This window comes from Gadus morhua, chromosome 7 (assembly GCF_902167405.1).
Source record: "Gadus morhua chromosome 7, gadMor3.0, whole genome shotgun sequence".
NCBI lineage: Eukaryota > Metazoa > Chordata > Actinopteri > Gadiformes > Gadidae > Gadus > Gadus morhua.
The window spans coordinates 6589557-6661645 of record NC_044054.1 but is presented as its reverse complement, the minus strand read 5'-3'; the positions used below and the strand labels follow the sequence as shown (position 1 = coordinate 6661645).

At 43.6% G+C, this 72089-nt stretch overlaps 1 protein-coding gene and 1 long non-coding RNA gene across 2 annotated transcripts; one reads left to right on the top strand and one right to left on the bottom strand.

Moving 5' to 3' along the window:
• Nucleotides 1–24003: 24003 nt before the first annotated feature.
• LOC115546451 (uncharacterized) lies at nucleotides 24004–24630 on the top strand. Its single transcript, XR_003977220.1, has 3 exons — nucleotides 24004–24194; nucleotides 24276–24350; nucleotides 24549–24630. It is a non-coding gene; the product is annotated as an uncharacterized LOC115546451 (long non-coding RNA).
• A 26598-nt stretch (nucleotides 24631–51228) lies between these two features.
• On the bottom strand, nucleotides 51229–55523 carry LOC115546450 (uncharacterized). Its single transcript, XM_030359933.1, has 11 exons — nucleotides 55124–55523; nucleotides 54481–54613; nucleotides 54111–54348; nucleotides 53584–53860; nucleotides 53317–53494; nucleotides 53093–53169; nucleotides 52814–52994; nucleotides 52332–52580; nucleotides 52006–52177; nucleotides 51769–51917; nucleotides 51229–51628 (listed from the first exon to the last, which is right to left on the bottom strand). The coding sequence occupies exons 1-11, from the start codon at nucleotides 55418–55420 to the stop codon at nucleotides 51450–51452; spliced, it is 2130 nt and encodes a 709-aa protein (XP_030215793.1). The 5' UTR covers nucleotides 55421–55523; the 3' UTR covers nucleotides 51229–51449.
• Nucleotides 55524–72089: the final 16566 nt, after the last annotated feature.

The window sequence follows — 72089 nt, the reverse complement described above, 5'->3', positions numbered from 1 at the left end:
AAAGTGGAGCAAAACCAAACCAAACAGCAAAACAGGGGTTATGTAACCCCGCAACCCAAAGGTCAAACAATGAAACAGAAAAGGGGAAATAACACAAAAACAAACGGAACCAAAACAAAACTGCATAGCTAAACAGAACAACTAAAACCGTACAAACCAGCACAGCTAAACAGAACAACTAAAACCGTACAATACAGTAGCAGGGGATCCTAAAAACAAGAGACACTAATAAAAGTTCAAATGGGAACTCAAAACTGTTAGAAAGCGGGGACCCTACTCACCACCCTAGGAGGCAACCAACAGAGGCTGAGTTCAGCCATCTTGGCCCTTTTATCTGCACCTGGGTGCAGGGGGAGGAGCTAAGATGGGGTTGCATTCGCAACCCCTACTGAGGTTCACCACACGTTGATAGATAGACGGCTAGAAAGTCAATTAAATATGTTATATTATTTGCCTTGCGGAGCCAGCCAACCCAGTGCGCGTATGCAGATTAGCCATGTGCGCCTTACGCAAGAAAGACGTAATGTTGAGAAGTCATACTAAAAACGGACAGCAAGCGATAGCTAAACCAGACTGTATCAATCACATACTTTGGGTTCATTCTAACTTATGGTAAGAGGCTAGTCTTTGAATCTTTGCAGTGACTGAATGTTGATGATAAAACTGATTGTTTTGCATAAGATGAGTGTGTGCGACTGTGCGTGTGTCCTTTCCGGCTTGGCATAGTGCATGGTTATGAAGGCCTTGTGGTTAGTTGTGGTCTTAGTGAAGCAGCCTAGCCTTGGAGTTGTATAAGTTGGATTGGTTGTGTACCATAGGCGTAGCGGCCATATACATTGGGGGGTACAAGTCCCCCCCAATGTTCAGATATGACCAAAGTGTCCCCCCCAATAAATCGCTGGGAATAGGGATATAAAAATTCAATATTTCTATGGGTAGAACACTTAGGTTTTCCCTGAAGTACACTCCGTTCCCTCAACGCATCTCTGCACACAGTGCGCGCCGCACACCCGAAATAACTCAATCCGATTCCATCGACAGCTCTTACAGCCAATGGGAATATGGCTGTTCGGGCTAGCTAGCCAATGGGAGAGATCCATGATTTGATTCGTCCCCGCACGTGCGGCTCGGTGACGTCGACTTGTCACTCGATTGCATTGGTCATCAACCGTCTCTCTCTTACATGACCACGGATTCAAAAACGTCAACACACAGGTAAGTTATGAAGCTTTTGATAGTTCTCTCAAATTGTGTGGGTTGTTGTCGCTTCTCTAGAGAGCAGCATCATTAGCTATGTGTTACCTTGGATGTCTTGAAAGGCGCCTCTAAATTAAATGTATTATTTATTATTATTATTACCTATGTGTTAGCTATGTAATAAGGCAGCTAGATGACGTTGGCCCCGGCCCCATTCCGTAATTCCAACTCCTCATAATGCCGACGTCTCAATGTTCCCCATTAGATCTAAATGCATGGGCAGTTTGGTTTTAAATGCGCTGGGGACAGAGATGCATTCGGAAGTGCATTTTCAGAAGTGCTGGGTACAATGAAGATGCACTCGTTTTTCTCTCTTTAGAGCAGTTAATGAAAGGTTCTGAAAGACGGCATACCCATGTAGCTAATACTAATGTATACAAAATCTGTCTGGCACGTTTTATGAAGAAAACGTTTCCAAAAAGTATCGGACACATGACCCACTATGTTTTGCTCCATGTAGCCAATGTTGACAACGTGACATGATATGGCTAAGATACCAACATAAACAAGAGGAGCTATGAAAGGAAATTAACTGCGTGTTCAAGTTCAGGAGGGGCGAAAGTGTGGCTAGTGCTACACACAGCACTACAAAAGTCGTCAAGATTGTATTTGGTGCTGCTTAGTGTGAGAGAGAGAGCGAGAGAGACAGGCCTGATTCACAAATTAACAAATGCCAGTGACAGTAAAGTTGTTAGCAAGCTGTAACAAATATGCATTAGCAACCTTTGCTGGTTTAAATGAATTCACCATCCTCTTTAGGGTAACTAGGATTGGCGGTGTGGAGAGCGAAAGAGAGGAGAAGAGCAAGGGATTGGGAGTAGGAGAAGGGAGGTAAGGATGATAGTAGAATGTCATGATAGCCAGGCCTGCCTCAAAATTGGCTCTGTGTCGCACACACGCACTTGTGTATGTCACCATGGGTAAATATTTCACATGCACTGTAGGCCTACGAAGTGCACACCCATTCTCAGCACTCCATTTTAGGAACTATCAATGTTGTACATTGTAACAACAAGCATGCGTGAAGTTTTAACTTGTCTCTCATGATGTTGGTGCTGCTTGTGTTATTTCACAGTCGTCATGAGCAAGAGGAAGAAAGAGGGTTGCAGAGACATTCGGCAATGTTTTGCCTCATCTCAGAAAAAAAGCAAAGTAAGTAAAGAGGGGTGAGAAAATGAGAAGTGTTAACCTATCAGTTGTAACAGTACAGTAAGGTTAATAGACTACAAATAACTAGCCAGTGTTTCTCATAGAATTATTGTCATTCAGATCAAAAGTGGTTTGCTGACTATCTGAGAAAGGAAAAGTTATCTGATAATATTTCTTCCCTGTGGCATGTTCACTTTGGTGTGTTCAGAATAAAGAGGGTGAAGCATAGAGAGAGCAAGAAAGTTTGGAGGATGAAATTAGTGTGTGTCCATCTGTTAGTGACATAGGTGAGTAGCCTAAGAGAGGAGTTCTGGAAACTAGTAGGGCCTTGGCTTTTCCTATGTTCAATGCAATTTGTAAGTTACTTTGGATAAAAGCGTCTGCAAAATGATTGTCAAAGAGTAAATATTAATGGTTTAAACTGAATTGTGACAGAGCAGAATCCTGTTGGCAGTGGCACTGATGTCTATGGTGTGTTTACTGGTAAATAGTTTGCAGATATCTGTGATATTATTCCTTCCATGTTTCCTCTGGTGTGTTCAGAGTAGAGCAAGTGAGCCAGCGGGAGAGACAAGAAAGTTTGGAGGATGAAAGCAATCTTTGTCAATCTAGTGGAGGCATAGAGATGCCTAAGAGGGGAGTAAATATGAAAGGTTAAGACCGAATCATGACATTCAAGCAGAATCCTGTTCTGCTTGAATGTATATACAAATGTATACAGTGTAGGGTTGTCAAAAAAATGTATACGTTTGATAACATCTATTCCACGTTCGTTCTGGTGTGTTTAGAGTGGAGCAAGTGAGGCAGAGGGAGAGAGAGAACATCTTGAGGATGGAAACATAGGAGAGAAAGCAGAGCAGCTGGGACTACACCCAAATCAGCCAGATGTCAGGGTCATACCAACTCAAATACTGCCTAACAAAACACTCCACTTTCAGGAGAAGTGGTTTAGAATGTATACCTGGCTCCACTACTGCCAACTCCGAAAAGGCATCCTGTGTTTTTATTGTGCAAAATACTTCATGGCACAAAATCCAAGGCTGGCATCCAAAGCAGACCCTATGTTTATCAAAAGAGGCTTTACTAATTGGAGAAAGGCAGTAGAGAAATTCAGTGCACATCAAAACAGCCAATGTCATAAATTAGCTATGATGACAAGAATTCATGAGGCAAAGCCTGTAAATGTTCAACTTGAAAGACAGATTGAAAGACAGCAGCAAGAAGCGAGAAGAAATCTGATGAAAATAGTTGAGGGTGTCAAGTTTTCGGGGCGGCAAGGTATTGCCTTTCGAGGCCATGAGAAGGAGAGCGGCAACTTCATTCAGCTTATGAAGTACAAGGCAAAGGGGGATGCAGAGCTGACCACCTGGCTAGATGGTGACATCGACTTCACCAGTCCCCAGATACAGAACGAACTGTTGAAGCTGATGGCCAATACAATTGTCAAAGAAATAGTGGCTGAAGTAACGTCAAGCGCAGTGGTCCAGTTTGCACTTATCATTGATGGCACCGAGGATATATCAGGAGCTGAGCAGGAGTCAATATGTGTCCGCTTTGTTGATAAAGATCTCCAGCCAAAGGAAGAGTTCCTGGGACTCTAACAAGTCTCATCAACAACTGGGCAAAACATAGCCAATATGGCATGTGATGTCATGACACGCCTAAACCTTCCTATCAGTCAACTCAGAGGACAAACGTATGACGGTGCCGCCAACATGTCTGGACATTTGCAGGGAGTGCAAGCCATCTTGAAAAAGAAACAACCACTGGCTCTGTATTGTCATTGCGGTGCACACTGCGTGAACTTAATAACGCAGGCTGTCTGTGTAGCTAGTGTACTTGTCAGGGATTCAATGGGTCTGGTCCATGAATTGGGAGGCTTCTTCAATCAGTCGGGCAAGATCAAGTTGATTTTCCAGGACATCGCAAAATCAGAGCATAATGGAAGATTCACCAACTTAAAGCCTCTTTGCCCCACCAGGTGGACTGTTCGCACCCATGCCATCCGCTCAGTTCTCAGACAGTACGAGTCTGTGCTCACAGCCCTTGAAGAAATGGCATCATGCAGCTCGGCTGAAACTTCAGCTAAGGCCAGTGGTCTCCATGGAGCATTTCTGAAAGGGAGCACTCTGCTCGGCCTTGTAATGGCTGAAGACCTGACGGGGGATTTGGAGTGCCTGAACACCTCACTGCAGTGTAGGAAACATACCATTTCAGGCATGTTAGGGGCTGTGGACCATGCCAAAACAAGCATGCAGCACAAGCGAACAGAGGAGACCTTTGATGTGTTGTTCGCCAACGCACAGGCGATGGCAACAAAGTTTGACCTACAACCCATACAGATGCCTCATGTTCGCAGACCTCCAAATCGTTACACCGGTCAGGCTGCAGCTCATACCCATCCTGATGCCCAGTCATTCTACAGAGCCCAATTTTACACTGCACTTGACACAGCAAATTCACAATTCATCAAAAGATTTGCCCAAGCAGGATTCCTAAAACTTCAGGAGCTTGAGAATGTGCTTTTAAGTGGAGAAGTGGAAAATATAGTGAATGAGGGCTAGTTATACATACGGAACCAGCTCAGATGTGGCTAGCATTATCCGCGACATGGTGCCAGAGGTGAGGGGACTCTTTGGGCAGGTGGAGACTTTAGTAAGGCTGCTGCTGGTCGTCCCTGCTTCCTCTGCAGAGGCTGAGAGGAGTTTTAGTGCCCTAAGGAGGCTGAAGACATGGCTCAGAGCATCAATGACTCAGACACGACTGAACAGTGTGGCCATATGTCATGTGCACCAGAAGCATCTGGACAGACTGGACCTTGAAGAAATATGCGATTCCTTTATCGCCGTCAATGCTAGGCGCAAAAAGACCTTTGGCACACAGCAACCGTAATCCCCGTTACAGAGGCTCTGTTATATGGCTGTTATATGTTGAGCGCAGTCAAGTTACCTCTAATAGGCCTGAAAGAAATAATTCTCAGTTGCAGCTTCAAATTAAAAGCATTTAACTTACTAAAACTGTGTTTACTTATTATTTTTAAACAGTCATAGCCACAGCTATGGTGCTGTGTGTTCTCCCTCAATGTCCGCCACAGGCTGAGCCAGCAGTTGCGATCGTAATTTCCGGTTAGTGCACCATGGAGTAGGGATGTCCCGATCAAATATTTGGATCGGATCGGCCGCCGATATTAGCAAAAAAATACATATCAATATCGGATCGGCCTGCACGGGAAAAAATCCCGATCCGGACTCCCGATCCAGTTTGTTTTCAAAACTCCGGTCCGTGTTTTCGAGCGCACCAATGTAGGTAATCCATTCCAGTTTTTTTCAGCTTTTCCCCCCAAATCCGGTCCGTGTTGTTCAACACACCTAGCGCACACTGTGTGTGTGGTAATTTGACTATTTTCTACTCAGGTTTTGTGTGTGTTGCTTTTATATATAATGTTATATTGTTTACAATATTGTTTACACTCTTGTTGTTCAAGAACAGAGCACTGATGCCAATTCAGTGTGTGTGTGGTAATTTGACTATTATTTTGTCTATTTTGTGTTTATTTAACCCTGAATAAACAGGTAAGCTTCTCATTACCAACTATTGTGGATTATTCAAACTAACCAAATTGGCTAGTTGGCTAGTTGTTCTTAAGAGTAAAACCCTTTTCAACATGAGTAGTACAACAAAATAAGTAAATATCTTTAATACATGCTTGGATCGGCCGGTATCGGTATCGGCCGATGCTAAAAGCTACAATATCGGTATCGGATCGGAAGTGAAAAAAGCTGGATCGGGACATCCCTACCATGGAGTATTCGATTTGGAACAACACTGCCATCTGAAAATTAGCGCACTTAGTGAGTGCGGATGGTACTACGTTTAAGTGTACTCATTGAAGTATGGATATTGGAACACAGCACTGGTCTGCATTTACTCATCAGCTACTCTTGAAATACATCCGGTTTCCTTGTTGTCAGCGGTGGATCATACTTCAATTTCAGTGGTAGGTATGTGTACCTGGCTCCCATATATCTAACACCTGATAGCAGTTTTTCTCCCCAGTTGTATTTCTCAATCCTTGTTTCTTTCTGCCTGTAGTGCTCTCTGGATCTCCACTTCCAGCCTGCCTGCTTCACTCTCCAGCCTGGAGCTCCCCCACTCACCGCCAGCCCATGCTTCATCCCTAATCAACTTCTTTTGTTAGGGTAAAGGTACCCATTAAGCCTATTCCTCTACTATCTTAGGACTGGTGCTGTGATTTCTTCTTTTTGTAGTAATTATCTTCCTGCAAACAAATTAGCTTAATCTATCATACTAAGATAAATGTAGTACTTTGGACAGTGTATAATCTTGATGGATATCACCCCATGTAATCAAGTCTTAAAATGAACAGCCTGACATTTCATTACAGTGAGAATTGGTCTGACAACATGGATTTCCTATTGAAAAACATGAGGTGGGCTTTAATGGAACATGGTCAGCTTAAATGGTTCCATAGTGACTTCTGGTGAAAAAAGAGGATTCATTACCTTCAAATGAAATGCATTTATATAAAAGTTTGCATGGAGCCTAAATAACCTGTAGACTAAGCATTATATTAATTGTTATTTATTCAATGTTTATAATTATTAAGTCAAGTCTCATTCAAAGTTACAAAACATTGTATAATGTATGTATTCATAGATTAATCTATAACTAATCAGAAAACATTTGGGTTATGTCCTTGACATGTCTAATTCTTTAACAGTGCATCATTCAATACGGCTAATGGTTTCACCATGCGATTAGCTCAGTGCGCTCTTTCATGAAACTCATCCAGGGTTTTTTCTAAACAAGGGAACAGGGGCGCTGCGCCCCGATACTCCCGGCGTGCGCCATCCTACCGAAATGCCGACTGAACCTGTCTGACTTGGATCTGTACTTACATGCCGCTGTACAACATACACTATTTCTCAAAACGATCTTTTCTCCGCGAAAATATCCCAACACCACCTCCTGACAATGTGTCTGATCCTCAAATAACTTATAATCACTCCAAAAATATTCCGATCCGAATTGGAGTTTCCCAGACCGAGTCGACATGCTATCGTTAAAGTTATTAGCAGCTAGCTAGCTAGCTACTATGTATTTGAATGGGTTTTTGGTCTAGGCGCTAAGATGCTAAGCAAGTATACAAGACCATTCCAGTTCTCTCTGCACAAAGCGGTTTCAATGAACGACAGAAATAAACAAATGCTGAGTGTTGATCAAGAGTTTTGCGAGAGCAATTTAAGGTTGCAATGCTTGTCCCAAATATGGCAGGCTTCATTCAGTGATTGAAACAAATATTGAAGTTTTACAGTATAGAACCTACATTGAACCCATTTCCTTTACTTGGCATGAAACGGCAAATAATCAAACCAGTCCATTTAAGCGTGTGAAGTCTATTTTATTCATGCAATATACAGTCACTACAGTAGCGACTAGTAATGTTTCTGTTAACGTTGAATAACATGAGGCACACATTGTTACACAATTCTACGATTCGTAGCCTCCCTCTACGCCAGAATGGTGGTCATTCCGGTTCACACGGCTGACTGTGAAAGGGCCTTCTCCACCCTCAAAAGGGTGAAGACAAGGCTAAGGTCTACCATGACTAACGCTACCCTGAACTACCTCCTCAGGATCAGTATTGAGGGGCCTGCAATTGATCAATTTCATTTTGACAAGGCAGTGAGCCGTTGGGGCAGTCTCAGGAACAGACGGCTGCTGTTGTAATTTGTCCTACTTAATAAAAGTTTAGCCAATATTTTTGAAATTTGTCGTGTTTATTTACAGGGTAAAGTTGTACAAGTCTACCAAAAGTTGATAGTATTTTAATTTTTCAGGATGACCACAAGAGCTAGAATTTCTCTCTAAGATTTTTTTCAAAGGCTTCGCGCCGTGGAAGGGGGAGACCCACCTTCCACACCATCCCCCGCCTCGGTCGCATTGCTCCCTCGGCTTTGCGCTGGGGTCTGCTCCCTGCTATTTTTTTTTTCTAGAAAAACCCCTGTCATCTATGTACTTATTAAACAAGTGGTTGAAAAAATCTGAAAATCTATGTTTCTGAGGGGTAACAAAAGTTTTGGGGTGACTTTTATTTAGGTCCATGAGATTGATGCACCTGGGTGGGTTTTACTCAACATTGGCAAATGTGATGGTTATGCAATAAAAAATGTAATGGAAGTAAGAACTGGCTGGATTTTGTGTCCTTGCTGTGATGGTGCAGGTGTTTGTCTGTGTGTGTTTTGTTAAAAAGACAAAACATCAATGAATGTAATGTGGAAAAAAAGAACTGACTGGATTGGTTGAAATGTTGAGGAGCACAAAATGTTATATTTAATTTAAAAAGTAAAGGAAAACAGAGCTCTGAAGTATATGTGTGTCAACCTTTTCCTAATTTCAAGTCTTCCACACTCCCAGACTGCTTGGTCACATCCAGTATTAAAGTGTTTTAAACATCCATCCCTAAAATGGTCTTCAAAATGAGGTGCTAGGTATTGAGATTTTCCTCTCAGAGTGCACCAGATTAATGCATGTTCAAAATCTTTGCCTGGGGGGGGGCCGGACCCCGCCCCCAGACATTTGTCCCCCCCAATGTTGAAACCATGGCTACACCTCTGTTGTGTACGTTTCGTGCCAGAGTGAGGGAGAGAGCACCCCGTCCTTGGTGATGGTTGGCTGTCCGTCAGCATCCGCCGGCTTGGACGAGGTGCTTTGTGTATGTGTTCAATGTACATCGTTCTAGTCGTATTTGCGGTAGATTGATGGTTAAATAATGTCACACCACGATCGGTTAAACTTGAATGCTGTCATTAGCAAGTGTGTTTCTGGCACTGGCAATAAAAATACATAAAAAAGTGTCGTTATTGTATGCACGTCATCGCCGAATGGTGTTAGAAACTATCCTTGCTGCCAACAACGAGAAAATCTGGACTTTAACACTATTTGAGACATTTTACAAATGATACACGTATTTTGAGTGCTTTAAGTAAACATGAATCAAAAGTTCCGGTTAAGCTGCGCGTAGGCCGTTAGGTAAATGGAAGAGGCACTGGGCCCTCTCGGATGGCATTTGTTTCACTATACGACTCCTTTCAGCTGCCCACACCTCCTGCGCCAAAAAAATAGAACGCTCGAGGCGCCGTTTTGAAAAGAGAAAACGTGTATTTTATTAGTACATGATATAGAGATAATCATGAGCCTTTGATCGAGGTACAGAATTGTTTTACGGGACGCATTCCCGTTCTTCACTTGTATTATAATGAACGGAGATATGTAGTTCGTGAACCCCCGTGAATGGAGGGAGCCCGTACAACCAGGCTTGGCCGTTGAGCAGTGTCGTATTGCGCAAGTATGCAATAGTCATGAGGGCCTGGTTTTATAGATGGACCTATAACGAAATGTATTTATACAACTTATTTCGTTATTGAAGCGAAAGCGAAGTATTTCCCTCCAGATACTCGGAGAGATCGGCAACGCTTTTGGGCTGCCTATATCGGATACACCGATGTGATTGGTTAATCTCCACTCTCGCGAGATCTCTGGATTTCACGGAACCCTTGCGACATGCCTCCAGTGTTGCCAGATTGGGCGGTTTTCCACCCAATTGGGCTTCTTTTGTTTACGTCAGGCGGGGGGGAAATACCTAGGGCGGGTGCATACAATTTGGGCTGCTTCTGTCCACATTTGGCGAGTTTTTATTATTGTGAAAAATATTTAATATATTGTTATTATATAAATGTGGCGTACATAGCGTTAATATGGCGGATGGAAAGGAATTTGTGAGAAAAATGGTCACGTAAATAAAATATACAAACGAACAGAGCTTTGTCTCCCCGCGACCTTTTATTGATTGAGTCTAAAACGTTCTCATCGATTCAGCCAATGAGTACTACAGCAGGTAGCAATCGCGTTGCCATGGCACATGGGTAAACCAATAGGCACCACCACACAAGTTAACTAACGATCGCTGGTAGGCTTCAATATCATGCAAGCACTTTGTTTTATTTTTATTTTGTTCTACATCACAATTACAAGCTTTAATAAAGTATTGTTTTTACCTACCATTAAGAGTCTCGTTTGGTCTAGTAGGGAATTCGCACAATTGTGATTCACTCCTTATTATCTATGTTATTAGCGCTACTTGGAAGACGCCTTTTAATTCTTACTGCACCCCATTATGTATTAAGGATATTTATGAAAAAAAGGCACATATGTGCTTTATATTAATATTTACACTTAACCTGGGCAATTTCGTATTTTTTTAATCTGCATCATTTCAATTGGCAATTTGACCGTGACGTCAGTTCAGCAAAAGTTCAAAAATAAAGGTTACTAAATTGTGTAACCCATCACAAAATTTCGGCAAATTAGATGTTGTCAGTTAAACGCGTTAACGCAAACCAATTTTAACAGCGTTAAATTTTTTATCGCGCGATTAACGCAATTCTTTTATTTAAAAACATTGTTTTTTTGTTTTTTTTCCTTGGCTCAAAACAAAGAAGCAGTAGCCCGACTGCTATGTTCAAATGACATTTGTTCAAAGCAGTCGTTAAATTGCACTATAGAATCTTTTTTTATATCGTCCTGTTTTGATCAGTATATGCCAATGTTGTTATCAATAAAAAATCATTTGAACAAGGCAAGCCGATGCACTTCACCATGTTGATAAGAGAATTAAAATGAGAAGAATTATGGGACAAAGAAATCAAGGGATATTTAGCATAGAAAAAGAATTTGCGATTAATCGTGAGTTAACTATGACGTTAATGCGATTAATCACGATTAATTATTTTAATCGCTTGACAGCTCTAGTTTTTACCTAATATATAAAAGGAGCCCCCCCCTCTTCCCTGACCCTAACGGTACCGCCTTCGAAGCTCTCGTCTTTTCGCATCGGAGACAGAGCATGCTTTTGCCGGTTTTATCAAGCTGTTTTTGAATGGCGATTCTCCATAATGGCAAGTAAGAGACAACAAGAATCTGGTGCTGAAAAGCAAAAAAAAAAAAAAACGTAACCAACCTGATTTACTGCGCTCTTGTTGGTTGCAATTTGCAAAAACCTATTTATCTTTCATTGATATGGGGTTATTTGATGCAGATATGAAGCTCTGGATGTGTTTTCTATTGTATGTGTTATGATTTTACAGGTTTACACGGGTGTGACTCTGGCAACTTCGTGGTTTGGGCGGGTTTTTATTGCAGTGGGCGGGTTCTAAGATGTGATTGGGCTGGAAACTGTCAATCTGATCTGGCAACACTGCATGCCTCCATAAATAGCCCATGCCACTGCCTCAAGATCTCACTTGGGATATCCAGTTCATAATGGCAAGTCCCAGTAAAGTACCCAGGAGTGACGGTGAGACGGTTGTCGGCCATCTTCATTGTGTGTCGCCTATGAAGATGTCGAAGAACAGCCGGCGATATTTCGAGGCCACCCTGCAGACGGGAAGGGAGGAATTAAATCGTGTTGTCTGCTTCTCCCCCGAGAAGCGGGACCAGTTCATTCACGCGGCAGACAACAGGCAGGCGGTGAAATTGGTTGCCACGCGAAAAAGCATCAGTAAGTTTTCTGTTGGCTTTCCTGTGTTTGTTTCTGAAATCGGCATTAGTTGCCATTAGTCCGTCGAGGGACGTGCTAGGGAGTGTCTGACGTGTGCCATGTAAAGTCCAATGAAGTTTGTCGACGGACGATGCATTACTCGATGTAAATGACCGTGGAAATTAGTGTAAGGCTTTTTTTTTAATTGACGAGTCGTTCTGTCGACGGCGTATTATTTTCTCGCGGAGCTAACGGCAAACTAATTCATCTCCAAACCGTGCAGTGCGCGTCTTTTCCCCCTTCCGCCGTCTTCACTGCTCTGTTACGTAAAATGGCCGACACGCAGGTTAGTCATCATCAGCTGACCTGTCTTGCTCGTTAGTCGGTTATCGTCGCTCCCCTCGCCTTTATTGCCGATCCCCTCGCCTTTATTGCTTTCATAAGTAAAATGACCGACCCTGCTTTCAGCGTGATGAATATATATTTTTGTCACTCATTAATTTATATATTTTTTTTTTATTTGTCGTTTAGATTCATTGACCGATCCCATTAATGAGTCGTTACTGGCAGCCCGTGCGTTACGTCCAGGTGTTAAGCATGCATTTCTTTTCATTTTGTTTTCGTAGGCTACAGCAATCCAGGGGGCTTCGACGTGTTGTGTCGAGCCAGAGCAGGCTTGATGCGTTTGGGGACCTTCCCTTTACCCCATAGGGCACCGAGCAGCACCTCTAACCGGCTGACCGTGGTCGACGTTTTGGGTTTGGGTCCCAGGCAGAGGGTAAGCGTTGCGCTTTTATGAAGCTTGTTGAATGAAGTATTTGGAGAGAACTTGGTCCTAGTGTCGCTTTGTTTGTCTTTGTTCTTTTTCATCAGGTGGGAGTCATCGAGCTCAAGGTTCTTCAGCTCCTGGACAACAAGGTGGCGGATTTCCAAGGAGGTTCGATGGAGCTGAAGTGCTTTGAGGTTTGCGACGCAACCGGACAGACGGCGTTGAGTGTGTGGGATCGGCTGATCTCCACGGTCCAGCTCGGACAGCTCGGGTTTACACGGGTGTGACTCTGGCATCTTCGTGGTTTGGGCGGGTTTTTATTTGAGCGGGCGGGTTCCAAGATGTGATTGGGCTGGAAACTGTCAATCTGATCTGGCAACACTGCATGCCTCCATAAATAGCCCATGCCACTGCCTCAAGATCTCACTTGGGATACCCAGTTCATAATGGCAAGTCCCAGTAAAGTACCCAGGAGTGACGGTGAGACGGTTGTCGGCCATCTTCATTGTGTGTCGCCTATGAAGATGTCGAAGAACAGCCGGCGATATTTCGAGGCCACCCTGCAGACGCGAAGGGAGGAATTCAATCGTGTTGTCTGCTTCTCCCCCGAGAAGCGGTACCAGTTCATTCACGCGGCAGACAACAGGCAGGCGGTGAAATTGGTTGCCACGCGAAAAAGCATCAGTAAGTTTTGTATTGGCCTTCCTGTATTTGTTTCTGAAATCTGCATTAGTTGCCCTTAGTCCGTCGAGGGACGTGCTAGGGAGTGTCTGACATGTGCCACGTAAAGTCCGATGAAGTTTGTCGACGGACGATGCATTACTCGATGTAAACGACCGTGGAAATTAGTGTAAGGCTTTTTTTTTAATTGACGAGTCGTTCTGTCGACGGCGTATTATTTTCTCGCGGAGCTAACGGCAAACTAATTCATCTCCAAACCGTGCAGTGCGCGTCTTTTCCCCCTTCCCCCGTCTTCAATCCAGGGGGGCTTCGTCGTGTTGGCGTCGAGCCAGAGCAGGCTTGATGCGTTTGGGGACCTTCCTTTCCCCCATAGGGCACCGAGCAGCACCTCTAACCGGCTGACCGTGGTCGACGTTTTGGGTTTGGGTCCCAGGCAGAGGCTAAGCGTTGCGCTTTTGTGAAGCTTGTTGAAAGAAGTATTTGGAGAGAACTTGGTCCTAGTGTCGCTTTGTTTGTCTTTGTTGTTTTTCATCAGGTGGGAGTCATCGAGCTCAAGGTTCTTCAGCTCCTGGACAACAAGGTGGCGGAGATCCAAGGAGCATCGATGGAGCTGAAGTGCTTTGAGGTTTGCGACGCAACCGGACAGACGGCGTTGAGTGTGTGGGATCGGCTGATCTCCACGGTCCAGCTCGGACAATGCTACACCTTCTGGTCGTTGACGACCAGGAAGGATGGGAGCCGCACCGTTTTGACCCCTACACCGTCCACATTGGTCACCGCCACCACGGTTGTAGGGCAGCCTTCTTCCCTCAGACTGGTGACTGTCACGGCCGAGGAGATTCTGTGCGGGCCGGCGACCGGGGTCAAGATAGTCGCAAAGCCCAGGTGTCCAAGATGCCACGCCGGACAGGACCAGTTGGCCATCAAATGTTCGACTCACCGCTGTGAGCGCTGCTCCATGCTGCAGCGCACACCGGCTTATCTGGTGACATACTCCGGGGTGCTTATTGTGGCACCCAGAGATGTCAATGAGCGCTCCATGGCTTTAACAAACTCGGTGATGGGGTTCGTCAGGGAGTTTTGTGTTGCGTGCAACGCCCATGATGGCCCAGCCCTGGAGGAAACCATCATGGCGTTGCCAGAGCTGGTTGTTTCTGTAAATGCAGAAGGACTGGTGGTGCGCTTTGCTCCGGCCGTTGTTGTAAGCGAGGCTATGGCCGAATGCTCCCAGGGCGACATTCCGGACGCATAGGAGGCTTCGACGTCGTATGCAAGGCACTCTGCGGGTTCGGGACATAAAGAGGATGTTGAATATCGGGTAGATCTTCTGGAGGACTGAGATTTTGTTGTGCTGTCGTTTGATGGTGGTGTTTACTTTTGATATTGAACAATAAACTTTATGTTTTGATTTAAGCAATTGTTTCTGTCTTTTGTCGTTATAAAAGGGAATCGGTCAGTTAGACTAAGATGTGCAGGTAATGGCGAGTGGTCTTAATGGTCGAAATATCGGATTTAGAAAAAGCTTTTCTTTCTAATGGCGGTGTAGAATCTTGTTCTGAGATGAACAAACACACAAGAAGTAAACGCGTGTAGGCCAATATTTTTCTTAATATCGTAAGCAATTCTACATGTTATGCAAGGGCGTCAAACTGAGCCTGAATACTTTATGGCTATTGCAGGCTGCTAGTTGTGTTCAGCTAGTGAAGGCTCATTACTTAAAATAAAGGCTCTTTGGCGTAGGCCGTGTAAAAACTATTTGTATTTAAATCATTCATTAAGGCTTTTTATTTAATCTGGTTTACAATAAATACTGTTGTACTTTCAACAGTTTAAAGATGAGATTGCAAGGATATACCGAGTGCAAAGAACAGATTTAGTTCAAGAATGCTGAGTAACTAGGAGTTAGACCTTGGTGTGCTAGTAGGGACAACAGATGTCATGAATGATTGAAAAACTAGATCCCATTATGTTCAGCTACAGGTAGCATGCTTGAAAATAATGAAATTGAATTTGCCATTAGTTTTGCTACACATTCCTATAATAGTCCAGTAGGTGGCGGTATATAATGATAAGCTGTACTACCCCATGAAGAAGTGCAGGTAGACGAAGAAGTAGAACACGTAAAGGAAAATCAAGGTAAGACTTATGTTTTTTTGTCTTCGGAGAATGAATGTTGACAGCAGCATTTGACATAATTGTTTACGTGTTGAATATTTTGTAGTAGTTAGCTATTAGCATTATACATTGAAATGGTCAAGTCGGTAGATGTCAACTGTTGAAGGACCATGTAGGTGGCATATTTTGTCGAATGACAGTTGAGAAAGTATTTTCTTTTGAATGTCGGATATGAAGGGGATTTCGATGCATTTAGAATGGGAGTATTTCGCTGAATATTTAAATTCTGGACTAAATTAATTGTAAACCCATGCATGTTAAATGGGAATGTTTTTCAGAATCGAGCGTGTGTGTGTGGGGGGAGGGGGGTTATACGGAGGCCCTCTTAAGCCCATCGGTTACTTGTCGACGCATTAGATTGTGTGTTTGTCTATGGCTCCCCTTCTCATTTCCACTGTGTTTCGACCATGGTTTTATATCTTGGAAAAACGGCGGCGATCGATGGCAACGACCATAGCAACAATAGACATAATAAAGAATAGACATCTCATCGACCGCTCGTGCCTAGTGTTGCTAACGAGCCTTGGGACCGCCATCTTGAACCTGTCGACGGCACCGCGATCAATGCGGCAGCCATTTTGAATCGGTCGACCGTTCCACTAAGTGTAATCTGTTTTGCAGGTGCAATGAACGGTCAGAGCAATTATTTAGTCGTATCTCTCTGAAGCCTAAAATGATTATCAGGCGATTTTATTGGCGAAAAGGTCATACATGTAGCTGTGCTACAGGACACATGGCTCGGCTTGTTTCAATATTCATAGTGGGCTTAACAGCAATCGAATATTGTGATACGATTGAAAAACCTAACGTGTCTTTAAACACAAACGGGACAGGTGTATTTTTTTCTGGATTTAGCCAGGGAAAGGCAAACCAAAACGGGGACGTCTGGCCAACCTATGATATGTTGTCATGCTACACATACTTTTTGTAGATTTATTTAGAGTCAAGCTAGGTTGGAAATGATGGGTGTTTTATATTGAAAAAGTATAAAATAAGTTGTTGCATCCACCTTTTTACCTGTTGTACTTTATGGTGACAATCTTTATATGCATGCTTCAAAGTCTGTATTGCGTTTTCTGGACTCTGTTTATCATTATGCGTTACGAGTCCTAACAAAAGCTGTCTACGATACACACCATTGCCGTTTGTACAGTTGATTTGGTTGGATGCCGCTATACGTGAACAACATAATTGGTTACTTATAATTGACAAAGCAGCTGGCAGAGTATTCCCGTCATTTTATCAGTGTTGTCATTTGTAATAAACAATGGATGCAATGTCAGGTCTAACAATAGCATACTTTTAATTGTTCCTACTGTTTGCTCTGAAATTGGTAAGATGGCCTATGTATGCCCCTTCAACTTCGAGCGCACTACAGTAATAACTGAAATTTAGTATGCTCATCCCTCTTTCTGATTTATAATTGTTCTATTGCATACACTTTATATTACAAATGTAAAATAGTGTCCAAGTTGTCTATTCTAGCCTGCATGTATTTCCTCTTGTTTATTATGTTTCTAATCTTGCGTTGTGTTTTTATCTGTTTTTATGTGTCTTTTAGGTAAGTGCTGCCTTTCCTGATCAGGGCTCATTTTAGGGCTGCAGGATATATCGGCTATGTACGATATATCGATATAATTTCCAAGGGGATGCAAGATTTGAAAATATCGTTTATATCGATATGCGTTAAAATGGTCAGTTTCCCCCTCAAGCGTCTACAGCACTTGCCTTGGAGACTGTGAGCGCGACCCCTCCCCCTCCCACTCTGTCTTTCCGAACGAGTAAAAGTGGAAGCACGACAAATCTGTTCCACCATTTACAGCAGCGGCACAAAGTGCAGTATATGGAATGCGTAAAACTCCGTGGCTGTGCTGCTGCATCACCGGCCGCGACAGTTTCTTCTGCCCCGAAACCAGGGCCGGCGCTCGTCAAATGTGTTGGGGGCGCCCTCTGGTGACGCTCTTAATTAATTAAAATATACGAAACAAGCGAAATGAAACCAAACATGTTCCCAAATGGAACGGAGAAGGGAGGGGGCGGGGGATTAAAGTTACGGCGCACTGAAACCCTCACCGTATTACGCAGGACAATGTGACGAAGCCAATGCTCTTAATGGTAGCTAATGTGTGTAACCTACAGCTTTATATTGTTTTGCATAGGTGATTATTTTGTGAGGAAGGTGAAAAACGTCCCTTTTCTTTTTAACATGTTCATTCAATTCTGTTGAAAATAACGATACAAAATCACATGTTGCAGTCATACTGACCTATGTTTTAATAAAAGTGCTTGCAACATCTCACATGTGGCTTTTGACTTACAAAAAAAACATCTAACCCACTCTATAGAAAATATCGAGATATATATCGTATATCGCCATTCAGCCAAAAAATATCGGGATATCATATTTTGCCCATATCGTGCAGCCCTAGCTCATTTGTCAAGGAGACTTCTGTCTCAATGTGACCTCTGTGGTAAAACAAAGGAGGGAAAAATGCATAACGAATTTAGGCTATCATAGGTTTCTTTCAAATCACACAATACAAATATGAGGAGAAACAGGGCAGCATAGTCAGCTATTTTAGTGAAAGTGAAAGGAACAATAAATGATTAGGCTGCATTGAAATATATGGATAAACAATATATAAAGACATAATGTCTTTATATATTGTTTATGTATATATTGCTACATATAAAATCAGAAACAAACATACAGAAGTTTTATTACGAGGTAAAATACCTGAAAGAGGACATTTTTAGCAGAGATTATTTCTCGTGCTTTCTTTCTGCAGTTCAAGAGTGACAAGTTTGGCAATGTGCTGCAGGCTTATCTTGTGAAATACAGACAAAACCAATGTGAATAGTGTCTAGGTTGTCTTTTATAGCCTGCATATGTTGTATTTTTTGTTAATTATGTTTATACTCTTACATTTTGTTATTCTGTTTTTATGTGTGTTAGCTATGTGCTTCTTTTGTTGGTTAGGGTTCATTTGTAAAATACTTTTTTTTTTCTCAATGTGACTACCCTGGTAAAAGAGGAGAAAATGTAGGTTATGATGGCGTTTTCCAAATAACACACTACATATATGATAAAGAAGGAGAAACAGATAGGGGATGCAAAGTCAGCTATTTTAATAAGTTAAAGAAACAAGTTAAAGAAACTTTTTTTTTGTACCCACCACTTGTAAAAAAACAAATCTCGAGTGGAATTATTGTAACGTGAGGGTTCGATATGTGTTGGTGGATCATTCTTTATGAGAATAAACAGCAGGGAGACGGTCGGATGACTTTCTCAAGCGGTACTTTACTTTTCAACTCACAACCACAACACCTCCTTATTCGGACCCATCACGTGACTGAGCTAACCAATCAGAAGCTAGAATTTAGACTGAGGTAAATGTGAGGGAATCAGAGAGGCAGATTCAACAGAATATCCTGACTTTTAATGTGAACATGTAAATATGTAAGTAATTATTGTGTAACATAAATATTTAAATGATTAACTGACTAAACATTTGAAATACATTTTTAGCAAATTAACTTGAATATAAATTATAATACCTACAACTTTCAAATATTTATCTTCTAAACCTTACATTAGTAAGGATTATTACACGGCTCTTCTCAATGCTGTAGACTGCTCAATTCACTTGCATGGGCCTTCCCAACGTTAAGCTGTCAATTATTTTTGTTTATGCTCCGTTCACTTGCATGGGCACTTCACAGCTTCCGGCGGTGAGTTATGTTTGATAATTCACAAACAGATTTTTTGCCGTTTGCCATTTTAATGTAGATTAATTTCGGAATTAATCTAGATTAAAAAAAATAATCTATGCCCACCACTAATATATATATATATGAAATTTTTAGTATGACCTGAAACCCCTGAATGAGGATTGTTCGGCAATGTGGTGGAGCGTTATGTTGTGAAACACTGACACAACCAATAACAACAAGTCAGAGTGATGGTTATCAATGCTAAAGTGTCTCTTCCTGATAAATAATCGTCTGCCCCAGCCGTGTTTGCAATTGTATATGAAATACGAGTGGTCCAAGATGGCAGCCGCATTCCCTGCACCCAGTGGGCAATGTGGTGTCTGCTCTTATGTATATGATAACAACCATGACAGTCTGTTGATGCTGCCTGTTGCCTCTTGAAACGAATGGGCCAAAAGAATGCAGGCATTTCACATGTTTACAGCTGCTGTTGTAAAATATATTGTAATAAAGATGTATCCGTGTATGGATATATGTATGCGTGTGTATATATATTAGGGCTGCAACAACGAATCGATAAAATCGATAAAAATCGATTGCTAAATGCGTTGGCAACGAATTTGGTCGTCGATTCGTTGTGTCGCGCGATTAATAAGTTACTCGTAGGCGCAGCACTGTTTACAGCGGGGTCATCCTATATGTTCCCCGGGTTCTATGTTCCCCATTTTTCCCAAAAAGGGTCCTATGTTCCCCTGTAGCCATACATACCGGGGAGCATAGGACCCTTTTTGGGAAAATCAATCAATCTTTAAAAATATTTAAACTTTGACGCGACATTCGCGTGATGACAGCCAATCGGCGTTCAACAGCGTGGCCGCTGAGTGACATGTGTAACGTAACAGCCAATCAGCGTTCAACCGGCCAACTCAGTGCAGCGCAGTCCGGGGTGAACTGCAGCATGGAGGAGAAAGTGATTGTTGCCGTTTGCGACTCCCGGAGCTCTTTATATAATAGTATATAATATAATATAATTGTATAATAATATCACGGCCAATAATACCATGGGAGCTCTCTTAGGGCTTGGGCTTCTCGGGGTTTGTTTACGGGCGTATGAATAGACTGCGTCAGGTTCTCCGACGTCTCTTCTTTTTCGACGTTTTTTCTTTGTGTTATCCCAGTTATGTTTTTTTAATTGTTTTATTATTTAATATTACTTTTAATAGTTCCGGGACGTTGGAGCAATAACCTGGTGTTTTTACACTTCAGTCTGCACTGTGAATTTGAAGTAATCTTCAGTTTTTGAATAAAGATGCGGCAATTACAAATGTTTGTTTTTTTATCAGATTCATCGATTAATCGAATGATTAATCTATTATTAAAATAATCGTTAGTTGCAGCCCTAATATATATGCGTGTGTGTGTGTGCCATCTCTGGGGAGGGGAGGCTTATGAATGGTTGCTCTCTATAACTATATTATGCTAAAATCTGACTTATGTGTTTCGTTGTAGATGCCGCGTCAAAGCAAGCAGTCTAAGGCAGCCAAGCGGCGCTGTGCTGAAAGAGGGCTGACTGCAGTAGACCTGGGGTCTGCTGCCGAGGTCGCGCTCCATCGTAAAATTAAAGTTGCAGAGTTTGCGCTAACTCGTAAAAGTCAAGTTGCCGACGTCGCGCTTCCTCGTAAAAACAAAGTTGCCGAGATGGCTCTTCCTCGTAAAAAACAAGTTGCCTCCAAAACTCTGCCTGTCACATTCTCGACAACACCCAATGAAACCCTGCCAAAACTCTGCCAAAACTCTGCCAAATGACCTGCCAAATGACCTGCCAAATACTGTGACTTGCATGAAAGATGATAATGATACCGATGATTGTTTGATTCTGCCTGTTGACAGATCTGTGCTGATGGGGTCGTTTCATCAAGATGATTCACAGTTCGGAAAGGATCGCAACAAGCAATGTGGTGCCATCAGTCTGACTGCAGTTCTGAAGTCCAATCTGAGTGACGTGTGGACCTGGACAAGCAGAGATCTCGATGATTTTTTGATTAAGGGAACTGTACTTTACAGATCAATGAATGCACAGCGTCTAATAAGAGACCAAGAAAGAGGTTACATTACTGTGTCTGAATTGCCTAGACACTACAAAGTTTGGAATACAAATTTTGCAATTAACTATGCGTCTTTCACTGGATTGATACGTGTTGATGACTATGATCAAAGTTTACGTGATGTGGCTATGCCTTTTGATGAAGCACTCCAGCGTTCACTATATGGTAATGATGCTTGTTTGTTAACCATTTGTGCTAATACATGTGCAATAGTGAATGGAAGAGGCAAGTTTGCATTTGTTGATTCGCACATAAACTCAAATGTCAACAGGAAAGGTCAAAGGGCAAGCTGTGTTTCATACTTCAACTGTTTACAGTCCCTGATCCGTCATGCTTTCGTAAGATGAAGTTCCTGTCACCCGATGACGCTCTGAAGGTGCAAGTAGAAATTCAGGCTCTGGCAATTGCTGTCAAAACAGCCCAGCAACAACTGGCAAGGATTGAGCAGGGGGCCTCGGCTAGTCCCCAGCAAAAGAACACGTCCAAGTCTTTGCTGGACACTCTTCTTGACTCGGACTCTGAGGGGGAGGACAGCATAGAGGGGATTGGCCAGGAGGACAGTGGTGAGGGTGAAAGGGTCAGAAATCAGGTTCTTTCGTATTTTGGGGAGAATTGCATTTCAAGGGATACTAGCCCACTTCAATGGTGGAAGGAAAATACAGGAAGGTTCCCCAACCTGGCTGTTCTAGCCAAATCCTACTTGTCTGTGCCTGCAACCTCCACTCCATCAGAACGTCTCTTTTCAGATGCTGGAAATATTGTCACGAAAAAAAGGGCAAGCATGACGCCGGATCATGTTGACATGTTAACATTCCTCCACTCAAACCGTCAAATTATATCTTGAATTCCACAAACACACACACATAAACACACACACACACTAGAAGGGAGTAGGAGAGTATTTTCAAGGGCGTCAGTTTGTTTTTAGAAGTGGTGGGGACAATAACCATAAGCTTGAGTGTGGTTTGAAAAGTGGTGGGTACCCTTATGTAAGCTATTCATCCATTCAACGCTGCATTAAAATATGCTCTGCAGTGTATTGTCAGGTGTTGAAAAACAGTTTGTGTTTTGGCTTGTTTTGCAAAACGACGTTGGAAACACCAGGGTATTGGCGCTCGGGATTTCGGATATGTAATACTAATACACACAGGACAAAGAAAAGTGTTGGCAATTTAACACTTATCTTGACATCAACAAAGTTTACCAGACAATCAATTGCAGACTGTAAAGGGGGTAGGCTACGAAATGAAACGAGGTACTACTGAGCATCAGCCTTTTGAAGAAGAGCAAGGGTTGCTGGTCGCATAATGTTATGCTGCATTAAAAAATTAAAAAAACAAGCACCCAGAGGAGAATTGCATGATCTGCCAAATCCTGACCACCAGTAAACACTCGCGAAGGACCAATTCACACTTCACTCGTTACATCATGAGCAAATTGCCCGCAAATAAAATCCCCTAGAGTTTAGATAATCACACAGCAGGTTATACGATATTTATGTCAGGATAGGCCTGAGCCTACCACTGGCTCCAAGTCCAACGTCAAATATTTCAATCAGACAAAACAACTCTAACCACATTGGCATAGCAATCGAACCGTGTGTAGCTGCTACTAGCTGCAATCTATATCTTGAGCACCAACCAGAATCAGATGATCACAATCGCTTAGGACCGTGGCGTGGGTAACCTAGCCAGGTCATCACGAGCAAACAAAACCAGCAGCAAAGTTTACGTAAACCAATTTCTTACCTTATGTGGCCCTCCACATGCAGGCTAGTTGATGTATCCATATTCCACGTTATCCAGTGTCACAAACATGCTTTTTACAGGAAGCAAAAGGACCGCCTATTTTCTGAATAAAATTTTCAATTTTGGCTGGCTGTCTTGAAACTTCTTTATTATAACGCTGTGTGTACAGACAGCCCACGTAGCCGCCTGCCCCCTCCCCCCCGCGATGATATAAAAACAACAAACATTCGCTATTATAAGGCTATTCAAGTGGATCCATAATGTCTAAGAGAAAAGCGGGAAGCGATATAAGATCCTTTTTCAGCAAGCAAAAATGCGCTGTAAGTTTAGAGAAATCTACAAATCAACTTGTTTTACGATGTCTGATATTAACTCGGTTAACTGCTAGTTCTCATCTACTGCTAACGTTAACGGTCAGCTAGCAGTTACACTGCAGTTAGCTACATACCGGCTTTAGCTAGTCTATGCTTTGCCTACTACAAATTTGTCTTCCACTTTTATTGGTTGAGTCACGTGGAATACCTTTTGTACAGTAGCGATTGTTTCTAGTGTTCCTGTTAAATATATATCTCAAGTTAATTCCATGATATTGCGTTAGCCTTCGCAAGTACTAGAAGTCATAAAAGCTAGCCTTCCAAGTTCACGTTCTCTCATTTCACAATGTTCGATCTGTATGCGCCACCATGGGAATGCAGACTCATGTCATTTTACAACGCCATGTTTCTACAGTGGCTGACAGTCGACAAATCAAACGACTAGATACCAAATTGCGTTTTTCACACGTTTGAAATCTGCGGATTTACCACTAGATGTCCCTATATGATTATCCATACTATTCATAAGAAAAAACAGAATATACCCTAAAACTATGCAAAAAACAAGTACGATTTACCCCAAATCTATGCTAAAACGTTAAATAAAAACCAAACACAAGTGCCAATAAATGTTTGTTTTATTTATGAACCATCTGTCATCAGGAAAAGGAACCAAGTGCAACAGAACAAAACAAAGAAGTGCAGGGACCGGGAGCTGTGGAGGTGAGGGTCACATAAGGAAAACTTGAACATTCAGAAACTATAACATGAAACATTACTAACAAAGTTTAACATTTTCATAAGGAACCGGAACTGAGTGGAACAGAACTAAACAAAGAAGCTCAGGAACAGGGGGTTGAGAATGTAGAGGTGCAGCAGGTGAGGTTTCTAAAAAAATATATATGCTATTGCACAATTTAAAACATACACTACAGACAATTATAGTGAAGTGGGCAGGGCTACAACTACAACAAATATTAAGTGCAATTATGAACAAAAAACATAAATAAAACATTTCAGGGAACTATTTAAAGAAATACTACCAAATTATCATCCATGTCACTGACTACATTACAGGAGGAGGTGCCTCAGCAGGAGGGACAACAGGATAACCCTTCCCAAACAGAGGAAGAGCTCAATACCCCTGAGGATATTTTAGATTCCCCATACCAACCAGATGCACAGCTAATTGAGCCACAAACTCTGCCCAACCGCACTCTCCGATTCCAGGAGAGCTGGTTCAAAGACTACCCCTGGCTACATTACAGTTCTGAAATTAAAGGAGTTTTGTGTTTCTACTGTGTAAAGGCCTTTAAACATAATATTCCAACAATGGCCAGAAATACAGAACAAACCTTCATTTCCTTGGGGTTCAGGAACTGGAAGAAGGGTAGGGGGGCGTTCGACAAGCACACCAACAGTAAGGCACACATTGTTGCTGTAAACAAACACACACATACACACAACTCTGTCAGGATGCAACTTTGCAGCATCTCAGAAAAATCACAAGAAGCAGCCAGGTCAGCACTGGTAAAGATTGTGAGTTCACTGAGGTACCTTGCTAGACAGGGATTAGCTCTCAGAGGCCATGACAATGATGAGGGAAACTTCAAGCAGCATCTGGAGGAGAAGGCTGAGAGTGACCCAAAACTGGCAAGCTGGTTGCTGAGAAACCATGCCTACACAAGTCCTGAGTGTCAGAATGAGATACTGCAGTTAATGAGCAACGCTATTATCAGGCAAATAGCTAAAAACATCCATGCTTTACCTGTACTGCAGTACTCCTTGATAATGGACGGAACACAGGATATATCTGGCACGGAACAGATTTCAATTTGCCTCCGGTATGTGGATGCTGACCTTGAGCCAAGGGAGGACTTTGTTGGTCTGTACGAGGCCTCTTCAACGACCGGTGAGCACCTTTTTAGAATTGCCTCTGATGTGCTGCTCCGTCTAAACCTGCCGTTCTCTGGTCTTCGTGGGCAGACCTACGATGGCGCAGCCAACATGTCGGGGCACTTGTCAGGGACACAAGCTCTGATCCGGAGACAGCAACCATTGGCCAACTTTGTCCACTGTGGCCCACACTGTGTAAACCTTGTCACACAGGCTACGTGCAAATCCACACCGGTGATAAGGGATGCCCTGCATTGGATCCATGAGCTGGGATGCTTACTTGCCCAGTCTGGAAAATGCAAGACCACTTTCAAAGACATTGCCATGTCCACCACAGGCTCCTTCACCTCCATCAAGCCTCTGTGTGCCACCAGATGGACTGTGCGTGCTCCAGCCATCAGAGCAGTCCTCAGCCAGTACAACGCCATCTTGAGTGCGCTGGAGGAGATGGCCTCCGCTGCAAAGGTCAACGACAACACTGCCTCTAGAGCACATGGTGTTCTTCAGAAGCTGGAAGCTGGAAACACCGTTCTTGGCCTTCTCCTGGGTCAAGAAGTCATCACAAGGTTGGAGGGGCTGAACTCAAGTCTGCAGGCAAGAGGGAAGACCATCAGTGGAATGCTGAAAGCCGTTGAATATGTTAGGCAGGGCTTTCTCTCTTTGAGGGCCGATGCTGCGTTCAAGGCCATCTATGACAAAGCTGTGGATTTTGCCGCAGACTTGGATCTCCAGCAAATACAGTTACCTCATGTCCGAATGCCATCCAGGAAACATGGTGGTCCTGCCAAGCATCATACTCCTGCGACACCAGAGGAGTATTTCCGGGTCCAGTTTTTCAGTGCCATTGACATGGCGACCACCCAGCTTCATGAGCGTTTTGATCAGGTGAGCCTGGGAAATCTGGTCAAGCTGGAGGAGCTGCTGATTACCGGAAACAAAAATATGGTGGTGAGCTTGTACCCAGAACTGGACCTACAGGCACTACAAATTCAATTGGCCATGTTTAAAGCAAATAACACCTACACTTCATGCAAAGAAGCTGTCCAAATTCTCAGAGGCATGCCACCAGAGGTCAGAGGGCTCTTCTCACAGGTGGAGACTCTGGTGAGACTGCTACTCGTGGTCCCAGTTTCATCCTGTGAGGCAGAAAGGAGCTTCAGTGCTCTGCGACGGCTGAAGAATTGGCTGAGGACAACAATGACCCAGTTGAGGCTCAACAGCACTGCAGTCTGCCATATCCACAGGGATACACTGAAGGCCTTGGACAAAAGGGAAATAGCGACAGCTTTCATTGGCACATCTGAGAGGCGGGTGCATGTTTTTGGCCAATTTTAACTCTCCAACCCCCACACACACACACACACACACACACACACACACACACACACACACACACACACACACACACACACACACACACACACACACACACACACACACACACAGCCCAAGTTCAGTGCTACCACATTCTTAATTTTGGATTACAATACTCTTGGTAATGTTGTAATAATGTAGTAGGCTAATCAAACAGTTCAGTGTGGTTCAGAATAATTAATAAATAATCCATAATCCATTTCAAATACTTGTTTTCCTGATTCTTTACAATTCATAAAATAGTTAACCCGTCTTTGGTCATCAGTCAACAAACAACTAAGCTAAGGTTAGCATTTCGCTAAGCATTACTTTTCCTCCCGAGATCCCGCTAATGTTGTGTTATAAAGTAAAGGGAAACAACAAGATACCTATTCTTCCTCCACCTCTCTCGCTTCTCTGCTTGGTGTCGGGTATAGTTTGCCTCCCTCGCTCTGGTAACGTCACGTAGGCCTACCTCACGTGGAAAAAAAATAAACAAAGCTCCGAATACTGATTCAAGCTTCGAATACTATTTTTCCGAACGAGCATTCGAATAATTCGGGCCAGCCCTAAAACTGATAGCAGCTAATATTATTCACTTTCGCTCACTCCAAATTAGTTAACACTGTAACCGCAAACAATTAGCTACAACGTGGTCTTGCCTAGCTAGCATATGCTCGGAGGAAACATTATAAACGAACTGTTAGGAATAGTTACCTTGTACATTTTTGAGGAGTCGACTTTCTTGACGCTTGTCGTCTTCAATGCTGCTGCGAAGTGTGTGGAAACCGTCTGTAAAACAACTATTAGGCTGCCTTCCAACTGCCAAGTGTAGTTGTAGGCCTGCTGGAATGACTAACCACAGGAGCTCGCGCGGCGCGGCACTGAATGAGAGATACTGATGATCAGAATCCCGCCCCCTCATTTGCTCCACTCACAGCCAGCTGTTGTGCATGCTGTGACTTGTGAGGATGTCTTCGTGCGCGCCTATCGCATGATTTAGACTCGACGATTTCGGTTGAGTATGTGGGGAGATTTTTTTTTTTTTTTTTTCGGTCGCAAAAGTGGGGGGGACAAAATTCGTATTTTAGAAAGTGGGGGGGACATGTCCCCCCCGTCCCCCCCGTAATCGACGCCTATGAGTATTTTTATTTTTTGTTTATTCCTCCTCCTGAGTGACTTATTTTGTTCATTTGTTCACACATATGGCATCAAAATGCACTATTTTGCAGTTTGCACAATGTAAGTGTCGTGTTTGTACAATGTGGCATGTTAAAGAAATGTTTAATAAATGTTGATATTTTAACAACAAATGTTTTGATATCCATATTGTGTGAAAAGTTACATTGATTAAGTAATGTGAAATAATCGGTAACGAAAAAAATAATCGTTAGATTCATCGTAAAATTAGTCGTTAGATTAGTCGACAAATCGAAAAAATAATCGCTGGATTAGTCGTTTGAAAAATAATCGTTTGGGACAGCTCTACGCAGCACCATCGCAAATCATGAACTGCAGGAGAACAAGTAACTTCTACAGTTACCGGCGCACAAATTAAAAACGGATGTCGCTACACGATGGAACAGCGAGTTGGACATGATCGAGAGATTACTAGAGCAGCAGCCTGCTATTTGTGCCGCGCTCCTCTCCCCACAAGTAAGAAGATGTGGAAGCGACATCCGCAAACTCAGCGAGATGGACATCTCCACTGCTGAGGAAATAGCATCAGCACTGAAACCAATGAAAGATGCAACCCACATCATGTCTGAGGATTCTACACCTACACTCTCAGTTATTGCTCCTTTGCATGCTCAGTTTCTGCATGACACAGAGGCAACTGGCGTTGCTGCTGACAATCCAGTTATTCGGGAAATCAAACTGGCAATCCATGATGATCTAGTAAAAAGACAGTTGTGCGCAGGATTAGCGCATGCTTTACACTGCTTCCTTCTTGGACCCCAGATTCAAGGCCCTGCCTTTCCTCGCCAAGGAGGACCAGATGGAAGTCCATGGCAATATAGTTGCAGATGCTGCAGCACTTCTTGAACATTATATATTTTTGTACATTGCATAACTCATTTTTACATGTTAAAAATATAGTAATTTAGGTCAAAGTTAAATGATGCCATCTCATACACCCATCTTACATGGTTGTATGTATGCATTTTTATTATTTTACCATAAAATAAGGGGCTGGTGGTGTGATTGTATTGTACATAATGACTGATATGATTGTTATTTTTTTTCTGTAGAGGGGTCAATGCAGGACATGCAGATTTTCGTAAAACCTGTTTAATTTGAACATATTTCCAGTTGATCATAAAAATGATATGTATCATGTTTTGCAATCTCAAACCCTCAAAATGTCAGGTGGTGCAACCGTCCGAGCAAGTTAACACCATGTGAAATGCATTAAATATGTAATTTTGAATATTAATGAATATAATATTAATATGGTGGCATCATTTTAAATTGAAAACCTTTCAAATAATCAAAGTTTACAAGTTACATTGTTCTTTAAATTGTTTGGAATATTGAAAACAACTTTGTCCTGAAATATGCATACCTGAAATGTCAGGGCGGCGCAACCGCATTCATACAACTTTTATTTTGAATTGAAGAGAGAGATGAGTAAACAGGATATTGCATCATCAAAGGGACCCCAACTGACCTTTACTGATGAGTGAAAAGTTTGTAAATCTCAAATATTGATAAAAAATAGCTACTTTCTCTTCATAGTTAGACTTGTACAGTTTAACATGTCAGGTGGTACATACAATGTAAAACTATGAAAAAGTTATTTTAATCTAAAACACTTTATTTGAATGTAAAAATGAATGAATGAACTAGCTAGCAAAGTCAAAAGGTTACATAGGTGTCCAAGTAGATGCCTGAATAATTGGGAATTAGTAGCAAATGTAAGGGCGGCGCAACCAGTAAATCAGGTGGCGCAATCAGAAGAAATGTCTTTTCTTGATTAAATAAACATGTTCACCTGATATATACTATTGTATATTTTTAAAAATATTAATTAAATGTACATTAATAGTAACTATATACATTAAATATATTTATATTATTACATTTTTGAAATATCCTTTTCATAATTTTAGATGCCACTATCAAGCAAAGAAAAAGCAGCACGATACAGGTAGCACATTAAAAATGATCCAGCTGCAAGAAAAGATATCTTGCAAAAAGGAAAGAAAGGTAATACATGTAGATAAGCCACAGTTTTTGTGTAGTTGTTATTTTGTACAGCAGTCAGTCAGACTTAAAATTAGAACATTTCAGTTAACCTTAGTGTTTGTTTTTATAGTTATCAAAAGGGGAAGAGAGGGGAAATGTGTGAAGCCCCCAATCAGCCAGCTGTCCAAAGCAGAACAGGATAAAGTGAGGAAACAGTGGAAGGAAGATCAGAGAAAGAACAGGGAAAGGAAAAGGGCTATGGAGGAAATCTTGAATATTACACCAGAGTCACTGGATACAACTCCCATTTTAGTAGCACCTGAGTCAGTGGATCCATCACCAATAGCACAACTTCAGCCTGACCCCCCTAACATTAATGCAGAGAACATTTTAGATGATCAGCAACCAAGAGCATCTTCCACACCATTGAGAGCAAGCAGCTTTAGATGCCAAAGAGAGAGAGCAATGTTGCGCCGTGATATGAACAGGATGAAAAGGGAAATGGAAGCTGCCATTCAAGAAAAATAAAGATTTCGAAAAAGCCTAGAAAGATAAAGACAGAACAGAGCCAGGAGTCAGGAAAAAGATAAATTTACAACTCAAGGAAAAAGGGGTGCAAAAAAACTGGCTCTAGAAAGGAAAGAAACAGTTGTTGAGTTCCTCTGTCGTGATGAGAACAGTCGCTTGCTGCCAGGGAAAAAAGATACTGGGACAAAGAACAAAAACAAACAGCAGAGGCGTGTTCTTGTTAAACCCCTGGCGGAACTCCGTATCTCATATAATTCTGAAATGGAGAGGCAACGCATGCTCTCTTACAGACAATTTGTCAGATATTGTCCTTTCTATGTGACTCGGCCAAAAGCATCCGACAGGAACACATGTACCTGCATGGACCATGAAAATGTGAAACTCTTGTCTGAAAAACTGCAGCAGAAAGGTCTTCTGAAAACATCCAGTGTTTCTGAGCTGATGTCTGCAATTGTTTGCAATCCAGACAACAAGGCCTGTACAGAAGCTGTGCAAAATGCTGCTATAATGAGGTTGAAGTTTCACAACCCCAGACGGAGGAGATGGTGGTGTGGTCTCAGTGGGTGAGAAAACCGGTCACAGAGGAGAAAAGGACATTCACGAACTTTGTGAAGGAGACACAAAATGGTAAATCATCTGAAATGTTGGAACTTTTCAACCGAAAGCTTGATGGCCTTGCAAAGCACCATTTTAATTGGCTCCACCAGGCCAAAGAGTGCAGGGCATTAAAAGACAGCCTTAGAGATGATGAGATAGTTGTGCATATTGATTTTGTAGAAAATTTCAGTTGCAAACTCAACAGGGAAGTGCAGGCTTTCCACTTTTGAGGAAACAGAAGGCAGGCCACTGTGTTGCCTACTCCTCAGATGGAGTGCAATCCTTTGCCACTATCTCTGGGTCTCTCCGGCATGATCAGAGAACTATGTGGGCCCACCTTGAGCCTGTGACAATCGACAATATCGACAATCGGAACCCACGTCCTACTACTCTCCACGTGATGAGCGACGGACCGGTCACCCAGTACCGTAATAAAAAATAACTTTAACCTGCTGAGCACCATCCCCTTCCTTTCAGGATTCAAGCAGGTCACTTGGAACTTCTCTGAGAAGTCTCACAGGAAAGGTGCACCAGATAGGGTTGGGGGTGCTGTCAAAAGGATAGCTGACTCTTCTGTCAACATGGGAGTAGACATTCAAACCCCAGAGGAGTTCTACAGATTTTTGAAGGAGAGACGGGCATCAAGTAAAATTAAGTTTTTCTGGGTGTGTGAGGAGGACATCAGGAAGTATGATGAAGCTGTCCCTGAAGTTGTGCCCCTGGTAAAGGGAACTATGGGCATACACCAGATCCTGTCAACTGAACCAGGGACAATTCTGCATCGAGAGCTGTCCTGTTTCTGTAGCCGGCCTGACATCTGCCAATGCTACAAAACCACCATGATAAGCTTTCGAACGAGCAGTGCCAAGGCAAGTGTGAATATTCAACAGGGTCTTACTGGAAAATGTGTCTTAGTAAGGTATGAGGAACAGCCAATTGTGGGGCAGGTTCTTCAGGTGTTTGCTTTTGTCATGTAATGTTGCTCACACAATGTTCTTCCGGATCAGTTTAGTACAGTTTACTTAAATGGAATAAGCAGTTTTTATCCGTACCAATTAGTGCTTTATTCAAGCCTATCCAGTTTGTAATGAATATTAAGTGTTATTTTGTCATTTCGCCCAAACAATGTTGTTTCTGATCCGTTTAGTACGATTTTCTTAAATAGAATGGTAACAAGTTTTTATCTTTACCAATTAATACTTGAATAGACCCAAGACACCTGAGATTCTTTTATTCTGTGAAATAAAAATGAAATTATTCAACATATATGTTGTTATTGTGAATCGTGTCAGGCGGCGCAACCACATCATCAGGTGGTGCAACCAGGTAAAATTAGGGATGGGAATCGAGAACCGGTTCTTGTTCAGAACCGGTGCAGAGTCAACAGATTCCTTGGAATCATTAGCAAGCCTGCTTAACGATTCCGCTTATCGGTTCTGGTCGCGGCAAATGCGTCATGACGTCACACACACGCTGCTTTCTTTTGGTTCAGAACGCAGCAAATATGGCGCCGCCGAGGAAGAAGCGCATTGTGCATTCACACCAAACGCGACGGGGCGACAAGATCCCGTACAAAGTGAATGTAGAGACGCGTGTCGGGCGAATTTTTCGCGAGAGAAAACCGGCGACAAGTTTTGATTTGTCGCGCCACACTTTCGCCGTGCACAGGCGAGCGCGTTCACGAGGGTTTGTGCCGCGACAAATTCACTCGAGTTTAAATATTTCAACTTTGACGCAAATCTCGCGTGATGACAGCCAATCAGCATTCAACAGCGTGACCACTGAGTGACATGTGTAACGTAACAGCCAATCAGCGTTCAACCGTCAAACTCGGTGCAGTGCAGTCCTGGGTGAACTGCAGCATGGAGGAGAATGATTGTTGCCGTTTGCGACTCCCAGAGCTCTATATATAATAGTATATAATATAACATAATTGTATATATAATATCACGGCCAAAAGCTCTGTGCGCCTCTGGATGGCCGTAGCGTGGGGAGATCTCATAGGGATTGGGCTTCTCGGGGCTTGTTTACTGGGGTTGCTATGGTTTCCGTTTTCCTTTTTTTTTTTAAAGCTACTGAGACATTAATGTTTTGTGCAACAGTCGTGTTCCACATGATATTTTTGGTACTGCAACGTTCCTGTGAATTGAAAATGCATCTTGTACAACTGTACCATTTTTATTACACAGAAGCACTTTATTTTTAGCTAGCTTCTTAGAGTAGAAGTTGTGGTCCACACAGTGGAAAAGGCACTTTACTTAGGATTTAATAGGCAGCATGATTAGCTGCAATTTTTTTTTATAGACTTATTTGTTACTTTAGCAATATGTGATATTGCTTTTATGCAACAATTCCATCTAAGCATGGATAAATGTTTAAAACTTAATAAATGTGAAAAAGACACTTTAATGTCTCAATTTTTCATTCCGTCTTGCAAGGCAGACTGGAGCAGATCATGAGGATCCTTTGCACACCTATAGATTGAAGCAGAAATCATTATAAATCAAATCGTTTTGAATCAAATCGTATCGTGAGATAGTAAAAGATTCCCACCCCTACTAATAATCGGTATCGGTCCTGAAAAAACCATATCGGCCTATCTCTAATTGAAACACGTTTTCTCAACATGTTCTAGTATGCCCTGATCTGGCCTAGTCACCACAGCAGCTACTACAGAATGCGCGAGTGAATTTTACAGCTGGTCACGCATGCGTAGCCAGCAAATTTGCCCCCCGTTTTTTTTTTTTTTTTTTACACGTCAAACGTGGAAGGGGCGCATCAATGAATCCGGAATCTGTAGCAGGCCAATGAGTGTGAGAAAGATAGGGAATGGCCACTGTAAGTGGATAATGTGGAGGGGGAAGGTCATAGAGATTATCGAGCGCGGGAAACCGGCGCGGGTCTGTGAGAAGGGGAACGATCTCAACCTGCCACTCGAACAATGAGCAAGCGAACAATTGATTTGTTCTTCCGACCTGCGGCACTTGCGGCTAGTAGTATGCCAGTGCCACAGTCTACAGCAGGGGTCTCTAACGTGTCGCTCGCGAGCTACCAGTAGCTCGCCGCCCCTTTCCAAGTAGCTCGCCAATCAAAAGTCACAGTGGTCCCGCCCCCTCCAACACAAAATGATTATTTGCCAATTACCGTATTGGTCCGAATATAAGATTGCCTTTTATCCCCTCGAAATAGGTCCGAAAAAGTCGGGTCGTCTTATATTCGGGGTCTAGTATTCAGAGCGCAGCTTCTCTTCTTCGCCTCTCCCTTTAAATGTCAATACACATTCGCGGCCCCAAAAATGGTTCCGGGAAGAAGTAGTCCAGCGTCCTTGACAACCAGCCCGTTACCGGTGTTTATTATTATTGTCATTAATATAACACGCGTTTAATTCACTGTTTTTAATATTGTTATTTTAAAATAAAGTTATTTGTTCTGCAAATCTGGTCTGCAAATTTTTTTTTCTAAATGTTTGTGTTGAAAAACGGGGGGGGTCGTCTTATAATCAGGGTCGTCTTATATTCGGACCAATACGGTAGCCGTCAATCAAAAAGTTTCGCCGCTGTCAATCTTGATGAGTCAGTGGTGATGTGAGATGAGCAGGAGTTTACGATGGCGACAGGTGTCCAAACCAACAAGCAGATTAAAACGTACCATTTTCATCAAGAGTGGGAGACGGAATTTTGTTTTACAAATGTAAACGATAAGTGTGTGTGTCTGATCTGTCGGTCGGTAAAAGGTGTAATGTGGAGCACCATTTCACCAAAGTCCACGACAACTTTGCGCGGGACTTTCCTGCGGGTAGCAGTCTACGGAAAGACAAGATAACGGAGCTGAACGCTTCAACAGCAACAGTCTCTGTTCACCAAACCGGCGAAGAAGGCAAATTCAACAACAGAGGCTTCGTTTAAAGTGGCGCTCATTTTAGCGAAGCGCAAAAAGCCGTTCACCTATGGCGGGATCATGAAGGAAGCCAACGTTTCAGCCACCGCGGTGGTTGAAACGTTATTCCGCGACCATAAAATGTAGACGGAAATTTTGTCTGCTATTGCCGATGTACAGCTTGGTGGAGAGTGTCTGCGGACTAGGGCTGTCAAAATTGCTCAAAAATGACATTCGAATGTTCGTTTGGAAAAAAATCACGAATTCGAACTATTCGAATATCTGGTTGCCTATTTTACGCAGTTGCCGTCAATATGTCAATAATGCGACAAAACCATGGTTCAAATTAGTGGGATATATATATATCCTATAAACAGCCCAGTAACGTGGAGGCCTAATCATGAAAAGCCACAACTTTGTATCGCTTGCATTTCACAACCACACCTGCAAGCGCGCAAACTATAGTAATCTGAAGAAGACGCCCGCTTCTGAATGTTACAAAGTATGCTAGTGGTAACGTTCCTTGCTTTGCTTACCATTTATCAAGAAGGCCTATTAAAATCGATAAAGAAAAAAATGCATGTCGCCTACGTCTTCCACCATGCCAGCGAAAGGGCCAGCACTAAACACCGTTCGGATTCATGAAAAAAAAGCTGTCTCGGACTTTGCCGAGAACATTGCATTATAGCAGCTTTCACCAGCCAGACTACTAGCTCCCTGAGCTCTACTTCGGATGCTTATTGAATGGCATAGCCGAGCTGGAATACCTATATCCAAGTACGGAAACCCCGAGGGGATAAAATACATTCGCTCTTCACAATACTAGTCTGTTACACTTGTACCGCGGAAGTGTTTTTTCACATTAGAATATTATGAGGGACATCGCGAACAGACAGAGGCTCATTCACAAAGCAGATAGAGGCGCTTGTACCGCGGGAGTGTTTTTTCACATTCGAATATAAATTTTCACGTTCGAATTCGCGTTTTTGGATACATTTCGAACGAATATTCGAACTTCGAATATTCGTTGACAGCCCTACTGCGGACGCGGCAAAACAGCTGGAATCGGACATGAACAGGTGCAAATGGTTCTCTATTCAGTGCGATGAGTCTGTGGACTGCAGTGATACAGCCCAGATGGCCGTTTTCATTCGGATGGTGTTTGATGACTTTTCCACCAAAGAGGAGTTTTTGACCTTACTCCCATTGAAAACTACAACCAGGGGAGTTGACATTTATAATGCAGTAAAGGATTACTTTGTGGAAAAAAAGATCCCTATTGAAAAGCTGGTGTCTGTAACAACTGACGGAGCACCTGCAATGACCGGTCGTGACTCTGGATTTATTGCGCACTGCAAAGTGGACCCGGACTTTCCAAAGTTTTTGAACTATCATCATTCATCAACAGGCTATATGATCAAAAGTTATGGGATTTGACCATGTCCTGATGCCTGTTATCAGTAGGGCCCGACCGATGTATCGGCCTGCCGATTTAATCGGCCCATTATAGCCTTTTTGAAAATAATCGGCATCGGCCAAAAAGACGCAGATTACAACAGATTTTTTTTTTTATTATTATTTTTTTTTAAATGTTATTGCGCTTAGTATCCTGCAGATTGCGCTCCTACTCGCCTTGCTAACTAACAACTTTAAATGGAGTAAAATAGAGGAGATTGAATTTTACCGTACAACATGAAAGCACGCTCGCTCAGGCAGCTGGGCGCTCACCTCACCAATGTACACAAGACGCGTTGTTTGAGCATGTTGTGCCTGTTTTTCTTTAGGTCCCAGGCCATGTTCATTTGTTATACTGTAGACTCTAACGGTGAGACCATACTGCTCAGCACGCACGTGTTAGTCACTGCTCACGAGCGCAGCACATTGGGAGTTAGTTATTTATTTTACATTACACTCATTTTTGACTGTAAATGTATTCTAAAACACTCAAAGGTTCTGCATTCAATTCACATATTCGTCAAAAGTGTTTAAAGTATATTTAAGGTATCAAAAACTACGTTTTATATGCTTTTTTTTTTTTTTTTTAAAGAGCCCATGCCATTAAAATCACATTTTTCCTGTTTGTTAAATAACATAGGTCTGAATAAGTTTGTGAGCTGTGGTAAGTTTGAAATCTATGCAGTTTGTCTGCTGAATGCAATAGGCAATGAAAGGAAAAAGGCAGAAGAAATGAGCCAATCTGGATAAGGTGACACTGTGACGTAGCGTTGTCAAACTATTATTCATGGCCCTGCCCACTTGGTTGGTTCGTAACCACCCACAAGAATTCTGAAGGAGTCGTGATTGAGCTAGTGCTAAATGCTAATACGTGTATGGTAGTTGCTTAGTTCGTAGTAACAGGCTAGTTACAGAATTTTGAATGCAATGGCAGAACGACATCGAAGTACATGAACTGCGACATGCTGCCTGCCGCCGGTTGCCGCGGCGCGAGGCACCACCGCCGCGAAGCACCACCGCCCGGCAGCGGGCAGCCGGGCGGTGGTGCCTTGCGCCGGCAGCAGGCAGCAGGCAGCGCGCGGTTCTGTCTACTACAGATTGATGTGGAAGTGGAAGAACCAGAGACGTCGGAGAACCCGACGAAGTCCTTTGTGATTCATTATATCGTCTGGACGTGCACACAGCTTTTGGCCGTGATAATATGTATTATTTGATATAGATATCTATGTATTATATGATATTATTTAGATATAGAGCTCCAGGACTGTAACGCAAGTGTTGTACACTTCCTTGTTATTTGGATAACCGTTCTGCTGTTGGTGTGATGGCGCATAACACGTCGGACTCTCGTCTCTGGTATTTCTACAACGAGACTCGTAGTGGGGGTTATCTCAGCCATGGTTGAGAATGAATTGGGGGAAAGGAACATTGGCTTGGACTCCCTGAAGTAGGCATGAACCACAACATGGAGGAGAAAGGGATTGTTGACCGCGGTCGTCTCCCGACGGAGCCTCGCTGCCGATGGACCACCGCTTCAGGAGGCGGTGATTAGCGCTGACCGCTGCCGAGGCGGCGGGAAGCAGGGCTCAAGCGGGATACATTCGCGGCCAACAATCCCCTTCTCCTCCATGTCGTGGTTCATGTACTTCAGGGAGTCAAAGCCAAAGTTCCTTTCCCCCAATTCATTCTCAACCATGGCTGAGATAACCCCCACTACGAGTCTCGTTGTAGAAATACCAGAGACGAGAGTCCGACGTGTTGTTTAGATCCTAATAACAACTCCAGCAGCGTTACAGTCCTGGGGCTCTACATCTAAATAATATCATATAATACATAGATATCTATATCAAATAATACATATTATCACGGCCAAAACCTGTGTGCAGACGATATAATGAATCGCAAAGGACTTCGTCGGGTTCTCCGACGTCTCTGGTTCTTCCACTTCCACATCAATCTGAAGAAGACGCGTCGTTTGATCGTCTGGAGGCTCACACAGCTTTTGGCCGTGATAATATATATTATGATATAGATATCTATGCATAAAATGGGTTTCTAAGAGCCATTGCGATACATCCACCGTAAACAGAGCGCATGGTACCGTGGCTACAAGCTGCTCAGGGCCAGGTGATAATATATATTATAGATTATATGATATAGATATCTATGTATAATATGGGTTTATAAGAGCCATTGCGATACATCCACCGTAAACAGAGCGCATGCAGGGCCAGGTGATAATATACATCATACATTATATTATATTACATAGATATCTATGTATAATATGGGTTTCTACGAGCCATTGCGATACATCCACCGTCAACAGAGCGGCGAGCGCATGGTACTGTGGCTACAAGCTGCTCAGGGCCACACCCCCATCCCCCTCCTTGACCTGCCTTGACACGCCCACCGTAACCAGAGCGCATTGTACTGTGGCTACAAGCTGCTCAGGGCCACACCCCCACCCCCCTCCTTGACCTGCCTTGACACGCCCACCGAAACAGCGCGTTTGGGGGAAGCTCAATGTGCGACTGGTTTGGAGTGGCTGTAACTCTGCACCACGGCTGAATTTCGGGGACGTCTTTGAATACTGTGTTTGTAGCCCACTAATACCTATATTAAAGCATCCATAAATAGCATGGCATGGGATCTTTAATCGGCCGATTAAATCGTAATCGTAATTTTTCTCTGAAAAAAATCGGCATCGGCACTCAAAAATCAATATCGGTCGGGCCCTATTTTAAAGTAAACATAAATTAGTTTTGAACATAAATGTCATGGGTCGGGTCGGGAACCAATGGCTCGCGAGCATGTCCGGGTCATTGTAAAGGTGAATATTAGCAATTAGCAACAAAAACAATACAACACATTTATAAGATAGCCAACCAGTTTATCCGCTTCAACCCTTGTAACGGAAAAGAAGAAAAAAAGAATATGATTACCGTGCATTCCAGGCTGCGTGGACAGAGGAATTTGCATTTGTGGAGAGAGGAGGATCTGCGGTATGTCTAATATGCAATGATAAAATTGCATCAATGAGACGGTCAAATATAAAGCGGCACTTCGATACGCACCATGCTTCATTTGCATCGAAATATCCAGCGGGGGACAGCAGGAAACAGGCATGCGAGAAGCTACAGCGGAGAGTGCAGACGAGTCAGCAGCAACTACGTGTGTGGACCAAGCAAGGTGACGGTAATTCCGCTAGCTTTGCGGGTGCTTTGGCAATAGTAAGGAATGGAAAGCCATTCACAGATGGCGAGTATGCCAAAACATTCATGCTTGATGTGGCCAATGAACTGTTTGATGACTTCCCAAATAAAGACAAGATAATCAAACGAATAAAAGACATGCCCCCGTCAGCTAGAACCGTGCACGATCGTAGCATCATGATGGCAAATCAAGTCAAGGAAACACAAATTAAAGACATAAACGCCGGGGCATACTTTTCTCTTGCTCAGACGTTAGCCATCTATCTCAGTGCAGTATAATTGCCAGGTATGCTGCAGGTGACACACTGCGTGAGGAAAGCTTGGCTGTTTTGCCAATGAAAGGGACAACAAGAGGAGAGGATTTATTCACGGCTTTCATGGAGTTTGCTAAAGAAAAAAAACTACAGATGGATAAACTTATTTCTGTCTGTACTGATGGTGCGCCCTGTATGTTGGGGAAGAACAAAGGATTTGTGGCGCTTCTCCGTGAAAATGAAAAGAGAGCCATCCTGAGTTTTCATTGCATCCTGCACCAGGAGGCGCTTTGCGCTCAGACGTGTGCCAAGGAGCTTGGTGAGGTGATGTCGCTGGTCATTCAAGTGGTCAACTTTATTGTTGCCCGAGCTTTAAATGATCGCCAGTTTAAAGCTCTGTTAGAAGAAGTTGGGAATCATTATCCCGGTCTGATTTTACACAACAACGTGCGTTGGTTGTCAAGGGGGAAGGTGCTCAGCCGTTTTGCAGCTTGCCTGAGTCAAATCCGGACTTTTCTTGAAATGAAAGGCGTCAAGCATCCTGAGCTAGAGAACACTGGCTGGCTCCCGCAGTTTCACTATCTCGTGGACATAACTGGCCATCTGAACCAGCTCAATGTGAAAATGCAAGGTATTGGAAATACTATCTCATCCCTTCAACAGCAGTGTTTGCATTTGAAAGCAAGCTGGAAGTCTTTCTCAGGGACATTAAACAGGTCGTCTTCTGCACTTTGAAAGACTGCAACAATTTAGAGAAGCATGCTTAGCAAGTGACTCCACTCAACATCTGGATCTCCAGCAGCTAGCTGGCTTTACGTCCAATCTCCTGCAGTCATTCAAAGCACGTTTTGGGGAATTTCGTGTGCGCACTGGGCTTTTCAAGTTCATCACTCATCCACATGAGTGTGCAGTGGACAAAATCGATCTGACATGCATCCCCGGTGTCTCTATTGGAGACTTTGAGCTGGAAGTTGCGGACCTGAAGGCATCAGACATGTGGACGAGTAAGTTCAAGATACTTAATGGAGAGTTGGAAAGTCTTGCGCGACAGCGATCAGAGCTGGCGAGGGAACGCAAGTGGACAGAAATGAAAAATCTTCAACCTGAAGACCAGCTGATTCTTAAAACTTGGAACGAGCTTCCTGTGACATACCACAAAATGCAGCGTGTTACGGTACGGCCACACCAAACGCGTTACTCGCGTTAGGGGCGTCAAAATTCGGCATTTTTGCATAGGGAACCATTGTTATAGGCGCGTAGACGCGTTACATGCGATGAAGCGTCGCGTTAGGGGCATTACGCGCGTCAGACGCGCGTCAGACGCACGTAATTACGCACTTAAACGCAGTAACGCGCCCGGAGTTCAGAAATCTGAACTTTCAACGCTCCAACGCGTGACGCTTGGCCGCGATAGCCAATCAGCGTGGAGCTTGACCCGACGTCACTGGCAGAGAGTAGTGAGCTTGGACAGAAGCATACGGCCGACATCTTTCTTTATTCTGGGTGGAAATAGTAACATAGTTACGCTATTAAATGCGTTTATGGAAACATTTTTAGCGAGAAATGTGCATTTTACTTTCATAATGTTCGCTCGGTGAATGTGAAGGATGTTTGGTTTGATAGTTATGACGAAGAGGGAACGCTCCGTTCACTTGCATGGACAGAGTCTCTGGATGCTAAGCAACCTCAACGTCTTGGCGGACTATTTCTCTGCTGATCAACACTACGAATGCTGGAAACACACCATGTGAAGTTATTCAACCCGATTATTGTTATTTATATCAGAGATTATTTAATCAAACCCGATCTAAGCTCTATCACCCAAACACGGCGGCGTTTGGGTTTCCTACCTCGGCTCGGACTCCAGCGCAGCCACGGCCGACAACTATCTTTATTCTGGGTGGAAATAGTAACATAGTTACGCCATTAAATGCGTTTATGGAAACATTTTTAGCGAGAAATGTGCATTTTACTTTCATAATGTTCGCTCGGTGAATGTGAAGGATGTTTGGTTTGATAGTTATGACGGAGAGGGAACGCTCCGTTCACTTGCATGGACAGAGTCTCTGGATGCTAAGCAACCTCAACGTCTTGGCGGACTATTTCTCTGCTGATCAACACTACGAATGCTGGAAACACACCAGACACACCATGTGAAGTTATTTAACCCGATTATTGTTATTTATATCAGAGATTATTTAATCTAACCCGATCTAAACTCTATCACCCAAACACGGCGGCGATTGGGTTTCCTACCTCGGACTCCAGCGCAGCCACGGCCGACAACTATCTTTATTCTGGGTGGAAATAGTAACATAGTTACGCCATTAAATGCGTTTATGGAAACATTTTTAGCGAGAAATGTGCATTTTACTTTCATAATGTTCGCTCGGTTCATGTGAAGGACGTTTGGTTTGATAGTTATGACGGAGAGGGAACGCTCCGTTCACTTGCATGGACAGAGTCTCTGGATGCTAAGCAACCTCAACGTCTTGGCGGACTATTTCTCTGCTGATCAACACTACGAATGCTGGAAACACACCAGACACACCATGTGAAGTTATTTAACCCGTTTATTGTTATTTATATCAGAGATTATTTAATCTAACCCGATCTAAACTCTATCACCCAAACACGGCGGCGATTGGGTTTCCTACCTCGCACTCCAGCGCAGCCACGGCCGACAACTATCTTTATTCTGGGTGGAAATAGTAACATAGTTACGCCATTAAATGCGTTTATGGAAACATTTTTAGCGAGAAATGTGCATTTTACTTTCATAATGTTCGCTCGGTGAATGTGAAGGATGTTTGGTTTGATAGTTATGACGAAGAGGGAACGCTCCGTTCACTTGCATGGACATGGACTCATCTAGCTGCGTTGGCGCGTTGACGCGTTGAACCGAGTAACCACCACACAATGATCAAGCGTCAGGTTAGGCGCGTTACTCGCGTTATCCAACGTGAGTAACGCGTTTGGTGTGGCCGCACCGTTAGTATTGCCGTATTGACCATGTTTGGCTCTACATATGCATGTGAGCAGTCATTCTCGCATATGAGGAACATTAAGAGCAACCTACGCTCATGTTTAACTGATGGAAGCCTCAGCGCCTGCATGAAGCTCAACCTCACCACGCATGAACCAGACTACAAGGCCATCAGCAAAACCATGCAACACCAGAAGTCGCATTAAAAGTAAGACATATTTAATTTATTATATGTTAAAAATACAATATGGCTCTCAAATATTTGGGTTTCAAGGCTCTCCCAGTCAAAAAGGTTCCCGACCTCTGCTTTAGCCAGTGTTCAACCTGCTCTTCACCTGCTGGAGTGGCCAGGGTTCCAGAGAAAACACGTAAGCTGCGATAGCTTCCATTATCAATAGTGTGCTTTGTCTTATCGAGCAAATCACCAAGTGCATGCAGAATGGACTCAGTTTGGCTACTGGGGAAACTGGAGTAGGGGACATGCTCTGGGCTTTCTCCCCTGTCCTGTCCTCGGCCTGCTGTAGGGATGAGTCGGTCGCGACCGATTGGTTCACAACGAACAAATCCCGAAGGTGAACGACAAGAACTGGTTCCCCAATTTCAAGAGAACTGGTTCTTCAGACTTGCAAACTCCTCAGAGGAAAAAAGGTGACAGTGTCACGGGGGGATTTTTTTTGATTGTAATATACAAATGACACTAGTCTGAGCGTGACTTAACAAAACTCAGCATACTTTATCAAAAATGAATGTCAAAACATCCTTGAGGCTTATAAAAAATATTTTATTTACAACTGTCACAATTATTTTTCTTTGTCTCTTAGCCTGTGGGGTGTTCCACAAAGCCGGTTTTATCACATAACCGGGTAAGTTAACCCAGGGTTTGCTGTAACCCTAGGTTTTCCATTCCAAAAGGATCACGGTATGTTAGTTGCTATAGAAACATATGCTCTGAATCAAACCTGGTCGGAGCAGGTTTCGCGCAGGTTAAGTTTGAAACATAACCCGGTTTTGGGTATTTAAACCCGCGTTCACCGCAGATTTCATGTGTTCACAATGGCATGCCCTTTTGATGAGAGAACTGCCGATATCGGAGCGCAAATTATACGTGCAATCCACCGGGAGCGATTGATAAGACCACGGCTCGACATCTTGCCATATCAAATGACTTTTTGCTGGAGTGGAGAGATAGGCCTATAGATTCTCGCGCAAATCATTAATATATTTAAATAGCCTTACATAGCCAACACTACCAATCGAGGACCTGGCCTCAGTTCACTCCAGACTATTTGCGTAGCCCTCCGTTTTTTGCAAATGGTAGTTTTATCTAGGCTATAATGTTGGAGATGCTGAGCACATCTCAGTCCTATCAGATGACCCATCCAAGATTTGTATCGGCCTCCTATCATACAAAGAGCAATATTGTCTGAGTACTATGCCGAGAGGCACTTACAACACAAAGTATAAAATAGTCCTAACGGACTTGCATCCACTGGAGAATGCTTGATCGTTACACGCACTAATCCATCTTGATCTGTGAAGTTGATGAATAGTCACTTTTAGGTTTTCTACCCAGTTACCAAAAAAATAAACATTTGGAATAGTATGCGCTGTGGCAAGCACATGGTTTGCATGCGTTACTTCGAAGGCAAAAAAAATCTAAAATACAAGAAAACACAAAAACCTACATTCAACCAGTGGGGTATGGCCCCTGACTCTCTGAGGAGGTAAGTACCTCCAGGTACCACCTCCATGCCAGGGCGCCCTGAATTTATGTTTATTAACAGCTTCTCCACCGGGGTCAAGACAATTTGACGGCCAGATCCAGTCTGCCGACCGTCTGCCTTTTCACGATTGGCATAAAAAAATGGCTTATTTAAATTTATACCAATACGATGGTGGGAAAAGCTTACCAGTTTGTATGTTTTTTATACTTCATTTTTATACTTGATCCGCTAACCGCTTGGAAGCCATCGCAGTACATATTTTTTTAGAAGAAAGGGGTTATGTGGTAGGATCTTTAAGAATGCTTGACTGGGTTATTTATATATTCATGGCTCAAATATTAAGGATCATGCTTTTGACGTGTAACTAACGCATTTACGCGGTCAGCGATCCGCTGCCAGGCTTTGGTTCTCCGGGTTGCAGAGGCTTTAGCGTTCCCTTTTCTTGTGATAATGTCCTTCTCCTTGTCATAGCTCTACAGGAGAACCTGAAGTTCCATTTCATTTAAATAAGCGGCCCGTTTCACCATTTCGATCAGGGTTTCCATGATCCATACATCACGTCTTTTTAGGTTTGGCGTGGATGCGCACAACCCTGTGTTAACCAACCCCGAGTTGATTGAACTAATGCATAACCACTGCTGTGGAACCGAAAACTCTGGGTTAGTCGGCACAGGGTAAATCAACCTAGAGTTCAGCGTTAACTCAGTGTTTGTTAAACCTCCGTTCGTGGGACACCCCTCTGGACGAGTGTTTAGCAAGCTCTCTTGCGTTGTTTGGCCGCATGCATGCGCATTTGGATGCGGATGCGCATGCGCGGTAGCCAGGCGACCGTCTCATCCAATGGCGAGCTCAGTTGGCGCTGTGTGCTTCAAGATTCAGATTGGCCCAGAGAAATGTCAATTATAAGAAAGATTCTGAAGCAAGTGCTGAGATTCCGATTGGCCCAGAGAAAATGTCAATTATAAGAAAGATTCTGAAGCAAGTGCTGAGATTCCGATTGGCCCAGAGAAAGTCAATTATAAGAATGATCCAATAATTTTTCGCAATTCTGGACTCCCCCCCCCTCAAAAACAAAACTCTCCGTCTCTACACGATTCACGTGAATGACCAAATTGACGAAGAAAACGGCGATTGTCGGTTCTTTGATTCTTTTTTTTTAACATAAACCAAAAATATGGTCACGTAAATATAATATACAAACGAACAGAGCTTCGTCTCCCTGCAATCTTATATTGATTGAGTCTACAACGTTCTCAAAGATTCAGCCAATGAGAGGTAGCAATGGTGTTGCCATGGCACCTGGGTAAACAAATGACAAGGTGGTACCGTCGAATTTGCGCGCTTTCTCTGTCTGACGTATCTTGGGTCATGCCATTCAACGTTTTCCGAAAATAGACTTACCCTCCATCTGTTTATTGGATAAACGCATTTCCCAATCCCAGGAGTCTTTGCTCCATTCTACGTCAATTCAAGAACAAACAAAGAAATGAAACTGCAGTTCGTATTTTTTATTTATGACCATGAAAGTTCTGTAATGCCTGAATAATTAAATGTAAAGTAAAAAAATTATAAATATAAAACCATGAATGACATAGAGTAAGCAGGTGGTATAAATATTGGTGGGACGTTGGGCTATACAATATACTATATCTTGTGGATTTTCACGGAGGGCAGAGCTTAGAAGTCGTTTAATTTATGCTCAGGGCCTTCTCGCGGGGGGGGGGGGAAGAAGACACCTGTGAGATTCCCTGTCAAATGACGTAACGAACAAATCAAAACGAACAAATCAAACGAACAAATCTTTAAGTGAACTGAACTGAAAGAACTGATTACCGGAAAATAATCATTTTGCCCATCCCTAGCCTGCTGTGCTCCGGCAAACAACTCACTGAAGTTATCTACCGGTGCATGTAGCAGCCCTGTACAGTGCGACAGTTTTGATCGCATTTGCTATTAAAATATAGAACGTGCAAAGATAAATTCAAGTCCACTCGCACCGGTGCGAAAGGGTGAGAAGGACCCGTGCCGAAAAAAATAGGTCTTTCTGTACGGTTTTCAATGGCACTGCTAAGCGCGAGTGTGTGGGACCATGATGGGAGCGATGCATGTAGGGAAATGTATTTCGAATTATAGGCTTGCCAGTTCCGCTCAACTACTAAAAAACTACATTTCCCGAACATTCACACGTTGAGGAAGAGGCTTTGTAACGGTCGCGGGAAATTCACTTTCTAACCAAAACAAAAAAAATGAAAAGGTATTTCTCGGTTTTCGGAAGATCATCAAATAAAGATGGAAACTTGGAGAAAAATCCACGCATGGAGGAGCTTGACTCGGAGACCACAAATACGGAACCGGCACCTTCGGACGAAGCCGACTCCGTCTCGGCCAAAAAGTACAGGTTTAACCCCCAGTGGTTAAAAACTTTCGATTGGCTGGTCTACGACCAATCCAAGAAATCCATGTTTTGTAAGTATTGCCTCGAGGCAGGGGAAAGGACATCTGGGAAGACACCCTACATTACAGGGAACACTATTTTCAAGAGGGACAATGTCACTAAGCACAACGTGTCAAAGCAACACATCGCTTGCCGGGAGGCTTTTTTGGCAAAAACCCAGGTTAACCGTGCTGGTTCGATCACCGCTGCTGTGAGCAAACAAAACCAAATCATGAACATAATCAGGGGAATCAAAATTAAAAATTAATGTTGAGTACTGCATCGCCAAGGATGAGCTCCCGTTCACTAAATTGGGTCCATTAATTCTACTACATAAAAAGAATGGTGTACAAATAAATCCAACGTACGACAATCATGTGCTTTGCGCTGAAATGATAGGACAGATAGCGGACGACATGAAAAGAGAACTCGGGGCCAAACTAAGAGACACAAATTACCTTTCAATCATGATCGACGGGGACACGGACATATCCACCACAGAATGTGAGATTGTGTACGTCAGACACAGTCAGCTTGAGGATGGGAAGCCGGTGAACAAGCTTGTTGGACAGCAAGCGGTTCAGCACGCTAATGCAACTGGTAAGTGAATTAATTTCCGCAAAATTATGATGCGTTCTCCTTCTTTGTTTCATTAGCCTACTTAAATAAATTCCAAAGTTGTCATATCATAATTCTTGTTTAATGTGAGGTACACAGGTACACTTCCTGTGTAAAACTGTCACATTAACAGTAGCATTATTTGTATTCGTTATTTTTCTCCATTAAAAAGATTTTTTTATGTTCATTAAATTATTAAAGGTGTACTGGAAGCAACCAAAGCAGCATTTGACCAGCAGGGTGCAGACACCAATGGCTGGCTGAACAAACGTATTGGTTTCGGCGCTGATGGGGCGTCAGTCAATATGGGGCATCGCGGAGGAGTTATTTCTCTTTTAAAAGGAGAAATTGGGGATCCTGTGATTCCCTTTCACTGTATGCCTCACAGGTAGGTCTATTTAACATTATTTTATGGATCCTGCTTTCCCATATCTTTTCTTTTAAGCCTTTCTCCTTCCAATTCATTTTTAGATTGGAGCTTGCAATCCTCACCCTCCAGAAGAAGGAGCCCATGGTGGCAAAGGTATATGACCTCCTGCACCTGGTGTGGAAAACATACCACTTTAACCCCAAGTCACGGAGGGAGCTGCAGGCCTTGGGAGAAGAGCTTGGGATGAACGTGTGTAGCCCATCGAGTGTGAAAGGAACACGCTGGGTTCCACACGTTCAGCGAGCCCTGCATGTACTTCTCAAGCAATCTAAGCTGGGGGATCTTGCAGTGGACAGTGGACAGTATGCTGCCACCTTGGAGCACATGGACCACCTTGCTGTGGCAGCTAACAGTCCTGATGTGCAAGGCAGGGCAAGAAAGGTAACCTATCATATTTTCTTTTTTGTGTTATAAAAACGGTGTATTGAATTATTGTTAATAATAATGATAATTCTGAATTTTCTGCTTGTTCTTTATATCAAGAATGAGATGGAGTGCAGGCTTTTGTTCCTTCAGCGATTTTTTGGCAGACATGTTCTATGAGCTAGGAAGTCTGAGTTTAATCCTTCAAAGCAACGACCTGATTCTCCCAAAGGCTACATCTGAGCTGAAAAGAACAGTGTCTGCTCTGGAGAACATGAAGTTGAGGCCAAAGCATGGTGGCATGCTACAGAAGTTCATGGGGTGTATTCAGGAGTAGAGCTGTGTTGAAAAAATCGATTTTCCGATTTTTAATCGATTCGCATATTAATGCCCGATTATCGATTTGTACGTCCAAAGATCGATTTTTTTTATTTAATATAAATTAATATTTTTTTTTTTTTTGAATTTTATAAATTACAAATTTATATTTTATGTGGTTTTAGTGTGGTTTTAGAACAGATTTGAACATGCTCATATAGACGCCATTCAGTGCTTTTACAGTTTAAAATGTTCTCTTCTTATGTTCGCACTTTAAAGAAAAATGCTCAACGTTTACATTTTATACTTCCAGTTTCAGTACTTCTCAGTTTATTAAGTGTGAGCAGTTTTAAAATAAAAATGCTTTTGGTAGCAACCGCTTTTGGGTGAATTCTTAATTATTTTCAAGCATAATAATAATGCACTGGTTAGTGTCCCAGTAGGAATCCACTCTTGCAGATATAGTCACCAGAATGATGTCCTCCATTTATTGTCCTGAATTATCCTTCTTGAAGGTAGATTGACCCTTAACCTTTTCATCAGTAACTACCAATACTTGTAAGATTTTCTGTTTAATATTGATATAATACTAGTTTTAATATGTTGCTTCTCTACACAGTCATGAAGTGAAGGAAACTGTTAAAATACATTTTTCATTTTTAATAACATTAACCCCCGGATCGAATCGAAATCGGATCGAAAATCAGATCAAAATCGGATCAAATCTGAGAAAATCGGAAAAAATCGCTCAACTTAAAAATCGGAATCGAATCGATTCTTGAAATTTGAATCGAAACCCAGCTCTATTCAGGAGACAGTCAAATTTCAGGTTAGTTATGAAGGAATATAATTCTAACAAAAATACAATGCTAATCTAAAATAATTATTGGTTTGTTACTCAAGTGACTAATAGATGCCACCATTTTTTTTATTCCTTGATGTCAACTGTAAACTTGCTGATGTGACAGTAAACTTGAAGTTGGAAGTTAGTTTGCTTCAGTAATTAATTAATATTTTCTTTTTCACCGTTTTATTGTCAATAGGCAAACATCTTCAGGGTTTGGAGTTGAAAGGAAAAGTGTTTGGTGCAAACCCTGCCACACTTAATCATGCTGCTTTAAACAGCAAGCACATCACAGCAGCTGTGGATCTAGCAGTTGAAGCACTCAAGTCTCGCTTCATCAGTTTGCTCAGTGACACTAAAGATGGGGCTCCAAGTGCAGTACAGTGCTTCAGGGTGTTTAACCATGATGCTTGGCCTGAGACAAACAGTCAGCTGCTGGACTACGGCATTGAAGAGATCACTATCCTCCTGAATCATTTTGATGTCACCCTTAAAGGTCCCATGACATGCTATTTTATGTATTCTTCAATATAGGTATTAGTGGGCAACTAACACAGTATTCAAAGACGTTCCCGAAATTCAGCCGTGGTGCAGAGTTACAGCCACTCCGAGCCAGTCGCACATTGAGCTTCCCCCAAATGCGCTGTTTCGGTGGGCGTGTCAAGGAGGAGGGTGGGGGTGTGGCCCTGAGCAGGGTGGGGGTGTGGCCCTGAGCAGCTTGCAGCCACGTGCGTTCTGTTTACATCGCAATGGCTCGTAGAAACCCAGTCGTTCAAGCCTTTCAGTTTGACCCAGAATCGGATCCGGATTACGAATCACCTGAAGAAGTTGGTTCTCAGCGGCTACAGCAGGACGTCTCTGAATGGTAATTGAAAATATTGTCTGGATACGGTACTTTAGTTGGTTTGTTTATGTATGCGGTTAGTTATTATCATGTGCTAACGCTAGCCTACGTTGTTGGCTTTCAAAGTTGCTGATTTGCTATCGTTACAACGTTATATTAGTATCTATATCAGTCATCTTTGTAGTTTAGAGAAGTCACTGGCTCATTTAATGGGTTAATTTCAACCTATATTGAAGTCATGTTACACATAACCCATGATTTACTCGTGAAGATTTACGTCTCACATCAGCTTGTCCACTGTCATATGTATAGCTATAGACACTAACCAGAGCCACTATAGTCAGACCTCTGCCATTATTACATCTACCTATATTTTATGGATAGGTGCCGTTGTGGAAAATGTGCGACCATGCCCACAGAAGAGGAGAATATTTGCTGCATGGAGATACCGCAGGTGGCACTCTCCACTAAATTGGAAAGTACTTTGTCTCTTCATTTGATACATAATGCATAAAAATAAAACTTACCCTTTCAAATTCTAATTAGGTTACTAGAAGACTACGGGAGGTCGAACTACATCCAACGTGTATGGTTGACCATCCTGGATTGGAGCCGGTCTGCCTAAATGTTTACTCTATTCAGAATGCCAGCCAAATATATAGAGCCGACTATGGTCCTCTAAATTTGAGAAGAATACACAAGTAAGTTATGCATTGTTACAGAATTTAATAAAATAAATGAAGTTGTTCTCAATCTTGTGCCTAATTTTGTGAAGATGTATTTATATCCGAGCTAAAAAAAACTACTTAAATAGTTACAGAACAAACCAGCCATAGGAGCATAGTAATATTTATTTTCATAACAAAGCAATGATAAATCTGCAAGACTTATTCTCTGAATCAATTGTTCAGTCGCTACAGGTATCTCTCCTATCGTTCCTTTGTGAGCTGGTGCTGGGGCCACCTGGGACGCCGTATCCGGGTTGTCATTCCAGCTTGTGTGGTCCTGCGTATCCGCTCCGAGTTTCCTGCTGAGGAAGGCCACTATGTTGGTTTTAAACATCCCCCCGTTTGAACCTTGACACAAGGCTGCTGATGACCGCCTCCTTGTCAGGCTTCTCATACTGTGCCGTTAGGGGCTCTGGAACAGGGATCTCCAACAGGGCCTCGGTGTATGGCGTAGGGTTGGGAAAGACTTCCTCAAAAATTACATCCATGATTTCATGAACGTAACCTGTATCGTAAAACATGTTTTCTTTACAAATTGGTTGGGTCTTGTGTTACTGTGTTTTTGTATTTATTTGATTTTTCATCAAGAGAAAAACATTTTAGAAATCCAAAATGTGTGTCGTTTGAATTTATTTGAACCCTTACCAAAGGTCTGCTGTGTTTTTTGTGGTTTAGCTCTGCACTCTCCCTTCCTAGCCTTTGCAAAGGACATTTTATAAATCGGTACTCCTTCCTTTGTTTCGGCCTGTGGTCGGTCCACATTGTGATTTGAATGCATAGCAGCCAGGTAGAGTCTGGAAGTACAAGACAAAACATGTTAATATTGACAGATATTTTAGGCTGCAATTCCAAAAAGTATTTAGTAAACAAACTTTCTTTAACCTGCACAGCATTCCAATAAAGGGAAAGACAACATTTTTGGGGGCAAAACGAAGAATAACCGCATGGAAAGCCTCCAAAGATGAAGTTTGGTGGTGGGGGCTCAGTTTTGCAACATCCTTCAGCGCCCTTTTATTGGTCAGCAACTTCTCCAACTTGGAGAAAGTTGGAGTTGCTGCAGACAATAAGAAAATATGATATTAGAAAACCATTACCCATACAGTAAAGAATACTACAACCATGTCCTCTGGTAAATTTCTGAAAGCCACTAAATAACTGTAGTTGTATGTTCACTGTTTTGACATTTAGCCTGTATATTGGTGAAATACCTGCTTGAAGCCATTTACTCCGGTCACTTGTCTGGCGGATCGCATGCTCGCACTTGGGGTAAAGAGGATCTTCATGTACATGGACATCTCGAACATGGTTCAGGATCGCGGTCCACTTTGCGATTCTCTCTGGCCCGGAGGTTGAGCCTGCTGCAGTCCAGTATATGTGGTTGTTGATGCTCTTCATCCACTTCTTGAGTTTCTCACCGTCTTTCTGCTTACTGATTGCCAACAGCTTCTTTGAAATACCTACAATGAGAGCAAAGTACTTTCCACTTAGTTGAGATACTCATAAACTGAGTGATTACTCGATTGTAGCATTTGATAATTTCAAAGCATTTCTTACCATTTACTCAGTGTTACAATTTTAAAATGAAGGACCACCAAATGGGAGCTTTGCGCAAGCTTCAAAACATCAGGTCCTTCTCACCAAAAGGATATCACTAACAAATCAAAGAAAGGAAAAGGCTGGAGAAACATACCTTTTGCAAAGTGCCAGACATCATAGTAATGGGTTATGTTTCTCTCCCTGAGGAACTTCTGTACTTGAGGATGACGATCAGTGACAATGCAGTCAAGGTGGACGCCACGCGACTCCAGTAAGGCTAGACTCCTCTTCAGTCCCTCCTTCTCCATATGGGTGCTACCACCAACTTCGTTGCTCTGTTAACACAGAAAAAATATATATTAATAGAATATGCATGTTAGACTTTGAAATTACAACCAATAACCCCTTTACAATATCCATTTTGACAACTCACCTGGACCAACTGAATGTCCACAATGGTGTTAGTATGGAGATCCATCATTGTGTAACTCCCATACTTTGCAGAGTGACCTATTTTGGTTCAAATAGGGAAATTAGTGTAGTAATCACCCTCCAATACTTTGGTATTATGTCTGACTTTATTTAGGTCACTTCTTTTAACTTCAAACCATATTGAACACTTGTATAAAATGCACTATTTCAGTTAGGTATCAATACCTGGAGAGTCAGCTCTCATGTCACCACCAAGTATCACCATTTCCTCTTGACTTAGCCGCTGCAGATTCAAATCATTTAGGACTTTCCACTGGTGAATAACTGCTGGTTCAATGAAACTTTTGGCATGGCGGCGAAATGTTTCATACCGAAACAACTGTAGCTTCATTGCCTTGAAGACCTTTTGGTGTGGGGGGATAAATAATACATGTAATTAGATCTATATTGAAGCAATTCACAGTCACACATTTACAGTTCCACATCATTTACCTTTTCGATTTTTAGGAAAGATGCACCACTCAGGTACACAGCGGCAGAAAGGTGCAGATTTCCAGCTGGCATGCTCCCAAGGATAGGCTGGCTATTCCAGCGCCTTCCGAATGTGCAATGGGGGCACTGCTGCTTCACAGACAGGAATGTCCCCAGCCTTTGGGTTGTAACTTCACATGCCCTCGTGCAGACTGGACATGCATTAAACAATTCCATGATGCAGCTCTCGTACACCATGTATTTCTTGCCGTTGGGTGTTGCAGTGGATGAATCTTCTCTATATCAAACCACAAACAAAGGGAAACGCTTTGTGTTAAACTGATTGAGCTTTCACCTGGACTGTACCTTAAACCATCACCCTGTTTTCAGCTAGTTTAATTATTTGCATGCACATAATCCTGAAGGTAATGCTATAAACAACAACAGCCTCACCGAGATTAATACTTTATGTTTAGAATGCCATACAATTTATAGAAATTATGAAAGTTCTCAAGAGCCACACATATATCTTCACCTCAGTAACTTACGACTTTAGTGTAGAGTCTAACAATGCTGTGATGGAGTCAGAAGGATCATAAGTGGAATCCGTTCCATTAGAAGCTTCCAATAAAGAGCTGACCTCCAATGGATTGTCCTCCATCTCTTCCTCAAGGTCTACCCGAGGTCTTTTGGATGGTCTTCTTATTGGTGTCGATGACAGGCACAAAGGGTCTGCATTCGATGTGCCAACACCGAAATCCTTGCAGAACACAGTTGCCTGGACACCTGTGCAAACAATGAATTTTACTAAGGCAAGTCTAATGAAAAAACACATAATGCAAGCAAAGAGAAATGCCAGAATAAAGAACACTAGTAACTACATCAAAAGTAAATGTACTCAAGGTGGAAAGTAGATACCTTCACTTTTAATGTGGGTCTGCAAAGTCCTAAAGGATAGCTGTGTGCCTTCAGTACGCGTTTTCAAATGGTCCGTCTGGCATGCAACATCCCTTGAGAGAGGCAGCTGAATGTAAACAGTCGATGTGCTGGCCTGTGTAGAGGAAACAAGATCCAATTAGTACTCGATTTATTAACCTGCTAACAACCCATTGATTTGAAACTGGCGTGAAGGGGAGAACATGAGTGGGCCTATGCATTTATGAAAATACCAACATTGCATTGCATTGCTGATACCTAAGTTACCAGCTCCATTGCCGAGGAAATAGTCCCTCAAAATGCGATGATTCATGCGATGGAAGGTTACTTTTATTTCTAACTTTATTCATTTATGCCTGTTGCCGTGCGGTAGCCTAGCACGAGCGAACTAGAAGGACTGAATGAAATGTGTTGAAAACTGTCTCCAATGATATAGAACACCAAGGCTAACTTGGGAATCAGGCCCTGTGTCTCACGCTAGAACTACTGCGTCACTTAGCTGTTAAAAGACAGCTGTATTAGTTTGTAGTAAAGTGAGCATTAGCTAAAGCCACATTCTAAGGGGAACAAGCAAGGTAATCATACACAGTAAAGCCAGAACATGATACAGCGTTAGTGTACTTACTTGTCCGCGGTTTGTAGCTGAGGCAAGGAGAGTTGGTACTGATCCAGGCTTCATTTTCAGAAGTTCAGCAAATCCAGCTTTGTATTGTCCCAAGTTGATGAAGCAGTCGTCGGTGAAATGTTTGGCGCACACAAACACACATTTCGGAATTCGTATCGGCGCATTTCCAGCGAAAACAAAATGAACCCACTGGTTCCTCAGAGACTCGGATGAAGGAGCTGCAAATGTAGGCCTACTTAGTTTGTCACTTTGACATCCGAACACTGAGCACCTGCCATTCAATTGTTTGGGAGCCATGATATCTCTACACTCCAGGCAAAGACAGCGTGGCGATGATATGGTCTCTAGCTCATTGTCTCATTGGCGGGCCAACGTCTCTGGGCGGGCCAGGCAGAGTAAGGGGAGGAGCTGAGATTCCTCATGACGTCATGAGCACAGATTTCCAAATCAGCGCGCTTGAGCCTCCGTTTTTTCAAAGGCGAGCAGAACAGCTAGTGCTCGTTTTACTCCAAACGCAAGTTTTAGCCACTGGGGGACCATAGGCAGGCTAGGGGAACTCATATTTATGTTAGAAAACCTCATAAATTGAGATTTTCATGTCATGGGACCTTTAAGAAGTGAGTTCATTGACTTAGGCTCAAATAGTGAAAAGAGGTGTTTGTTACAAAAACTGTACATCTCCTTGTATTACAACAGCTGAACCTCTTTCTTATCATTTCCTGTAGGGGAGGTTGCGACTTCAACAAAGTCCAGGATGAGTGGCAGGCACTGAAGGTCCTTCTTGCCAACACCTTCAGTGACAAAAGTTACCTAGCCCTGTGGCAGACACTCCTTACCAAAGAGCCATACAATCATGACTTTGAAGTATGTCATTAATGTATGTAGAATATCTTGAAAAAAAAAAAAAAATTTCAACCTTATTCAAAAATAACAAATAGTTTGTTTTTCTAGAACATCCTGCACCTAGTGGAGATCATGCTGCTGCTGCCAATTTCTTCTGCTCAATGTGAGCGAGGATTCTCTGCACAGAACAGAATAAAAAATTCTGTTCGAACCAGTCTCCACGACAGAAGACCTGATAAGGATCAGCACAGAGGGAAGTTCATTGGAGAGTTTTGATCCTTCGACCTCCGCAATGCAGTGGCTCTCCTCTAAACGGTCCAGGAGGCCTAACTACAAGGAGTGGCCGCAGTTTATATCAGAGGTGTAAAATGTTGAAAGACTAAACGATTAGATAGATTATAGAGACAGTAATTGATATAGAGGTTAATAAATAAGTGTTTGTTAAATTTGTAATATTGACTTAATTTTGTTGAATGTGTTCAGCTCTGGCTGTTGATGTTTAAAAAAAGGCTCTCATAGTCACTTTACCATTTAATATGTTCATTGTCACTTTACTGTTACATTTGTTCATATTGTGTTACTTTTGTTTATACGTCCTATTCTGTTCATAGTTATATCTGAATACAAAAAATATTTGACTATAGTATGTGTGCTACCAAAATTATTTTTGTGCTACTGAATTTTTTTGCTTACTAGCACCAGTGCTACCACTTTAAAAAGTAAGCGTACAGCCCTGTGTAGGGCCCCACCTACTATGACAATAGGCCACGCCTCATTACCATCAGTAGGCATCACTTCAGCAGGAACATTTTCCCTCTTTAACTCTTCACGACACTCACACAGGATCATATATGTTGCGCCTCATGTTGTAATTCCTACCTCGGACATGAACACAGCCCAGACAGGCACGGCGTTATGGGTGGGCCTGATGGACCCAGGCCCTCCCACTGTTCAACAGGCCCACCCAAAACTTTCTTAAAAAAATAAAAAATTTAAAAAATATTATATATTTAATTTATTGCACGGCTCTTTTCAATGCTGTGGAACGAAAGCGTCAAGGGAAGTGTTTTTGCCTCTGAATCACGTCTTTGATATCACTCGGCATGTCAGGTATTCATCAACCCCAGCGTATTCGGTTGCTAAGCAACGTAAACGTCTTATGCAGACTATTTCTCTGCTAATCAACGCTACGAATAGTAATTATAAAAAGACACACCTTGTGAAGTTATTTTTTCGCATTGGCAATATAGCCTTTAACTTCACGTCTAATAGCCTCCAGTCCATCACCGCATCAGTGACAGACACGATTGATTTGATCGAGAACCGCAAACAAGAACTGACAGACATTCGCTCAGGTGACGTGCGTTCTTAAACATGTTGGCAACAACAAATAAGATGATGGAGGATCATGATGTCAACAACTGGGATGTAGGCCTACCCAGTTTGCCCTCCCGCTCAAGAAATCTCTCAGGGCGATTTGAGGGAAGTATCTTCACATGCACGTTGTGGAAATCGATAAAGAGTGAGGAGTGACACTGACCTGCGCAACATTTCCAACGCGCTAATAGACTGCCAGCTTAATGAACTGAACAACCAATTCCACAGTGACACCTATGGGCTCATGGCATCGGCAGCAATCCTGATGTCCCCTAGCCTCGATATAAATGACACCACTTTGGCTACTAAAGCGAACTCTCTCAATGATACAGGAAAGCGCTTCCAGATATCATATAGGCCTATTCAATATCAGGGTCGGAGCTCGCAGTGTTTGTGCAACTCATAGAGAGGAAGAAAAACAGAGGAGAACATCTCAAAAGTATTCTTGAAGTGATGGACATATGCAATGAGGACGTTTTCCCGAATATCCATGCTTTCAAGCTCTGATTACACTACCAATGACATCCTGTTCAGTTGAACGCGTCTTTTCCAGTGTCAACCGAATTAAAACAGGAAATAGGAGCACCATGCTTACAACTCGCATTACGTCCCTCTGTCTGTTGACATTTGAGAGAGCTTACAGTAACTCTCGACTTCGATGAAATCATTGATATTTTCAAGAGCAAACCCCGCCGATTACTCCTGTAAATGAATTAATACATTTTCTTCTCATGCTCTCTCTTCTTCCCATGCCTATCTATTTTCATGTTCGGCAATCATTTAAGCCTGCCTGTTGGCGCAAAACTACCCAGTTATTTTGATGTTCAGCCCTTAAGGATATTGTTAGTTTGCCTGATAAGTTAAAGGCTTCTGAAATGCTTTGTTTTTAAAATGCAGCAAAATAAATGTTGATATTGATGCTTGCTCTGATTTGCGTTAAAGGGCTGTTAACCTTCTGACTTCGGATGACCGTGAATTGGCGGTATTGTATTAGTTATTATCTCGTAGTAGCCTAAATTTGAATGCATGTTCTTGTATAATAAGCCAAGCTCAGTCAGTCTGTTGCGATATCGAAATATTGTTGAAAAGTTAAACAATTCAACAGAATTATGAAATAGTCGGCCTCATGTTATACGAGCAGAACTAAACTACGATGGAAATATTCGATTCCTGACCACTTTTACAGTTTATCTATAGGCCTTAGGTCTATAAAGTGACGCGCTAAAGCATGATGCGTAATTGAGATTCCAAAAGCGCTCTTCTTTGTTCAGATCCAAGGAGAGCGATCGCGGATGGGTCTGTCCTATGCAACGAAACTTTTTACAATGCAACAAAATATTAAAGAGCATCAAGCTATTAAAAACCCTACTATGCACAGATAATATAACAGTATATAAGTCAGTCATTTTTATTGGGTAAACAGGGATTTGATAACGTTTTTAATTTAAGGACCACCCACAATTGGTCTGGCCCACCCACAACTAGAATCCTGACGCCGTGCCTGGGCCCAGAGAATTAACTGGGTGCAGGGTCTCTTCAATTTGAGTGATTTCCACATCATCTCGAATGAGAACCATAAAAGCATGAGCCTCATCCAATATTTCTCCACGGCACCAGCTCTTTAGCTCTGACACAAGCTCAGCTTGACTTTCCATTCTCAACACTTGACACTGATCAAATAGACCAGTGGCAGGGAGTAAGACAGGAGGACAGTGAGCACTTCGAAACATAAGTGAATGGCTGCTTAAATTTAGTGAAGATGCTGCGGTTGAAAATCTACAGTTGGAATTGACACACCTCGCTACTGGGACAGCCTGAAAAAGTCTCCTCTAAACAAGTACACAGTCAGAGCATCAGACTTTGATGATGCCGCGGAGATAGAGGAAGATAAAGAAATTTACCTGGTGAGCAAGAAATGTGTTACCTGCAAGAATTGTGTAATCTGTTGCTATTTCCTTCTCCAGCAGTTAAACCTCTTCACCTGAGCCTACAACAATATATATTTGGCATATCAATTCCTACTTACACTGTCATGTACTCAAGTGGCATGCGAACAGTTTTTCCACTCTTAAATTCATCAAGAATCGCCTAAGGACACGATTGTCACAGGATAATTTGGAGGCCTTTATGATGGCGACAGAGAAAGAGGTCCTAATGAGCTTGGATGCTGATGACATGTTAGACAGGGTTGCAGAGAAGAGCAAACTCCTTCGCACTTTGTTAACTGCATGACGTTAATTAAGACACGTTTGTATTATGGAGCGGCTGCTTTGATGATCTGTACGAGGCTATTCATGTATCATTTTCCTATTTCATATTTCATTAATTTTTTTGGAGTTGTGCATTGATCTATCCATGTTTTTGGTCAGTCTTTATGCAAATTACAGTTAGAGAGTTCATCACCAATGGGGCTACAAAAGTGCGTGCTATTTCCGTGCATGTGAAGTTATATCTGTGTGTTGCGGGCACGCGTGTGCGTGCGCGTCCCCGTGTGGGCCGCTGGTGGGTGAAAATGCCAGGGCCGTTTTTTTAATCCCAGTCCGTCACTGTTTCCTATATTATGCTAACCATACAGTGGCGTCTTTGCATTAGGGGCCAGTGGGGCACGGCCCCACCAGAGGGCGCTACCGTGCAGGGCACGATTATACTTTTCTTTTTTTTTTAAAAAATGTCATTGAGCATAAGTTAATAATACATTAATTGTTAATAATTAATTACATGTCCGCAGTTTTAATTTGATGAACGCAATTGTCTTACTTTTTGTAGCGTAGTAGTTGTGTGTGAAATAGTTCGTTGCTCCGTCTCGTCTGTTCCGCTCGGTGGGGCCCAGCCGAGATGGCCCTGTCTGCTGCAGTGTAGAAAACTGTGGAGCTGTTGCGCGAGCAAGCGCAGCGCCCGCTTCTGTTTCGGCTGTGGGGCCAGAAGTTTAGGGGCCCAAAGCTCTTCTCATTTGCTGATTTGTAGAAAGGGCGGGGTTTACGGCGGGAGCCGATCAGATCTTGCTAGCTAGCTAACGTAGTTACTGTTACAGTTACTGTTACAGTAAATAACAACAAATGGACGTTTCATTCATTAAATGATGAATCGTGTTGAGTATCTGTCTCATGTGAGATTTAGCACTTTACCACTTAAACAGAAGTTGGAGATAAAACGTTTGGGACCACATCGCCCGACAGATTTAATCATTATTCAAGAGGGAAAGGACAAGAATAGATCGTTCAACCAGGAGTGGTTCAAGCGGAAAACTTGGCTTACCGGGAGCTCGTCAAAAAAGGCGCTCTACTGCTTTCCATGTCTGCTCTTTGGAGGGGAAACCGTCTGGACAACCACTGGATTTAAAGATTTAAAACATCTGTCAGAAAGGCTGGTAAAACACGAAAGCTGTGCTTCTCATGTGGATAATGCCATCAAGCTAGGTCTTTTGGGGAGAGCAAATGTTGCATCTCAGCTTGACAGTGCATACCGACGTGGCATTGAACAGCACAACCGGCAGACCGAAGAAAACAGGTATGTTCTTGAGAGGATTATAATGTGGTATTTCTGGATTGCGTTATAATATTTTCCTGCATGGGCCCCACCAGAGTTTCCAAACCAAAATCGCCACTGTAACCATATAACACCAGCACCCTTATTAAATAGTAACCACTAAACACACACAATATCCACACTACACGTATTTAGTAAGCCAAACAACAAAAGGTAAATAGTTAACTTATTCAACTTATACAATAAAGTGCATGTCACAGATCCCATGTCGCACATCCTATTACCATACAGGCTAGAAGTAATTAACATTACTAACTAAGCCGGCACATAAAATAAACAAAATAAAACAATCCTTTACAAAAGAAAACCCCGTTGCAGGCCTGTTGATATAGTCCTGAAATAGTCCTCTTCGCTCCTCCGAGCCAAGAGAACTCGGTCAGCTACTCACATGTGCAGGTAAAACGCGATGGACGTCCTTGAAGGTCCGTGGAAGACCGTGAGAGTACTGGGAAAGTCCGTGGAAGTCCGTGAACGTCCTGAGGAAGTCCGTGGAAAGGACACAGTCGCTCCTCACTGCTTGTCGCGTGATTCCCTTCGCCCGAGCCAGGTCAGCCAACCCGCGTGGTCACACCCGCTAGCTCTTGCGGCGGTCCCTCGGAAACCCCGTTAGTTAGCAGGCCACTGTTCAGCTACTTCTGTTAATTAACTGACTGGGTCGTATGTGAACCCGTCTGGGGGAGCTTTCAAGTTTTGAAGTTCGTGTTGAACTTTGTCTTCAATCTTGTGTTGCGGATATGTCATCAAACAATACTTCAGTCCCTCAGTAAAACGTGTGCTCTTCCCAACTAATGTCTTTGTTTTTTCTTCTTTTTCTCTCCCGCAAAAAAGCTCATATTACAGTTAAATTAAGCAAAGGATACAACATTTACAAAGTGTGCAACATTAGACAAAGGCCGTTTCTCAATTCCTAGCACGCGTACTACGGACTCGATGACTTGCAAGCACGTACTTGGCAAGTCTGTACTTGCACATACACATACTTGCGAGCACGCGAGTACGTACCTGTGATTGGAACAGCAGCGGACTCGATGACGTTACCACCTCTGCTCGTCCGTTAACTGTGCTACGGCCTCATTTAGGCATATACTACTGAACAATATAAACAAATGATATAAAACAAAATCCCAGCCTCTTTCATTTTCAAATAGTATGTCAATATTCTGAATGAATAAAAATTGAAAATATATGCGTGTCCTGTCATGTGTATAAGCTATACACACACGACTTTATATATATTTATATATTATCTTATATTATTATTATTATTATTATTATTATTATTATTATTATTATTATATTATATAAATATATATATAAGTTAAGAGTAACTTAAGCTACAGTTGTGCGTCTTCTCCATATTGTCCGCCATCGTACTGCTGCGAGTGCGAAATACATCCTGGGATTTATAGCGATTGCAAGCACACACGAGCCACCTCCGATGCATGCTTGGTGAAACGGCGAGATCGAGCACGCATCAAGAACACTTCCGGGTTTTACGACAGTACTCGTGTAGCAGGGTTAATGCTTCCCACTTGCCATTGCCAGCGAGATCCTTGCGCTGGCTGTGGTAGTGGGAGCCTTGGTTGGAGTGCTAGAGCTCCCCCTAGCGGAATGCGGGGGTTGTATTGTACGTTGCTGCCTCCTCTCCTCAGTCTACGTATACCCCGGCTGGGAGAGGTAGGTAGTCAGAGCAGTTAAATATGAATCCAGACTTTGGCGATGTATTACGGGAGTCTAAATGTACATAATACTGTATTAATACTTGGTTGCTTGTACATATATATATTGTGTTCCTTGGAATCGGTAATTACATTTAAATGGACTTTAGGCTTAGGATCGCTAGCTTGGCTACCATGTGCTTGGTCGTAGCTACTTAGCTAGCGTGGACTTCGCCAAGAATGTGTACTTCAGCTTGTCTTTCTCATGTTAGGCTGCCATTGTGAGGGTTCTCAAAGAGCATTTCCCATGTTTAAAGGGACTCATACCTTTGTTGCATTTGAGAATTACAGCACATTCAAATCATCCCGCCTTCCTCCAATGCTCCACCCCCTAAGCGTTATTTTTTAGAGTACTGTAACGACCTCGCCGGTGACATAATGATGTCGAGTCATTAGTAGTTGAAGGTAGTTTTAATGAACCAAAACCAGGTCACTGAAACCCGTAACATTGTAACCAACGGCAGAAAACCGACACAAAACAAACCCCGGTTACCCCGGCAACCCCCAACACGGTCTCACTCGCGTGCAGGCCCCCACCCTCCTGTTCTTCCAAGGCCCTCCCCCAGCTGACCTAATGATTCGCCCCCACGCTGATTGACAAGAAGAACATTACAATACATGCACATAGAACAACTGGCATAGCGGACAACGAAATATAATGTAACACATAACACACAAACTATTTAACTGTCCCAGGGTCGCTACAGTACAAAAGTTCTAGACTCCAATGGGTTATGTTTAGACTCCCATCGGTTATGTTTAGACTCCCAGGGGTCATAATATCTACCAGGGGTCTAGTAAACAAGAAATTTAGCAGGTGGCTCACTGTAATTTTATGGGCTTCGTGTGATACCGTTTTGAGGCCCCATGTTGAAGGACAGTGGTCCCACTGAGTATAAGAAAGGTGTATGAGCATTACAAACAGAGTAGCGGGACAACGTAGCGTCTGAGGCCGAAATGGGTCCCCTAATCGGACTGAATGGTGCGGTTGGGTGCCAACGGTCTGGAGGTCTTCCTGTAGCTCCAGAGTAGCGGGACAACGTCGCGTCTGAGTCCGAAATGGGTCCCGTAATCGGACTGAGTGGTGCGGTTGGGTGCCAACGGTCTGGAGGTCTTCCTGTAGCTCCAGAGTAGCGGGACAACGTCGCGTCTGAGTCCGAAATGGGTCCCGTAATCGGGCTGAGTGGTGCGGTTGGGTGCCAACGGTCTGGAGGTCTTCCTGTAGCTCCAGAGTAGCGGGACAACGTCGCGTCTGAGTCCGAAATGGGTCACGTAATCGGACTGAGTGGTGCGGTTGGGTGCCAACGGTCTGGAGGTCTTCCCGGAGCTCCAGAGTAGCGGGACAACTTCGCGTCTGAGTCCGAAACGGGTCCCCTAATCGGACTAAGTGGTGCGGTTGGTTGCCAACGGTCTGGAGGTCCTGAGAATCATCCAGGGGAGCGGGACCACTTGGCTTCTGAGGCCGAATCGGGTCCCCTTGTCGGACTGAATGGTGCAGTTGGTGGCCAACAGTCTGGAGGTCTTCCTGAGGCTCCAGAGGAGGGTAACTCTGTGAGTCTGAGTCCGAGATGAGTCCCCTAATCGGACTGAATGGTGCAGTTTCAGTACGCCGTGGACCACTTTGGTCTGCCATCGTCAGTCGCTACTCGCTACTGTCTGCCGTGGAATCAAAACAAACCCTCTAGTTGAGGACGCGCCTTGATGACGCGGGCCCGAATGCGCCACAAGAAGCAGACGGAAAACGTTATATATCCATGCAGCAAACAGACAGGTCTGTCGGCCAATAAGGTCATTCGGTCCGAAGAATTTTATTGGTTGAAGTTTTAACTAAATATTATGAGAGTAAAATAATTGTTTGTTTTTACTCCTGGTGGGTCTGTCTTGCATATTAGAGTGTTATTACCTTATTAATACCAATTTAACCTTATCCAAAAAAAGTGTAAAAATGCAACAAAGGTAAGAGTCCCTTTAATATTCCACCAGGTATGTCACCAAACGCCCATTCAACTATTAATTTGTTTAATGTGATATTTATTTCCATGTAAATGGTCAGTCTACGTATACCCCGGCTGGGAGAGGCTGCCATTGTGAGGGTTCTAAAAGAGCATTTCCCATGTTTAATATTCCACCAGAATAAACGGCTGGCTGCCAATGGTTCCATCGTGGTCTCAATCACAACGCAACGAGAGAGTACGCAATCGCTACAAATGGTGCCGTGACCCGTTCTTCTCTGCCTGTCTGCTGCGTCATTGAGGATCGCCATTCAACACGTGGCACGTGAGCTCCGACGACGTGGCCGTGCAGTGAGTCGCCCGTGCTGCTTCTAGTAGACAGGTTCAGTAATAAAAATAAAGAGGAATAGTTCGAACCAAGGGATATGGTTACTGCCGACCATCTTGTAAAGATATATGTGTTTTAATTTTTTTTGTGTTTTATTTTATTTTTATTTCTCCTCGTGCACATAATGCAAATTGTTTTCTTTTTTTGCTTTTGAGTTGAACGTGACATTTGAACAGTGACGTGTCATTAGTTGTGTATGTGTTTTTTATTTCTTTACTATTGTCACTGCATAACGTACATTTTGGGTTTTGGGAAATTGTGACTCATTAAAGATGGATGAGCTGAACTTATCTGCTTTAGGCAGGGGTCAGACATTTATGTTTAGCCCATCACTCCAGAAAGGAGGTTTTCGGGGGAGGCCCCTGACATCCACTCCTCAACAGGCCAAAGTGAATGGTGCTGAGGGTGTTGACGTTTCTTCTAGTGCTGATCAGTTAGCTGGTCCATCTGCATTTTCTGGGGGTAGGGATGTGGACCATGTCCCTGTGCATGTATTAACTGACTTAGTTAAGCAGATAGGGACTAGTATTGGGGAGAACATTGCCTCTTGTCTTAGGTCCGCCCCAACTGGTGATGTTACTTTGGCCCCTTCGACCATTGCTGATCTCTCTAAGATGAGCCTGACTGTTAGCCAGCATAGCGGTGAACCGCATCCCTTCAGGGGGGACAAGACTGACAAACTTTCGGTTTCTGAGTGGGAAGATTGTGTTAAAGTGTATCTGACTAAGAGGGATGTTCAGTTGTGTGATCAGGCGGAAGAAGTAATGGGCAGGCTACAGGGTAGAGCACGTGATGTTGTGAGAGTGGGGGTGCGTAGCAAGCCTAGTTTGGTCTTACGGTTAGGTCCTCAGCCCATTTTCGACATACTCAAGCAACACTTTAGTGAGTCTGTGACTTCTTTCATGCCTCTTGCTGACTTCTATGACACAAAGCCCTTAGAGAATGAAAGTGCTATTGACTATTGGATCCGGCTTAACAAGGCACTCGACACAGCTACGGATGGGCTGAAAAGGCAAGGCAAAACTATTGATGACTCCTCTAGGGAAGTGACTGTCATGTTCATCACTCACTGTCCCGATCGAGAACTGTCTCTGGTCTTCAGCTGTAGGCCACTGGAGGAGTGGACTGCCATGGATGTGCAGGTACGGCTTGATGAGCACCATCACAAAAAACGTCTTCAGCAGCGCCATTCAGCTGCACGTCCAACAGACCACCTGCAATATTCTCAGGCTGTTGATGCTGTGCATAGTCACGTGCAGACTGCATTGACTCCTGCTGCCCAACCTGCCATGACCGGCGGGCCGGCGTCAGGTGAGAGTCACGTTCTTGGGCATATTGTCACTCTGCTGGAGCGTTTGTTACAACGGGAGTCTCCTCAGCGTTACGGGCAGCCTAGACAGAGACCTGTCGGTCGCACCCGGGCTCGGGGGCCATGCGCTATTTGTGGCTGCGACGACCATGACACTGCTTCCCACTGTCGGAACGAACGTCTATGCTTCCGCTGCCATGCTGCTGGGCATCAAGCTGCCACTTGCTCAGCCCCACCTGCTCCTGGTTCACCCACGCAGCAGGGAAACTAGCTGACCCGCACGAGGAGGGGTGTGGTGAAGGGTCAGCTGGCGCATCCCCATATGACGATGATATTCAGTCCGTTTTTTCACATGCTTGTGCAACGACGGACAGTGATTCAACTTTAATTTTTCAGAACACACAGCGACTGACTGCGAAAGACAATCTTTTCTACACTAGTGTGATGATTCATGATGCTGTGGAGGTGCGTGCCATGTTGGACAGTGGTTCAATGGCCTGTTCTACGAGCTCACGCTTACTTCCAAAGCTGCAGGACGCAGGTGTTATTTCCCCTCACTCTGTTGCCCCGACATCAGTTGTGCTGATTGGCTGTGGAGGGTTGAGGACATGTCCTGTAGGTGTTTGCGAGCTGCAGATGAAAGTCCATGACTGCCAGATCTCCGTGCCCACACTCGTTGTGGATGGTCAGAGTGATGACCTGATTCTGGGCAGCAACGTTATAAAACACCTCATTCGAATGGCTAAACACCCTGGGAGTTTCGGGGAGACAGCATCTCTTTCACCTCAGGCGTCTGGTAAGGAGGACGGTCTTCTGCAGCTGTTGGCCACTGTGGAGAAATGGAGAGGCAGTGAAATCCCAGAAAAAGTGGGCACAGTCAAGCTGAAGCATGCCGTGACTTTAGAGCCTATGCGAGAACACTTAGTGTGGGGGCGCTTGCCTGGTCATGTGTGCCTCTGCTGGAAGCACACTGGTAGTGGAACCAAGTCAGTCACGAACAGTGCCACGGACCGTCATGGTAGGGCGACTGGTGACGCCACTATGGGGCGATGGTTGGGTCCTAGTGAAAATTATCAACCCCTCCAATAAACCTGTGACTCTAAGACGGAACTGCAAGATTGCTGACGCGTCCCCCTGTGTGGCACTTGAGGACTTTGACAATGACTATTTGTACAGGACTGACGAGACTGACGGTGTTGAATGTAATGTAGCCAAGACTACTGACCTGACTGACACGGGTAGCGAGAAGAGCTTGACAGTTGACTCTGAGCGCTCTATGCCCAGGCCTTGTAGGTCAGCCCTTCACGACTTGGGTCTGCAGGACATTGACATTGACTCTGCTGATTTGTCTCCATTCTGGAAAGCAAAGCTGGTTGATCTGCTGACAAAGTATGAGTCCATCTTCTCTCGCCACAGCATGGACTGCGGTACAGCCAAAGGGTTTGTCCACCGCATCCGCCTGAGTGACAGCAAACCCTTCAGGCTGCCGTATCGTCGGCTGGCTCCATCTCACTATGACAAGCTTCGAACGGCTTTGAATGAGATGGAGGAGCAAGAGATCATAAGGAAATCCGCGAGTGAGTATGCATCGCCGCTTGTCCTAGTTTGGAAAAAGAATGGAGACTTGCGTCTCTGCACGGATTTTCGCTGGCTGAATGCGCGTACCGTAAAGGATGCCCACCCTCTGCCTCACCAGGCCGATGCTTTGGCAGCTCTGGGGGGGAATACATTTTTCTCGACCATGGACTTGACCTCGGGATACTACAATGTGGAAGTACACGAGGAGGATAAGAAGTTTACTGCGTTCACCTCCCCATTTGGGCTTTATGAGTACAACAGACTCCCGCAGGGTCTGTGTAACAGCCCGGCAACATTCATGAGGATGATGATGGCTATCTTTGGTGACCAAAACTTCTTAAGCCTCCTCTGCTATTTGGATGACATTTTGGTTTTTGCTCCTAACGAACAGCTAGCTTTGCAAAGACTAGAAATGGTTTTTGAGAGATTGAAGGTGCACAATCTAAAGTTAGCCCCCAAAAAGTGCCACCTCCTGCGGCCATCTGTGAGGTTTTTGGGGCACATCATTGACAAACATGGCATTGCCACAGACCCTGAGAAGGTCAAGGCCATTGTAAATCTCAGCGAGAAAGACTTGATGGATGAGTCTGGCATTGTCCCATCTCCCACCAAGATAAGATCATTCCTTGGTATGGTTGGGTTCTACCAGCAATTCTTTGAGGGCTACTCGAAGATCAGCAAGCCCCTCTTAGCACTTACCTCTGGAGTCAAGAGGCCACGTTACAGTAAGGGGAAAAGGAAGACGCCTGTAACAAGGAAACTTACCTCTACTGACTGGACACTGGAATGCGGAGAGGCTTTCAAGAGGCTAAAACTAGCGTTGCTAGATAATGCTGCTCTGGCTCACCCAGACTTCAGTAAGCACTTTTTGCTCTCAGTGGACGCCTCCTCCAATGTTCTGGGTGCGGTGTTATCTCAACTGACTGAGGGGGATAATGTAGCACGTCCGATTGCATTCGCCAGCAAATCTCTCAACTATGCCCAGTCTCGCTACCCAGCACATAGGTTGGAGTTTCTGGCGCTCAAATGGGCTGTCTGTGACAAATTCAGCCACTGGCTGAGAGGCAACACGTTTACGGCATGGACGGACAATAATCCGTTGACCTATATTCTGAGTAAATCCAGACTCGATGCTTGTGAACAGAGATGGGTGGCTAAGCTCGCCCCGTTTGACTTTGAAATAAGATACATCCCCGGTCCTAAGAATGTTGTGGCAGACGCCCTCAGCCGGGAGCCTTTTGTGCAGCCCAGTATGCTTCATCATCTCACCAGGGTCCCGTATAATGCACTCATGGAGGAGGCGAACGCCTTGAACCTTGACAGTGTGCAGGATGCGTTCCGTCAATCCTGCAATCCGCGAGTCATGCCATCTCTCAGCAGTGCTGTGGCAGTGTCCTTGGGCCCTTCCGTTTCCAATCAGGCCGTCTCTGCTGTCTTGGAGCGGTCATTGGGCCAGGAGCATGTGCCTCCCCAAGCCTTTCTCCTTCCTCAGCTTGTGCAATCCATCCAACCACGTGAGCATTCCGACATCCGTCCCTTGCCTAAGGAGACATTGATGGCTTCACAACGTGCAGACCCTTGCTTGAGTCGGGTGTTTCACTTTGTGGAGAGGCAGAGACGTCCATCAAGGCCTGAGCGTGGGCATGAGCCAGCTGACACTTTGAGGCTCCTCAGGCATTGGGAGAAACTTTCCATCAAACAAGGCGTCCTCTATCGTGTTTCGAAGGATGTTGTCACACAGCGGAAGACGTACCAGTATGTTGTGCCCTTGGTACTGAGGGAAGAGGTCCTCAGAGGTGTGCATGATGAAGCTGGTCATCAAGGCCAAAGACGAACGCTCTACCTCTCTAGACAGAGATTCTACTGGCAAGGCATGGAGAGAGACGTGAAGGAATACGTGCGGTGTTGTCGCCGCTGTGTATTTAGCAAGTCTCCAGAGCCGGAGGGCAGGGCGCCACTCGAGAGCATAGTGACATCTAGGCCTCTCGAGTTGGTTTGCATTGACTTTTGGTCGGCTGAAGATTCTTCTAACAAGTCACTTGATTTGCTTGTGGTTACCGACCATTTTACCAAACTGGCTCAGGCATACCTCTGTCCAAACCAGTCAGCAAAAGCAGTTGCAAATCAACTTTGGAACAACTTCTTCTGTGTGTACGGCTTTCCTGAGCGCATACATTCGGACCAGGGGGCCAACTTCGAAAGCAGTCTTATAGCCGAGATGCTCATTGCTGCTGGTGTCCAGAAATCGCGCACCACCCCGTACCACCCCATGGGCAATGGAGCTGTTGAGAGATTCAATCGCACCCTTGGTGGAACTATAAGAGCCTTGCCGCCCAAGGCCAAGCACAGGTGGCCGCAGCATCTGAAATCTCTCACCTTCGCCTATAATGCTACAGTGCACGAGACCACAGGGTTTGCTCCATTTCAGCTGATGTTTGGGGGGACACCCAGGCTGCCAGTCGACCTGTTGTTTGGGTCTGTCCTTCAGGATGATCAGCTGGTGGATTATGACGCCTATGTGCAGGGTCTCAGGCATGATCTGGCAGAGGCCATAAAAATCGCTCAGACCTCCTCTACTAAACAGCAGCAGAGACAAGCTGCCTTATGCAACAGGAAGTTCAGGGGCGCGGCTGTGGAAGTTGGAGACAGGGTTCTTTTAGCCAACAAAGGAGAGCGTGGGAAGAGAAAGTTGGCTGATCGCTGGGACAGTCACCTGCACACTGTTGTGGAGAAACACGAAAACACACACACCTTCAGGATCAAGAACTGTACAACGGATCGAGAGAAGGTGGTCCATAGAAATTTGATAATGCCTGTCAATTTCTTGCCTATCCCACCTGGGTCCGAGAATGACGGTTCCTGTGTGAGTGACTTTGCTACAGATGATTCCTTTCCGGATGGTGATGTGGGTCCTACCGTCCTGCCAGATTGTGATTCAGAGGACAGGACTGTTTCTTGGATCTCACGACTCCCAGACTCTAATGGAGATCCGCTGGATGTCTTGTTGGCTGACAGACCTGTTCGGACTGTCTCTTGTGACGCACCTCTTGACCTGGAGGAGAATGTTGACCCTCCGGCCCAGACTACCTCCTGTGACTTACCTGGGGATGCAGACGATTGGACAGTTCCACCTGACTTGACGGCTGACGTTGACTGTCCTTCGGACCAGACTGACTTGCGACTTGACCCTGTGTCAGCACCTGTTTTGCGGTCTTCTGTTGAAGGTTCACTGACTGTGGATAGGGTACAGCATCCTCAGCCCGATACTGCTGGTAGTGATATAATGCTAGGTGTGAGATCTAGATGTGGGAGGATTATTAGACCTGTGGTCAGGCTCATCCAAAATATGCACCAGAGAGTTTTGGCTGGGTTCTAAGGTTTATGGATTTTGATTTTTCTGATATTATTTATTTTATTTTATTTATTTATTTTTGTGTATATTAAAGTGCCATTTTTTTTTGTTTTTGTTTTTTTATTTTTTAAATATTTTTTTTTGTTTTTGGTTGTTTTTCCTCCATTTCAGGTGTGCATGATGAAGCTGGTCATCAAGGCCAAAGACGAACGCTCTACCTCTCTAGACAGAGATTCTACTGGCAAGGCATGGAGAGAGACGTGAAGGAATACGTGCGGTGTTGTCGCCGCTGTGTATTTAGCAAGTCTCCAGAGCCGGAGGGCAGGGCGCCACTCGAGAGCATACCCCTTCCTTTCTTCCTCAGAAGGGGTAAATCTCTGAATGGTGCAGGGACCTGTGTGGCATAGAATGTTGTGGGTTCAGGTGGTCGTCGACTGTACTGTGTAAATTATGTGGTATCAGGTAGCCTAACATGTAAACGGGCATGTTTTCCTATGGGTGTTGGGAGGCTTTGCAGCCTTCCTCATTCTAATTCTTCAGGGATGGTCACTGACTGGAAGGCTTGATACCTGTAGTATGAACAGTACTGAATTTTTGTTTTGTTATTCACTGTGTATTTGTATGTTGTTTACTGTGCCTGATTTGGTTTGTTTCAGGGGTTCTCACAGCACTTGTATGGTTGTTCTTTGGATGGGCAAGTGAAAATCAGTAGAGGGGAATGTAGCAGGGTTAATGCTTCCCACTTGCCATTGCCAGCGAGATCCTTGCGCTGGCTGTGGTAGTGGGAGCCTTGGTTGGAGTGCTAGAGCTCCCCCTAGCGGAATGCGGGGGTTGTATTGTACGTTGCTGCCTCCTCTCCTCAGTCTACGTATACCCCGGCTGGGAGAGGTAGGTAGTCAGAGC

Bases quoted from the DNA above. Each gene is read 5' to 3' on its own strand.
- LOC115546450 (XM_030359933.1), bottom strand. From the start codon at position 55,420: ATGGCTCCCAAACAATTGAATGGCAGGTGCTCAGTGTTCGGATGTCAA. The intron at 54,614-55,123 runs GTAAGTACACTA...TCCTCTACACAG, and splicing joins CAGCTACAAACCGCGGACAA to GCCAGCACATCGACTGTTTA. The intron at 54,349-54,480 runs GTATCTACTTTC...TTGTTTGCACAG, and splicing joins GACCCACATTAAAAGTGAAG to GTGTCCAGGCAACTGTGTTC.